This window comes from Dermacentor andersoni, chromosome 10 (genome assembly GCF_023375885.2).
Source record: "Dermacentor andersoni chromosome 10, qqDerAnde1_hic_scaffold, whole genome shotgun sequence".
Classification (NCBI taxonomy): Eukaryota; Metazoa; Arthropoda; class Arachnida; order Ixodida; family Ixodidae; genus Dermacentor; species Dermacentor andersoni.
Window position 1 is genome coordinate 28,724,753 of NC_092823.1, and position 72,089 is coordinate 28,796,841.

At 46.8% G+C, this 72,089-nt stretch overlaps 1 long non-coding RNA gene across 1 annotated transcript; it reads left to right on the forward strand.

The window, feature by feature from the left end:
- Positions 1-3,772: 3,772 nt before the first annotated feature.
- On the forward strand, positions 3,773-49,740 carry LOC140213705 (uncharacterized). The gene is made up of 3 exons (XR_011890596.1): positions 3,773-4,067; positions 45,521-45,644; positions 48,491-49,740. It is a non-coding gene; the product is annotated as an uncharacterized lncRNA (long non-coding RNA).
- Positions 49,741-72,089: the final 22,349 nt, after the last annotated feature.

Genomic DNA, 72,089 nt, shown 5'->3' on the forward strand with positions numbered 1-72,089 from the left:
AAACGTGCCGTAGAAAGCTATACTGCTGTGCATATCGGTAAATATGAGCATGTAATTTACACAAGTCGCAGTTAAACGCGTAGCGAAGTACATTCCCGCTACATTTCTTCTGCGCTTTCCGCACACGCAGAGCCATCTTGCGGCAAACACAGAAGACCCCCTCCTCTCAATGTACGCCGCCAGGTGGCGCGCCACGCGCGCATTGGGTAAAACCCCGCATTGGGGCTGTGCGGGGACCGGTGCGAGGCGCGTCGCGGCCCGGACTCCCTCTCTCCTGACGACGCTTCGCCGTACTCCCTCCCGGGTTGCAGAATCAAGCATCCTTCCTTTCTTTAGATCACTATCTATCTCTCTCTCTGACCGTGCCGATCACGACGTTTGGCTGGCGTAGATTGTTTCCCCCTCGGAGACGCCGAGTTCTTTGGTTCGCTCCGCTTGCTCAGGCGCAAGTTTCGTTGCCTTGCCGAACGCTGCATTGCTCGACGCTCACCGCGTGATTGGTGGGTGAAAAGTCCGATGCGGGGCGCCTCGTAAGTGATCGCTGCGCCGTAGCGCATTGTCTTACACTCCTTGGCGGGTCGACGAGAACGCTGTCGCGTTCCACTCTTGAAGGCGAAGCTTAAGCGTCCTCCAATTTTTTCACGTCGCGACGGCGCATGCACCCTGCCCTAGCGGATTAGCCGCTAAATAGACAGTTTTAGTATAGCGTAAAGCAGCAAACGCAAAGAGTTAGCGTTAGCGTTGCGTGCACCACACTGCGCATGCGCTATACGTAAACGCTGCTGGAGCTCTTACGTACGTACGCTATTTTCAGGATTTAGCGTTGAACGCTAACGCACGCAAGGGGAGCCTTACGTACGGCAAGATGGCGGCGCCAGTCGAAGTGAGAGCAGCCCGCTTCGGATCTATCGAGTCGTCTGCCTGCACTGCTAGGCTCTATCCTTCCCCACTAATGCTCGTGTTCGCCTTAGATTTGTGTGATGATGCTTCGGCAGCGGCGCATAGGTGACAAATGGGCGTTGTTTGCGATATACGTCCTCGATTAGCCGGGCAGTAGGCTTAACTAGAGGGTTTGCTAATGTTTGCTTATGTTTGCTGTATCCGCCTCGAGATGGCGACCAAGTGTATTTCGCTCGTTCGCTTCGTGCAAAGCCGCATGTGAAGCCGATGCATGTCATGTTTTCCGCGGCAAAACACAGTAGTGTGGCCGGTGCCGTGGTCACAATGCGTGTGCGTTTTACCAACGACGACGATATGAACCTCGTGAAGGAGGTTTTCGCCTTGAACCCAATCCGGTGGACGTCAAGGTGGGCGTCCGTTGCAAAAAATTGGGAAGAAGTGGAAAATCCGCTTTCTGGAAGCGAAATTGCCGGCGAAACGTCCCCTCCGGTATAGCTTCGACGTTGAGTGGATCTTGAGGACACGTATAACCTGCGCGGTCGCTCTCATTCCCGAAGCATGAGGGCGTCCATGTCATCCCAACTTAAAGAGGACACGTAATATGGGTCCCACAGAACACTCGATCGCGGCATGCCAAGATTAATCGGTGTGTTTCGCGACTCTCGACAAAACAACGCTCAAACCAAACACCTACATGCGTAATTAACGCAGCGACTGTGGCTTTTGATAAGCTTGACTTAGGGACACACTTGCGGATTCGGCATTGGATAAGCTCGACATTTCGTGTGGCTTTCCAGTACTTTGTGTTTTTACATCTAGATGGCGCTGTATTTGTTTGCGTTAACGTTAACGCTTTTCTCCGTTCCGCTATTCTAAAACACTACCTTGTGCCGCGCAGTGCAGTCTTTCTTTGCGTTAGCGTTGCGTCGCACGCTAACGCTAAGGCAAGGATTTTACGCCATACTAAAACTCTCTAATGTTTCGAAAGGGACGCGCGCGCGGCCACTCGGCCAGATATCGAGGAAAGCTAACCCGGAAAAAAAAGCGCGAGACGCTCACTGCAGCGAACACTCGTGCCATGTACCACGTTGAAACTCTACTGGTAGCTCGACGTCGGTGCGGTGCCGAAAACGTGCGTAAGACCAACTCCCACATTAAACAGAAAAGGGCCAGGGCTTCGTAGTTGCCGCTTTGCATTGACGGCTGTCAAATTTATCGATAAACCCTTGCGTTACACTTGGGCGGCACTTCAAAAACACCTTGATGAGGCAGTCTGCTTGCAGCGTCGGCCTACTGTTGCTAGTGGTGGGAGCGCGTGCCTGACTTCACGTGCTATTTTAAGGCGTGGTAACACTGTGTCGATACGAGACTGACAAGACACTGACGCCGACGATTGGCCGAAAATTTGGCAATGTGTCACTGAGACTATTTGATCGTATTAGGCGGACAACGACGCAACCGACGGGTGCGAGCTGTCGTATAGCGCGACGGGCTTTCTTGTCGACGGCACCGACAAAATCAGCGTGCCGACCATGATAGCTAGCCCGAACACTACGCGATCAGCCATCGAACCTACAACGCAATAACTGCAGCTCATTCACTTGTAAATATAATTATTCGCCCTCAAAATGTGTCGACATGCCTTAGAAGTTGAAATGCTCGAGGTTCAGCCGTCTCAAGCCGTGCACGTGAAGTTGGAGTCAATGTTTATCCGGTTTAGCGAGAGTTGGGTTAGGCTTGATCCCGTCGAGTTCGTACACCCGCTACCGATGGAGCTGAACTTAAAAAATAAGCAGTCAGGGGGAGGTAGGAAACCGCTCTTATAGTTAATCTGTGGCCCTACAGCGATTTGATAACTACTCCTCACTTCGTACGGCATGTACACAATAAGCGGCAAGCGGCGGCACAGCGCTGTGCCAGCATATTGTACTTTGGTCATCGTTCCCGAACGCCGCCGGTCGCATTCCCGTAGATGGTGGGCTTGTGTGTGTTGTTGTGCTGACACATTTCTTAATTCAAGAGAAGCACTGTTTACCCCTGCGTCAAACGGGAAAGAAGAGACAGTGAATTCGATACAGCAGCATAAACTCGCTCAGTTGCCAACGGTGTCAGCGATGGCATCCGCGTTTTCGCGAGAGAACTACACGGCCTATAAGTGGGGGCTTATGCCGAGCACAGTTGTCTCTAATAATCCTTTATAGCCCGCCCAAACTGTGAGTATGATGAAGTTGAACAAGTGCGAGAATCAGTAAGGAGTAACAGCCCGCAATATATATGTGTCTGCATCACAGTTGCAGTTGCTTAAGTGACTCTGCCGCTTTTATTGTTTCGTCTCAGGGAGGAACAACGCGGCTCATATGCGGAAATATATCTATGTGTTGTTACGTTTTGAGATTATTTCACATCAGCGACGCCCCCTTTCTACAATATCCGAAGCTAACAGCGATCTGAAGCTGTAGACGTAAACAAATGCACCGCTTTGGCAAATCCCACGTGGAAAGCTATGCTCGAAGGCTTCTTGAATATGAGAAATGTTTAGTGAATGTGCAAAAGGCATACAAAAAGCGATGTGGCATTGCAGGCATCAGCGACAACGAAGTCTAAGGCAGCCGCGTCGGCAGACGGAACACGGCGCGCCCTTATCGGCCGCGCTGTTACCACAACAGCGCACTCGGGCCTGTTCACCCACTATAGTGGACGTGCTGCCCCGGAGAAATCATTAATAATTAATCGCGATCCACGAAACGCACAACCGACGCGCACTCAACATGGGCGCAGGTACACAAATCAACCGGCGAAACCCCCAGCACCCTTCCAAAACGTTTCTAGCGGCGTGCGTCAGAGGGCAGCACAGGAACATGAAGGAGGCGGATTAGCGCTTTTGCTGCAAGAGAGGCCGCGTCCTGCGTAGATATATCGCGGAGCATTCCCGGCACATCGACCATGTCTGCTAATCTGGCGAGCACGTATTTGGACCCCGCTTGCTCAAGGCTATGTTGCGACCAAGAATGGGGAGCTCAAAAATTGCGGACGCAGCATCGTTACCCCAGATGTAAGCGACTGGTGTTTTGTAACGCTAGCATCTGTCGGAAGCTGCAAACAAGTTTGGCATGTTCGGCAGCACTCGTCTCTACAACGGCGAATGACACGTGGCTGAACGGCGACCGGTAAGTTTTCCCCTCGCTTATTGTTACTGTTTTCGACAAATAATTCCGTGAGCGTGAACTTTTGCATGCTTTCTGAGCCTCTGAACTGTGTAAACATTGAAACGTGTCTCTCGAACAGCTTTGCTGTTTATTAATACTATCGTTCCGCGGACAGCCTCTTGTATGAAGCAATCAGGGAAAAGCAAGCTTTTTTTGAACTCTCGGACCGAGGCGCTTGAATGAGTACCGCCATAGGATTTCGATACCGCAAGGCGGTTGGTTTGTTCATTCAGGTGTACGGCGCTCGGGCATGCGACTCCCTTGTTCGATTGCGGTCGCACACGTAACCTTGTCGCGGCTGATTCCTCGTTGGCGCTCTGTAATTCTTGCACCTCCAGCCCCCTCCTCAGCCGTGGGTGCGCGGAGTCACGCGACAATGATTTGCCGCGTTGCAGTGGTGTCGACTTGCGATCTCGTTGGCATTCCAAAATTATTGCAGCGCAATCACAGCCAGGCTCAACGCGCTACTCCACGTGCCCGTTGAGCTCGCTAGCGTTGCAACATATAATGTGCCAATACGTGTTTACGAACCTATATGTTAGCGGCCCTGCTGCATGGATGTTGACAGCCTAGCGAGGTAGCCACGGCGGCCGCATTTCGATGAGGACGAAATGCGAAAACACCTGTGTGCTTAGATTTAGGTGCACGTTAAAGAACCCCAGGTAGTCGAAATTTCCGGAGTCCCCCACTACGGCGTGCCTCATAATCAGAATGTGGTTGTGGCACGAGGAAGCCCATAATTAATTTGTTTTTAATTTAAGCTAACGAGATTCAACAGGCGCTAAAGGTCACTCGGAGTGATGGGGGGTGGAGGAGGCTGCGCTTTTTTTTTTTCTCACTGCGGTGGGGCTAGGTGACGTTTCACAGTATTCCCGTCTTTTTCTCTCTTTAGCGACACGTGGTGCGGGCCAACTTGGTCGCAGCGTTTCTTAAAACACGTCTCGCTCGATGAGCGCTGAAACTCGCTGTGGAAATTCTGGGGCAGTATTCTGAAACGTTCGCCTTCCGGGATAGTTTCGCCGTCGCGGTAGGCACGTTCAGTAAATCAAGCGCCTTATCTGTGACGTCAGCGTTCACTACCAACAGGCGCTATCGTATGTTTCTGATTGGATTAATGGCCGCGCCGTGCGAGTGCAGCGCGGCTCGGGTGTGTTGTTTCCCAGTGTAGTGACCGCAGTACGGATTCTGCGCACTGACAACGGCAGGCTGCGGCCGCTTTAGGTGAAACAAATGGAAAACGGAGATGTAAAATGTTTTAATTTAATGAATAAATGGTGCCACAACTCACGTCGTTACGAAGCACAATTTAGGTGATATTATAAACCGATACTCTTGTTTCTACGTGTGTATGTCAGCAGCCATGGGGCACCGGCTGAGCGGCGTCGTGTAAACATGGCGCCCAATTTTGAAAATTGGTAGAGCTAGGCCACTTTAGTAGAGCTGAGCAAAGACGAAAGCAAGCGGCGTAGTGGGTGTGCGAGTTTTTCGTGGCCGTTTTCTTTTGAGAATCAGTATACAATATTTTAACGCGTCTGCAAAGTAATGGAAAGAATGGCAAAGCTGCAGCAGAGCCCTCGAAGAAGACGCGCCGGACGTCGCCGTAGATCGTCTGCTGTCCTGCTGCCGTGTGAAAATTTAAGTTTGCATTGCAAGCGCTGAGTTGTGAAGAGGTGGAAGTTTTCCCGATTGTTATTTTTTTCTACTGAGTTGCAGGTACGACAAGAAGTAGCGTACGACTGTTTATTTGTAGAAAATAAGGGCTATAGTTCCAGAAAATGTGTTTCATTCCTTGGCCGTCTTGCTCGCAGACGGCCAGTTTGCCTGCTGTTGTACATGAACGAAGTCCACCACGTCACCATGCCTCTGTACCAAATCACCAATCAGCAAGAAGAAATTAAATTTCATGGAAAGGAACCCCCAGCTTGCTAGTAGGTCGGGGGAATTTGATGGTAATTTCTCGGCCGCGAAATGGAAAGATTTGTGGACGGAACTGGCGGCCCTGCCGTATTAAGGGCTGCCAGTCCAGACAAAGCGCGAATGGAGGCTGCGGTGGGCGAAGTTCGTGTATAGAGTGGGTGCGGCGGACCGAGCCTCGCAATGTGGCCTTACAAGCCGTTCTTCTGCTTTGTGCAGGTTTTATTGACCCAACTTCCAACCTTCCAGCCCGAGCGGATTCAACGCAGCGCGTGGCCGATGGATTCAGCGACGCATCATGCACCGTATCACCTGTGCTCTTGGCTGCATGATGTCGACATCACAGCTACGCCTCCCTCCCATGTGACTTCTTTGGATGCCTTCATAAGGGACATGCTGCATCGCTATGACTTTAGTGGGTGCGGCGGACCGAGCCTCGCAATGTGGCCTTACAAGCCGTTCTTCTGCTTTGTGCAGGTTTTATTGACCCAACTTCCAACCTTCCAGCCCGAGCGGATTCAACGCAGCGCGTGGCCGATGGATTCAGCGACGCATCATGCACCGTATCAGCTGGGCTCTTGGCTGCATGATGTGCACATCACAGCTACGCCTCCCTCCCATGTGACTTCTTTGGATGCCTTCATAAGGGACATGCTGCATCGCTATGACTTTAGTGGGTGCGGCGGACCGAGCCTCACAATGTGGCCTTACAAGCCGTTCTTCTGCTTTGTGCAGGTTTTATTGACCCAACTTCCAACCTTCCAGCCCGAGCGGATTCAACGCAGCACGTGGCCGATGGATTCAGCGACGCATCATGCACCGTATCAGCTGGGCTCTTGGCTGCATGATGTCCACATCACAGCTACGCCTCCCTCCCATGTGACTTCTTTGGATGCCTTCATAAGGGACATGCTGCATCGCTATGACTTTAGTGGGTGCGGCGGACCGAGCCTCGCAATGTGGCCTTACAAGCCGTTCTTCTGCTTTGTGCAGGTTTTATTGACCCAACTTCCAACTTTCCAGCCCGAGCGGATTCAACGCAGCGCGTGGCCGATGGATTCAGCGACGCATCATGCACCGTATAAGCTGTGCTCTTGGCTGCATGATGTCCACATCACAGCTACGCCTCCCTCCCATGTGACTTCTTTGGATGCCTTCATAAGGGACATGCTGCATCGCTATGACTTTAGTGGGTGCGGCGGACCGAGCCTCGCAATGTGGCCTTACAAGCCGTTCTTCTGCTTTGTGCAGGTTTTGTTGACCCAACTTCCAACCTTCCAGTCCGAGCGGATTCAACGCAGCGCGTGGCCGATGGATTCAGCGACGCATCATGCACCGTATCAGCTGGGCTCTTGGCTGCATGATGTCCACATCACAGCTACGCCTCCCTCCCATGTGACTTCTTTGGATGCCTTCATAAGGGACATGCTGGATCGCTATGACTTTAGTGGGTGCGGCGGACCGAGCCTCGCAATGTGGCCTTACAAGCCGTTCTTCTGCTTTGTGCAGGTTTTATTGACCCAACTTCCAACCTTCCAGCCCGAGCGGATTCAACGCAGCGCGTGGCCGATGGATTCAGCGACGCATCATGCACCGTATCAGCTGGGCTCTTGGCTGCATGATGTCCACATCACAGCTACGCCTCCCTCCCATGTGACTTCTTTGGATGCCTTCATAAGGGACACGCTGCATCGCTATGACTTTAGTGGGTGCGGCGGACCGAGCCTCGCAATGTGGCCTTACAAGCCGTTCTTCTGCTTTGTGCAGGTTTTATTGACCCAACTTCCAACCTTCCAGCCCGAGCGGATTCAACGCAGCGCGTGGCCGATGGATTCAGCGACGCATCATGCACCGTATCAGCTGTGCTCTTGGCTGCATGATGTCCACATCACAGCTACGCCTCCCTCCCATGTGACTTCTTTGGATGCCTTCATAAGGGACATGCTGCATCGCTATGACTTTAGTGGGTGCGGCGGACCGAGCCTCGCAATGTGGCCTTACAAGCCGTTCTTCTGCTTTGTGCAGGTTTTATTGACCCAACTTCCAACCTTCCAGTCCGAGCGGATTCAACGCAGCGCGTGGCCGATGGATTCAGCGACGCATCATGCACCGTATCAGCTGTGCTCTTGGCTGCATGATGTCGACATCACAGCTACGCCTCCCTCCCATGTGACTTCTTTGGATGCCTTCGTAAGGGACATGCTGCATCGCTATGACTTTAGTGGGTGCGGCGGACCGAGCCTCGCAATGTGGCCTTACAAGCCGTTCTTCTGCTTTGTGCAGGTTTTATTGACCCAACTTCCAACCTTCCAGCCCGAGCGGATTCAACGCAGCGCGTGGCCGATGGATTCAGCGACGCATCATGCACCGTATCAGCTGGGCTCTTGGCTGCATGATGTGCACATCACAGCTACGCCTCCCTCCCATGTGACTTCTTTGGATGCCTTCATAAGGGACATGCTGCATCGCTATGACTTTAGTGGGTGCGGCGGACCGAGCCTCACAATGTGGCCTTACAAGCCGTTCTTCTGCTTTGTGCAGGTTTTATTGACCCAACTTCCAACCTTCCAGCCCGAGCGGATTCAACGCAGCACGTGGCCGATGGATTCAGCGACGCATCATGCACCGTATCAGCTGGGCTCTTGGCTGCATGATGTCCACATCACAGCTACGCCTCCCTCCCGTGTGACTTCTTTGGATGCCTTCATAAGGGACATGCTGGATCGCTATGACTTTAGTGGGTGCGGCGGACCGAGCCTCGCAATGTGGCCTTACAAGCCGTTCTTCTGCTTTGTGCAGGTTTTATTGACCCAACTTCCAACCTTCCAGCCCGAGCGGATTCAACGCAGCGCGTGGCCGATGGATTCAGCGACGCATCATGCACCGTATCAGCTGGGCTCTTGGCTGCATGATGTCCACATCACAGCTACGCCTCCCTCCCATGTGACTTCTTCGGATGCCTTCATAAGGGACACGCTGCATCGCTATGACTTTAGTGGGTGCGGCGGACCGAGCCTCGCAATGTGGCCTTACAAGCCGTTCTTCTGCTTTGTGCAGGTTTTATTGACCCAACTTCCAACCTTCCAGCCCGAGCGGATTCAACGCAGCGCGTGGCCGATGGATTCAGCGACGCATCATGCACCGTATCAGCTGTGCTCTTGGCTGCATGATGTCCACATCACAGCTACGCCTCCCTCCCATGTGACTTCTTTGGATGCCTTCATAAGGGACATGCTGCATCGCTATGACTTTAGTGGGTGCGGCGGACCGAGCCTCGCAATGTGGCCTTACAAGCCGTTCTTCTGCTTTGTGCAGGTTTTATTGACCCAACTTCCAACCTTCCAGCCCGAGCGGATTCAACGCAGCACGTGGCCGATGGATTCAGCGACGCATCATGCACCGTATCAGCTGGGCTCTTGGCTGCATGATGTCCACATCACAGCTACGCCTCCCTCCCATGTGACTTCTTTGGATGGCTTCATAAGGGACATGCTGCATCGCTATGACTTTAGCGGGTGCGGCGGACCGAGCCTCGCAATGTGGCCTTACAAGCCGTTCTTCTGCTTTGTGCAGGTTCTATTGACCCAACTTCCAACTTTCCAGCCCGAGCGGATTCAACGCAGCGCGTGGCCGATGGATTCAGTGACGCATCATGCACCGTATCAGCTGGGCTCTTGGCTGCATGATGTCCACATCACAGCTACGCCTCCCTCCCATGTGACTTCTTTGGATGCCTTCATAAGGGACATGCTGGATCGCTATGACTTTAGTGGGTGCGGCGGACCGAGCCTCACAATGTGGCCTTACAAGCCGTTCTTCTGCTTTGTGCAGGTTTTATTGACCCAACTTCCAACCTTCCAGCCCGAGCGGATTCAACGCAGCGCGTGGCCGATGGATTCAGCGACGCATCATGCACCGTATCAGCTGGGCTCTTGGCTGCATGATGTCCACATCACAGCTACGCCTCCCTCCCATGTGACTTCTTTGGATGCCTTCATAAGGGACACGCTGCATCGCTATGACTTTAGTGGGTGCGGCGGACCGAGCCTCGCAATGTGGCCTTACAAGCCGTTCTTCTGCTTTGTGCAGGTTTTATTGACCCAACTTCCAACCTTCCAGCCCGAGCGGATTCAACGCAGCACGTGGCCGATGGATTCAGCGACGCATCATGCACCGTATCAGCTGGGCTCTTGGCTGCATGATGTCCACATCACAGCTACGCCTCCCTCCCGTGTGACTTCTTTGGATGCCTTCATAAGGGACATGCTGGATCGCTATGACTTTAGTGGGTGCGGCGGACCGAGCCTCGCAATGTGGCCTTACAAGCCGTTCTTCTGCTTTGTGCAGGTTTTATTGACCCAACTTCCAACCTTCCAGCCCGAGCGGATTCAACGCAGCGCGTGGCCGATGGATTCAGCGACGCATCATGCACCGTATCAGCTGGGCTCTTGGCTGCATGATGTCCACATCACAGCTACGCCTCCCTCCCATGTGACTTCTTCGGATGCCTTCATAAGGGACACGCTGCATCGCTATGACTTTAGTGGGTGCGGCGGACCGAGCCTCGCAATGTGGCCTTACAAGCCGTTCTTCTGCTTTGTGCAGGTTTTATTGACCCAACTTCCAACCTTCCAGCCCGAGCGGATTCAACGCAGCGCGTGGCCGATGGATTCAGCGACGCATCATGCACCGTATCAGCTGTGCTCTTGGCTGCATGATGTCCACATCACAGCTACGCCTCCCTCCCATGTGACTTCTTTGGATGCCTTCATAAGGGACATGCTGCATCGCTATGACTTTAGTGGGTGCGGCGGACCGAGCCTCGCAATGTGGCCTTACAAGCCGTTCTTCTGCTTTGTGCAGGTTTTATTGACCCAACTTCCAACCTTCCAGCCCGAGCGGATTCAACGCAGCACGTGGCCGATGGATTCAGCGACGCATCATGCACCGTATCAGCTGGGCTCTTGGCTGCATGATGTCCACATCACAGCTACGCCTCCCTCCCATGTGACTTCTTTGGATGGCTTCATAAGGGACATGCTGCATCGCTATGACTTTAGCGGGTGCGGCGGACCGAGCCTCGCAATGTGGCCTTACAAGCCGTTCTTCTGCTTTGTGCAGGTTCTATTGACCCAACTTCCAACTTTCCAGCCCGAGCGGATTCAACGCAGCGCGTGGCCGATGGATTCAGTGACGCATCATGCACCGTATCAGCTGGGCTCTTGGCTGCATGATGTCCACATCACAGCTACGCCTCCCTCCCGTGTGACTTCTTTGGATGCCTTCATAAGGGACATGCTGGATCGCTATGACTTTAGTGGGTGCGGCGGACCGAGCCTCACAATGTGGCCTTACAAGCCGTTCTTCTGCTTTGTGCAGGTTTTATTGACCCAACTTCCAACCTTCCAGCCCGAGCGGATTCAACGCAGCACGTGGCCGATGGATTCAGCGACGCATCATGCACCGTATCAGCTGGGCTCTTGGCTGCATGATGTCCACATCACAGCTACGCCTCCCTCCCATGTGACTTCTTTGGATGCCTTCATAAGGGACATGCTGCATCGCTATGACTTTAGTGGGTGCGGCGGACCGAGCCTCACAATGTGGCCTTACAAGCCGTTCTTCTGCTTTGTGCAGGTTTTATTGACCCAACTTCCAACCTTCCAGCCCGAGCGGATTCAACGCAGCGCGTGGCCGATGGATTCAGCGACGCATCATGCACCGTATCAGCTGGGCTCTTGGCTGCATGATGTCCACATCACAGCTACGCCTCCCTCCCATGTGACTTCTTTGGATGCCTTCATAAGGGACACGCTGCATCGCTATGACTTTAGTGGGTGCGGCGGACCGAGCCTCGCAATGTGGCCTTACAAGCCGTTCTTCTGCTTTGTGCAGGTTTTATTGACCCAACTTCCAACCTTCCAGCCCGAGCGGATTCAACGCAGCACGTGGCCGATGGATTCAGCGACGCATCATGCACCGTATCAGCTGGGCTCTTGGCTGCATGATGTCCACATCACAGCTACGCCTCCCTCCCGTGTGACTTCTTTGGATGCCTTCATAAGGGACATGCTGGATCGCTATGACTTTAGTGGGTGCGGCGGACCGAGCCTCGCAATGTGGCCTTACAAGCCGTTCTTCTGCTTTGTGCAGGTTTTATTGACCCAACTTCCAACCTTCCAGCCCGAGCGGATTCAACGCAGCGCGTGGCCGATGGATTCAGCGACGCATCATGCACCGTATCAGCTGGGCTCTTGGCTGCATGATGTCCACATCACAGCTACGCCTCCCTCCCATGTGACTTCTTCGGATGCCTTCATAAGGGACACGCTGCATCGCTATGACTTTAGTGGGTGCGGCGGACCGAGCCTCGCAATGTGGCCTTACAAGCCGTTCTTCTGCTTTGTGCAGGTTTTATTGACCCAACTTCCAACCTTCCAGCCCGAGCGGATTCAACGCAGCGCGTGGCCGATGGATTCAGCGACGCATCATGCACCGTATCAGCTGTGCTCTTGGCTGCATGATGTCCACATCACAGCTACGCCTCCCTCCCATGTGACTTCTTTGGATGCCTTCATAAGGGACATGCTGCATCGCTATGACTTTAGTGGGTGCGGCGGACCGAGCCTCGCAATGTGGCCTTACAAGCCGTTCTTCTGCTTTGTGCAGGTTTTATTGACCCAACTTCCAACCTTCCAGCCCGAGCGGATTCAACGCAGCACGTGGCCGATGGATTCAGCGACGCATCATGCACCGTATCAGCTGGGCTCTTGGCTGCATGATGTCCACATCACAGCTACGCCTCCCTCCCATGTGACTTCTTTGGATGGCTTCATAAGGGACATGCTGCATCGCTATGACTTTAGCGGGTGCGGCGGACCGAGCCTCGCAATGTGGCCTTACAAGCCGTTCTTCTGCTTTGTGCAGGTTCTATTGACCCAACTTCCAACTTTCCAGCCCGAGCGGATTCAACGCAGCGCGTGGCCGATGGATTCAGTGACGCATCATGCACCGTATCAGCTGGGCTCTTGGCTGCATGATGTCCACATCACAGCTACGCCTCCCTCCCGTGTGACTTCTTTGGATGCCTTCATAAGGGACATGCTGGATCGCTATGACTTTAGTGGGTGCGGCGGACCGAGCCTCACAATGTGGCCTTACAAGCCGTTCTTCTGCTTTGTGCAGGTTTTATTGACCCAACTTCCAACCTTCCAGCCCGAGCGGATTCAACGCAGCACGTGGCCGATGGATTCAGCGACGCATCATGCACCGTATCAGCTGGGCTCTTGGCTGCATGATGTCCACATCACAGCTACGCCTCCCTCCCATGTGACTTCTTTGGATGCCTTCATAAGGGACATGCTGCATCGCTATGACTTTAGTGGGTGCGGCGGACCGAGCCTCGCAATGTGGCCTTACAAGCCGTTCTTCTGCTTTGTGCAGGTTTTATTGACCCAACTTCCAACTTTCCAGCCCGAGCGGATTCAACGCAGCGCGTGGCCGATGGATTCAGCGACGCATCATGCACCGTATAAGCTGTGCTCTTGGCTGCATGATGTCCACATCACAGCTACGCCTCCCTCCCATGTGACTTCTTTGGATGCCTTCATAAGGGACATGCTGCATCGCTATGACTTTAGTGGGTGCGGCGGACCGAGCCTCGCAATGTGGCCTTACAAGCCGTTCTTCTGCTTTGTGCAGGTTTTGTTGACCCAACTTCCAACCTTCCAGTCCGAGCGGATTCAACGCAGCGCGTGGCCGATGGATTCAGCGACGCATCATGCACCGTATCAGCTGGGCTCTTGGCTGCATGATGTCCACATCACAGCTACGCCTCCCTCCCATGTGACTTCTTTGGATGCCTTCATAAGGGACATGCTGGATCGCTATGACTTTAGTGGGTGCGGCGGACCGAGCCTCGCAATGTGGCCTTACAAGCCGTTCTTCTGCTTTGTGCAGGTTTTATTGACCCAACTTCCAACCTTCCAGCCCGAGCGGATTCAACGCAGCGCGTGGCCGATGGATTCAGCGACGCATCATGCACCGTATCAGCTGGGCTCTTGGCTGCATGATGTCCACATCACAGCTACGCCTCCCTCCCATGTGACTTCTTTGGATGCCTTCATAAGGGACACGCTGCATCGCTATGACTTTAGTGGGTGCGGCGGACCGAGCCTCGCAATGTGGCCTTACAAGCCGTTCTTCTGCTTTGTGCAGGTTTTATTGACCCAACTTCCAACCTTCCAGCCCGAGCGGATTCAACGCAGCGCGTGGCCGATGGATTCAGCGACGCATCATGCACCGTATCAGCTGTGCTCTTGGCTGCATGATGTCCACATCACAGCTACGCCTCCCTCCCATGTGACTTCTTTGGATGCCTTCATAAGGGACATGCTGCATCGCTATGACTTTAGTGGGTGCGGCGGACCGAGCCTCGCAATGTGGCCTTACAAGCCGTTCTTCTGCTTTGTGCAGGTTTTATTGACCCAACTTCCAACCTTCCAGTCCGAGCGGATTCAACGCAGCGCGTGGCCGATGGATTCAGCGACGCATCATGCACCGTATCAGCTGTGCTCTTGGCTGCATGATGTCGACATCACAGCTACGCCTCCCTCCCATGTGACTTCTTTGGATGCCTTCGTAAGGGACATGCTGCATCGCTATGACTTTAGTGGGTGCGGCGGACCGAGCCTCGCAATGTGGCCTTACAAGCCGTTCTTCTGCTTTGTGCAGGTTTTATTGACCCAACTTCCAACCTTCCAGCCCGAGCGGATTCAACGCAGCGCGTGGCCGATGGATTCAGCGACGCATCATGCACCGTATCAGCTGGGCTCTTGGCTGCATGATGTGCACATCACAGCTACGCCTCCCTCCCATGTGACTTCTTTGGATGCCTTCATAAGGGACATGCTGCATCGCTATGACTTTAGTGGGTGCGGCGGACCGAGCCTCACAATGTGGCCTTACAAGCCGTTCTTCTGCTTTGTGCAGGTTTTATTGACCCAACTTCCAACCTTCCAGCCCGAGCGGATTCAACGCAGCACGTGGCCGATGGATTCAGCGACGCATCATGCACCGTATCAGCTGGGCTCTTGGCTGCATGATGTCCACATCACAGCTACGCCTCCCTCCCGTGTGACTTCTTTGGATGCCTTCATAAGGGACATGCTGGATCGCTATGACTTTAGTGGGTGCGGCGGACCGAGCCTCGCAATGTGGCCTTACAAGCCGTTCTTCTGCTTTGTGCAGGTTTTATTGACCCAACTTCCAACCTTCCAGCCCGAGCGGATTCAAGGCAGCGCGTGGCCGATGGATTCAGCGACGCATCATGCACCGTATCAGCTGGGCTCTTGGCTGCATGATGTCCACATCACAGCTACGCCTCCCTCCCATGTGACTTCTTCGGATGCCTTCATAAGGGACACGCTGCATCGCTATGACTTTAGTGGGTGCGGCGGACCGAGCCTCGCAATGTGGCCTTACAAGCCGTTCTTCTGCTTTGTGCAGGTTTTATTGACCCAACTTCCAACCTTCCAGCCCGAGCGGATTCAACGCAGCGCGTGGCCGATGGATTCAGCGACGCATCATGCACCGTATCAGCTGTGCTCTTGGCTGCATGATGTCCACATCACAGCTACGCCTCCCTCCCATGTGACTTCTTTGGATGCCTTCATAAGGGACATGCTGCATCGCTATGACTTTAGTGGGTGCGGCGGACCGAGCCTCGCAATGTGGCCTTACAAGCCGTTCTTCTGCTTTGTGCAGGTTTTATTGACCCAACTTCCAACCTTCCAGCCCGAGCGGATTCAACGCAGCACGTGGCCGATGGATTCAGCGACGCATCATGCACCGTATCAGCTGGGCTCTTGGCTGCATGATGTCCACATCACAGCTACGCCTCCCTCCCATGTGACTTCTTTGGATGGCTTCATAAGGGACATGCTGCATCGCTATGACTTTAGCGGGTGCGGCGGACCGAGCCTCGCAATGTGGCCTTACAAGCCGTTCTTCTGCTTTGTGCAGGTTCTATTGACCCAACTTCCAACTTTCCAGCCCGAGCGGATTCAACGCAGCGCGTGGCCGATGGATTCAGTGACGCATCATGCACCGTATCAGCTGGGCTCTTGGCTGCATGATGTCCACATCACAGCTACGCCTCCCTCCCATGTGACTTCTTTGGATGCCTTCATAAGGGACATGCTGGATCGCTATGACTTTAGTGGGTGCGGCGGACCGAGCCTCACAATGTGGCCTTACAAGCCGTTCTTCTGCTTTGTGCAGGTTTTATTGACCCAACTTCCAACCTTCCAGCCCGAGCGGATTCAACGCAGCGCGTGGCCGATGGATTCAGCGACGCATCATGCACCGTATCAGCTGGGCTCTTGGCTGCATGATGTCCACATCACAGCTACGCCTCCCTCCCATGTGACTTCTTTGGATGCCTTCATAAGGGACACGCTGCATCGCTATGACTTTAGTGGGTGCGGCGGACCGAGCCTCGCAATGTGGCCTTACAAGCCGTTCTTCTGCTTTGTGCAGGTTTTATTGACCCAACTTCCAACCTTCCAGCCCGAGCGGATTCAACGCAGCGCGTGGCCGATGGATTCAGCGACGCATCATGCACCGTATCAGCTGGGCTCTTGGCTGCATGATGTGCACATCACAGCTACGCCTCCCTCCCATGTGACTTCTTTGGATGCCTTCATAAGGGACATGCTGCATCGCTATGACTTTAGTGGGTGCGGCGGACCGAGCCTCACAATGTGGCCTTACAAGCCGTTCTTCTGCTTTGTGCAGGTTTTATTGACCCAACTTCCAACCTTCCAGCCCGAGCGGATTCAACGCAGCACGTGGCCGATGGATTCAGCGACGCATCATGCACCGTATCAGCTGGGCTCTTGGCTGCATGATGTCCACATCACAGCTACGCCTCCCTCCCATGTGACTTCTTTGGATGGCTTCATAAGGGACATGCTGGATCGCTATGACTTTAGTGGGTGCGGCGGACCGAGCCTCGCAATGTGGCCTTACAAGCCGTTCTTCTGCTTTGTGCAGGTTCTATTGACCCAACTTCCAACTTTCCAGCCCGAGCGGATTCAACGCAGCGCGTGGCCGATGGATTCAGTGACGCATCATGCACCGTATAAGCTGTGCTCTTGGCTGCATGATGTCCACATCACAGCTACGCCTCCCTCCCATGTGACTTCTTTGGATGCCTTCATAAGGGACATGCTGCATCGCTATGACTTTAGTGGGTGCGGCGGACCGAGCCTCGCAATGTGGCCTTACAAGCCGTTCTTCTGCTTTGTGCAGGTTTTGTTGACCCAACTTCCAACCTTCCAGTCCGAGCGGATTCAACGCAGCGCGTGGCCGATGGATTCAGCGACGCATCATGCACCGTATCAGCTGGGCTCTTGGCTGCATGATGTCCACATCACAGCTACGCCTCCCTCCCATGTGACTTCTTTGGATGCCTTCATAAGGGACATGCTGGATCGCTATGACTTTAGTGGGTGCGGCGGACCGAGCCTCGCAATGTGGCCTTACAAGCCGTTCTTCTGCTTTGTGCAGGTTTTATTGACCCAACTTCCAACCTTCCAGCCCGAGCGGATTCAACGCAGCGCGTGGCCGATGGATTCAGCGACGCATCATGCACCGTATCAGCTGGGCTCTTGGCTGCATGATGTCCACATCACAGCTACGCCTCCCTCCCATGTGACTTCTTTGGATGCCTTCATAAGGGACACGCTGCATCGCTATGACTTTAGTGGGTGCGGCGGACCGAGCCTCGCAATGTGGCCTTACAAGCCGTTCTTCTGCTTTGTGCAGGTTTTATTGACCCAACTTCCAACCTTCCAGCCCGAGCGGATTCAACGCAGCGCGTGGCCGATGGATTCAGCGACGCATCATGCACCGTATCAGCTGTGCTCTTGGCTGCATGATGTCCACATCAGAGCTACGCCTCCCTCCCATGTGACTTCTTTGGATGCCTTCATAAGGGACATGCTGCATCGCTATGACTTTAGTGGGTGCGGCGGACCGAGCCTCGCAATGTGGCCTTACAAGCCGTTCTTCTGCTTTGTGCAGGTTTTATTGACCCAACTTCCAACCTTCCAGTCCGAGCGGATTCAACGCAGCGCGTGACCGATGGATTCAACGACGCATCATGCACCGTATCAGCTGGGCTCTTGGCTGCATTATGTCCACATCACAGCTACGCCTCCCTCCCATGTGACTTCTTCGGATGCCTTCATAAGGGACATGCTGCATCGCTATGACTTTAGTGGGTGCGGCGGACCGAGCCTCGCAATGTGGCCTTACAAGCCGTTCTTCTGCTTTGTGCAGGTTAGTGTTCCCTATAGCACAATCAAAAGTAACTACCGTGGCCTCCTGGTCCTGCCGTGCCCACGCCAGTGTGTTGACATTGCATGCGAAGTTCTTAGTGCATGTGAACTTTTATTGTGTGGAGACATTGAGGTGAACCCTGGTCCTAACACGGAAGCTTTATTGACCCAACTATTAGACGTGCAGAACAAGCTAGTCACAGAGATTGCCACCCTGAGGAATCAGCTGGGTGACATAGGAAAAATGATTTCTGAACTTAATGAGCGATTCAGCGATTTGGAAAGGCGCGTTTCGCGAGTCGACAGCCTAGAACAGACAGTAAAGTTGCTTCAAGCTAAAGTAGTAGGCCTTGAAGAAAGGAGCAGACGCTCGAATCTGGTTATCTTTGGCATACAAGAAGACAGGGGTGAAAATGAGACAGCTCTTCGCGGAAAAGTGATTGAAGATCTTTTTTGTAAGAGACTCAATGTAACATGTTGCTCTATCGCAAGAATACATCGCATTGGGAAGGCGGGAAAGAATAGACCAGTGATTGTATTCTTTTAAAATTACAACGAAAAACAGGAAGTCCTAAAAAACGCGCGAAAGCTCAAGGGAACAAAAATTTCCATTCACAATTATTATTCGGCGGTCACGCTAAGGAAACGCAAGCTGTTATGGCAAAGCGCCAAAATAGAAAAGCAACAGGGCAAGAAAGTGACTCTTCTGCCTGATAAACTGCGCATAGACAATGACCTATACGCATGGGACGATGACGCCAATTCTAGGGTAGAATTGGTTAGCCGTCAAAAACCTCCAGCAAAAATTGACAGGAAACTTCATGTACTGAAGAACTGCGTCTGTTAAATATAAACGCGCGCAGTGTAGTGAATAAAAGTGATCAGCTTGAAGCCATCATTCTGGGATACAGCCCTCATGTCGTCGTGATCACGGAAACTTGGCTCCGTGATGACATTCATGACAACAGCATCTTTCCAACTTCCTACCAAATTTTTAGGTGGGATAGGAATACAAGAGCCAATTACTTTTCATCAATAGACTTTCGGTCTGCTTATTGGCAAATTTCTGTGGATGAAAAGGCCCAAGAGAAGACCGCGTTCGTCACACCTGATTGTCTCTATCAATTCAAAGTTATGACATTCGGTCTATGCAACGCCCAAGCAACATGCAAATGTATTTTGACTCTTTGCTTCAAGTGTTCAAATGGTCAACATGCCTCTGCTACCTATACGACGTTCTCGTATTTTCATCTTCAGTTGAGACGCACCTTGAGCGCTTGTCAGCTGTTCTTGAAATCTTCCGCGAGCCTGGGCTGCCACTAAATTAATCGAAGCGTCACTTCTGTAGTCGGCAGATTACAGTGCTCGGGCCACCTAGTCGACGCTTCAGGAATTGAACCAGACCCGGAGAAAATTGGTGCTGTCACGTGTTTTCCTGTACCTCAGTCTGTTAAAGATGTCCGAAGTTTTGTAGGACTCTGGTCCTACATCCGACGCTTCATTAAAGAGTTCGCAGCGATTTCCGAACCGCTTACTAATCGTCTGAAGAAGGACGTGCCGTTTACGTGGGGCCCCGCTCAAACTGCCGCGTTTGCCCAGTGCATCAACATTCTCACCACGCCACCTATACTGGCCCACTATGACCCGTCCTCTCCTATAGAGGTGCGTACCGAAGCCAGTGGTCATGGTATCGGAGCCGTCTTAGCCCAGGGCCAACAGAGTCAAGATCGTGTTATCTCGTGTTATCGTCTACGCTAGCCGTCGCCTCACAGCAGCAGAGCTCAACTATTCGATTACAGATTGTGAATACCTGGCTCTCGTCTGACCGGTTTTCAAATTCCGCCCGTACTTGTATGGCACGCACTTCTCTGTAATGACGGACCACCACGCGCTCTGCTGGCTTTCCTCACTCAAGGATCCTCCTGTCTGGCTTGTTCGCTGGGTTCTGTGGCTGCAAGCATATTCATATGCAGTAGTGTACAGGTCGGGCCGATTACATCAAGACGCAGACTGGTTATCACGCTATCTAGTGGACGAACCACCCGCCGACCCTGACCCTGAGGCAGACGCTTGCGTTTTCTTCGTTTCTCAGCTGCTATACGTTGCTGACGAGGAACGCGACGATGCCACCTTGCGTGCCATGATTCATGGATTGGAATCTGCGCCTTCTGATTCGTCCCTTCACCTGTTTATTCTACGGGATGGTGTATGATACCGCCACAATATACACGCCGACGGTGCTGCCCTACTCCTTGTCATTCCTAAGAAGCTCCAGTCAGCTGTTTTCCAAGAACTTCAATATTTACCAACGGCAGATCCCCTTGGCGTCTCCCGCACCTATGACCGGATTTGCCGGCACTTCTTTTGGCCAGGCCTTGGTCGCTCCTTTCGGAAATACGTTGCGGCGTGTGAGAAATGCCAGCACCGAAAAAAAACATGCTCCCTGCCGGGTGCCTTCAACCACTAGACATTCTAGCGGAGATATTCTTTCGCGTTGGCTTCAACTTACTGGGCCCTTTCCTTCTATCCACGTCTGGAAACAAGTGTGTCGCTGTGGCGACAGATTAGGCCATGCGCTACGCCATCACCAGGGCGCTTCCAACGGAATGCGCCACAGATGTCGCCAATTTTCTTTGACACCGCGACGTCATTCTGCAGCATGGTGCCCCACACCAACGGCTCCCTGACCGTGGTCGGACGTTTCATTCCGAAGTCATTGCCGAAATTCTGCAGTCCTGTTCCACCAAGCACAAGCTGGCTACGTCTTACCATCCACAGACTAATGGTCTCACGGAGCGTCTGAATCGTACCATAAGAGACGTGCTTGCAAAGTATGTCTCGTCCAACCATACTGATTGGGACCTTGCCCTACCCTATGTCACTTTTGCACATAATTCTTCGCGCCAAGACACTATCGGTTATCCCCGTTCTTTCTATTGTTCGGCCGAGAACCCGCATTGCCACTGGACGCATCCCTTCCATATGCTGCAGTAGAGACCAGTGAGCATGCACTTGACGCCATCACCAGGGCAGCCAAAGCACGCAAATTTTCCCGCGCTCGCCTCCTCACCTCGCAAGAGATGCAACAGTGTTTGTGCAATCGCCAACACAGAGATGTCCACTTTTCTCCTAAATCTCTAGTACTCCTCTGGTCCCCGACTCGGCACGTTGACCTGTCAGAAAAACTTCTGTCTCGGTACACAGGCCCATATTGAGTGCTGCGTGCTATGACTCCAGGTACATACGAAATCACCCCAGTCAGTACCAGTGCCTCATCTGCTCTGAATTCCACTAACGTTGTGCATGGCGCACGTCTCAAACCATATTAATATGCTGTTATCACCGATATTTCGACGCACCGGGATGCTGCTTCTGCCGTCGAAGGTAATGATACATGCATACTGCGTGAGCAAAACGTGAACAAGGTGAATGCAGGAGCCAACGTTTCGACAAGTGGACTTGTCTTCTTCAAGGCGACATATGCTTTCCTCGCCACATTATATGGTCACGTTTTGCTCATCGTCTTGAATTTCAATCTCCCGCATTGCCCGTCTTTCCTATGCATACTGCGTGTTTCTTATGGTCGATGCACGCGAGAACCCCGACGAAGACGACGAACGCTCTCTGGCTCTCGAGCTATCGGCTGAATTGGCCAGTGCTGCAGTTATCCTTTGTGAATATACTTTGTAAGTAGTAAGCGGCCTTGCCCCATTTTCCAGTAGGCGAAGGATTGGTGATTTTTTATTTGTTTTATTTAACTGGGAAGAATTTTTCACCGCCATGTGACGTCTCAATAGAGACTTTGGGGACATAGTGTCTGTTTCAATAACTACAATTGTTATGAGCTTCATAAAAGGTCTCTATTTAGCCATTGGAAACATGATAATCTGTCCTGCATTGGTACATATATAACCCCATACCCATGTGCATATATATATATATATATATGGTAGCCGCGGTATCTCAATTGGTAGAGCACCGCACGCATAATGCGAAAGACCGGGTTCGTTCCTCAGCTGCGGCAAGTTGTTTTTCCATTCACTTTCAGTTCCTATACTTGCACTTGCTAATTGAAATACAGCAATTGTAAAGTATATTCCCCTGTGTTGTCTACGGTGCTTTTGTTTGTTGGCTTTTGATTACATGATTAATCAAAAATCGGGCCCCTCGGTTAACCCTCTTTCCTCTCGTTCATTGCATAACGAGAGTCTCGTATCCGGCAACACTGATGCCTTCAGGCAGCATGTGTGGGTTTGTTGACCAGTTGCTTTCCCCCTAGAGCGATCACGTACTCATGAAACCTGCGACAGAAAGGATATTCCAGATCCGCCGCCAAGGTTTGAGAGTGGTGGCGCTGTGTAACACTCCCAGGGTTAGTTGTAGTAGTGACTCATAAATAGCCCAGAAAGTGGATGGGAAAACGGCGCCATGGTAGCTCAGTTGGTACAGCATAGCATGCGTAATGTGATAGAGACGCGGTATCGTTCCCCACCTGTGGAAGGTTGTTTTCTCATCCACTATCAGTTCAATTATTTGTAATTTCTTTATAGATTAAGTAGTATAGTATAGTAATATTTCCTGTGTGGTTCTTGGTGCCTTTGTTTGTTGGCTTAAAATATATATATATATATATATATATATATATATATATATATATAGTTGGAGAAACGGAGCACACTTACGAAAATTGCATTTTCAATGGTTTCACGTTTCGGCCGTGGCACGGCCTTCGTCAGAATAAACACAGATACAAGTACGCATACGCACGTGGGCATAATCAGCAGTGCATGCACGCGTACACTTGCAAATAACAGAAAAAGTGCAGCAGAATGTATAACTCAAGCACGATAAATGATATATATGAAATATCATTATGATATCACGATGATTATACATGGAGTTACAGAATGACGTCAAGTGCGACATGGCAAAACTAGCAACAAATTGATTTGGCATGATTTGTCAATGCTGTACAAGAACAAACACATCAAGATATGGCAGAAAGGCACATTTTTCCTACGCTTTCGTTGATACCAGATGAAACAGTGTTAAATTTATGACTGAGAAAGGATTCCCTTACTTCTCGATCATGGTGCGATTTGAAACCTGAGTGTATTACTGTTACTTTGATGTTGTCAAACGTATGGCCTGGCAGTCGAACATGTCTAGATAATGGAAGGTGCGGCAAGCTGTTAACGTGTGCTTTGTGGTTGTTGAATCTGATACGAAAAGATGTTTCGGTCTGACCGATATACTGCAGCTGACATACTGAACATTCAAGAAAGTAGATGATGTTAGTACTGTCGCATGTGAAGTCGCTGTTGATTTTAATAGAAAAATTGGATGCTGTGCTTCTAGCAGTCTTTGACGTGGTCATATGTGTGCAAACTTTACAACGGGGCTTATTGCAGGGATGACAACCAGCAAGAGCAACCGCTTTAGTCTTGGAAGAGGTTACTAGGCCACGCAGGTTTCTAGAGCGGCGATAGACCACTCTTGGTGATTCCGTGAAAATATTTTTAAGACGGTAGCTCTGTGTCTGTAAGTTACAGTGCTTCCTAAGAATGTGCGACACGTTAGGAATAGATGCAGAGTGTGTTAGGATAAGATTAGTTCGTGAAATAGGCGCCGATCGCTTGTCCGTACAGATCAGTTCTTTCCGGTCGAGACAGTCGGCCCGTTTAAGGGCATCGTCAATTTTTAGGAAGGGTATTTCTGTGCGATTAGTGCGTTACGAAGCTGGTTACAGTTGCGAGTGAATTCACTGTCGTCCGAACAAATTATTTTGAACCGGACAGCTTGGCTGTAGGGAATGCTCGTTTTACAATGTTTGACATGGCTGCTTTTGAAATGCAGATATCGCTGTCGGTCAGTCAGCTTTCTGTAAAGATTTGTCATTAAGTTACCATTGCACAGAGATACCGAGACGTCAAGGAAGTTTATGCTGAGTGATGAATAGGAATGGGAAAAGGAAATTGACGGTGCGGCGTTGTTAAAGTAAGTAATGAATGAAAGCAATGCAGCTTCACCATGGTGCCAAATTAGGAAAATGTCATCGATGAAGCGTTTGTAATAGAATGGTTTGACGTCACGAGTAGTGAGGAAGTTCTTTTCTGGCATGCCCATAAAAATATTAGCATAATTGGGACCTATTTTTGTACCCATGGAGGTACCACTAGTTTGAACATGATGTTCGCCGTTGAATTCAAAGTTTCTAAGTTCAAGAATTAGTGTTATAATTTTGCCAAGGGTAGAATCGTCGATCGGTCTGTCATCTACAGAGTGGTTATATGCCTGGAGTACAGATTGAATCCCATCTGTATGGGGAATGTTCCTGTACAGCGATGCCACATCCAGTGTGACTAGAAGGGCATTGCTTGGGATACGCAAGTCAGTGATATCGGACAGGAAGTGGTTAGTATCTTTGATATAAGAAGGAAATTTAGGAGGAATTGAACTGATGAGGTTATCTACATAGCGGGACAAATTTTCTGTGACGGTGCCTATTCCTGAGACTATCGGTCAGCCTGGGTTGTTTTCCTTATGGATTTTAGGAAGGAGATAAAATCTACCAGCTACCGGGCTTAGGCGGCAAATGACTTAACCACAGATTTTTAAATCTTGTTTTCTTTCGCGAGATTGTCTAAAGTTTCTTTTACCGTGTTTTTGAACTGTTCTTTAGGGTCGTGACTCAGGTGCCTGTAGAATGATTGATCGTTAAGTTGCCTGTGAGCCTCACGTAGGTAACTGGCTTTGACCATAATGACGACTGCACCACCTTTATCAGCAGGTTTACTGATGATGTCGTCACGGTTAGCCAATGTTTCGATTGCATCCATTTCTTTAGGGTTAAGGTTCCGACGGACTGGTAATTGCATTTTGTATGCTTCAAGTACATCCCGCTGCACAGCTCTGATATATAGATCCAGACTTTTATCCCTTTGAGAGGGAGGTGTCCAGTGCTTAGTAGAAAAAAAAGGTGTCTTGTTAGAGGTGCCCCGATCGTGGAAGTACTCGCGTAACATGTTTCTTTCAAAATTGTGCAAATCATTAATCAGCTGGAATTCATTGTATCCGCCAGTCGCGGGACAAAATTTCAAACCTCGTGATAGAACACTATATTCTTCCCTCGATAACGTACTAGAAGAAATATTCACTATATTTCCTGTTTCTGCAGAGCTCGAATGTGCCGAAGTGGTTGCATCTGTACTGGTGCTCATACTAGCACAGACCTTGTCACGTATCAACTTCTTATGTTTCTTCTGGTTAAGTTCGCGCGTTTTATCTTGCCTGTAATGATCCAGAAATTCCCTCTCTTCGGTAGTGAAGTTATGAGTCGCAAATAGTTGCTTCTCTTTGTTTGTGAACTGTTTCGCGGATGACTCATAATGGCTAATAATATACGCGTTAGACCCAGTGAAGCTTGTTTGAGGGTATTGTCCCACCTCGACAAGTTGCTATGGGACATTTCAGACGTGGCAGGTCTTAAAATTAGGCGTAAACCTTTAGGCACAGTAGATGCAGCAATGTACGTTTTTAAAGTCGAGGCATGAAGGTTACACTGAATGCCTTTTTGAATTACCTTTCTAATCTTCAAGAAATGCACAGAGGCGTCCCCAAAGGGTGCCTTACTCCGGCAAGATGTTAGTCAATTGGTCCCATTGGCTGGATCAGACCGCGTGTTTCTCAGCCCATATCTTGATTGAGGCGACGTGGCAAAGCGCGTCGGTGAAGTTGCCGATGGGCCGGCTGTTGCCTTGCGAGTCACGGGATTGTCCACAGCAACACTACAAGTAGTTCTGTTGTCTGTTGTCGTTTTGCTTCTTTTCGTTCGATCTTTAGATGCGTTTTGTGTAGGTTCACTGTTTCTCGGTACCTTGCTACTTGATATCGTTGTCGCTGCTTTGCCTCTTGATGTCTTCTTTGCGGATGCCTCGCACGCCGATGTCTTGCTTCCCATGGTATCGCTTGTAGCCGCCTGTGTTTGTTCTTGTACAGCATTGAAAAATCATGCCAAATCACTTTGTTGCTAGTTGTGCCATGTCGCACTTGATGTCATTCTGTAACTCCATGTATAGCATCGGGATATCATAATGATATTTCATACATATCATTTATCGTGCTTGAGTTATACATTCTGCTGCACTTTTTCTGTTATTTGCAAGTGCCCACGTGCGTATGCCCATCAAAGCGGGTGCGTACTTGTATCTGTGTTTATTCTGACGAAGGCCGTGCCACGGCCGAAACGTTAATCCGTTAATATATATATATATATATATATATATATATATATAGCCACATACGACCCCATTCATTTCTATGGAGCGCACCGCGTAACTCATTACAGACAGACGGATGGAGAGAACTATTGCCTGGGCAAGTAGCCTTAGAATGCTTATGCGTTAAAACTGTCAGGCCTTCGGGAAATACGCAGGACAGTCACAGCGTAACTTGCGGGTGCTGCGTTTACGTAGCTCGACGTTAACAGTTCCGCGAGCATGAACCGCATTGTCCGCCCGGCGTCGACGGCGAGCTGCGGCTTCTGCTGCTCTGTGCACGGTGGTCCGCTGAGCCCGATGTTACCTGGCTGCAAGTGCTCACGAAGCTCTACGCTTCGTTTCTTGATCAGCAGTCTGCATTTTGCGAGGAGGCGCCATTACGTGCATCAAACAGTCACGGTCGTCTCTGCAGTGCCATAAGGAGACTATAAACGATGCAAGCGCCCCCACTAGCCAGGGCGCGCACTCACTGCGCGCAGTTGACATGGCGTACCACATGGTGCTATAGTATACGTATGCAGCTTGCCCATGCAGTTACATTGCGGCACAAGTGAGATCTTACGCCGGAGAACGCCTTTAAATGGCCTCCTCTCGAAGCTACTTGCAAGCGCTCACGTGGCTGCTTGGCAAGATACTCCAATCGAACGCGTGGTGCCAGAGTTTGATTCCGGATGGAGTTAGGGATTTTTTATATAAATAAAGCTGGCACCGGCAGATGTCTACCCCAAGAACAGCTATTAGAGTGTGCCTACAAGAACTTGTGCTGTAAAATACTACATAACTGTTTCTGCGGGTGCTCTCAAAGTCTGTGTAGGTGCCACATAGCCAAACGCGGTGTCAGTGTCTCGCCAATACTTTCATCAGCTGACAATACACAGTGGCAACCTGTCACAGAGTCATCTATCTCTTAATTAACGCGGCAGAGCGTGTATAGCGACTCGCGCAGGTATTCCTGTTGGCCAGTTTTTAAGAACTGTACTTTCCCTGGGTTGGCGCTTGAGCAGCTAATCTAGCACGGCTGTGAGTGCTGCTCTTTGCGAGTTGCAGCGAAAGCATTTGCAAGGAATGTGCGCGATCATTTTTGCACCTTAAGAAATCGAGTGCGCTATTTGACATTCTGGTGCAATAGCAGTGCGTATTAGCAAATGCTAGTCGAAATTATAGAGGAGATAGAAGAATGCAGCCACGAAGGGGAAATTCGGACAGAATACGGAACAGCATATTAGGTAGCCGGTTATGAAGGCGTGTGCTTACAAATTCGGATGAATTCCATGGATCGAATGTTTGGCTACTCGCAAGCGCGCGAAGATTTTTTTGGCGGCGTCAGGTCTTAAAACAAATATGGCAACGTAGTTGACACCGTCGTTGGCATATCGGGCAGCTGCTTCACTTGGTAATTTCAGTGTATGCCAAAGTGTGTAGGCAACAACTGAAATGTTATATTGTGTCTATCGTCGAATACTTGACGCTGGACTTCTCTTATCTCTTATAGGAGCTGCTCATATTAACGACGATGTAGTGTTGAGGGTAAAGTCTGCAGCACTGCCCTGCCATCACAGATGATTGACATTGAATTTATTTATTTATTTATTTATTTCAAGTACCTGCAGCGCCCGAAGGCATTATTGCAGGGGGGGAATATACAGTGTGCATAATCTCGACAAAATACAGAACTGGTCAACCAAAAAATAACACAATAGAAAAATTCACGCCACTATATGCTCAGCAGAAATGCTCTGAATGATGCTTCAGTGTGACAACCAGCAATTTCCTGCGGTAGCTGATTCCACTGTGATATTGTGTGTGGAAAAAATGAATGCTTGAAGACATTTGTTCTACAGATGAGTTCTCTTATTTTTAAATAGTGGTCACTTCTGTGAGATAAGAAATGAGGAGGTAAAAGGTAAGTTTCTCTATCTATTTTAACCAGGCCGAAATAAATTTTAAAATGCATTTCCAACCGCATGTTTTTTCTGCGTGAGCTTAAGAATTCCCTCCCCAAGTTGTCCTTAAGTGCTGTAATACTAGAAGTAAAGTCATAGTTATTACAGACAAAACGGGCTGCGCGGTTTTGTACATGCTCGAGGATATTACAGAGTTTTGGTTTGCGGGTCCCAGGCCATACAGGCATACTCTAATATGGGTGTTACGTTCGAAAAATAAAGTAGTTCTTTAATTTTGGGAGGAGCTAGCCGGAAGTTGCGTTTAACAAAATTTAGCATTTTACAGGCTTTCGCTGTAATATATTCAGCGTGCTTAGTCCAAGTTAAATTCGATGAGAAAAAAACACCAAGATACTTATACTGAGTTACTCGCAATAGCTGGACATTGTGTAATGTATGATGAAATAGATGTGGATTTTGTTTACGGGTAAAGGAGACGTACTGACACTTACTGGGGTTTAAAGACATTTGCCACCTAACACACCAGCGTGGTATACAGTCCAAATTGCGTTGCAAACACTCGTGGTCAGTGGCAGACCTAATGCAGTGATAAATCACACAATCATCCGCATACAGACGCACTTTGCATGACACAACCTGAGCAATGCCATTGATGTAGGCCAAAAACAGCAATGGCCCTAGAACAGATCCCTGGGGAACTCCCGATGTAACATCAATATAATCAAATTGTGAGCCATTAACTACAACACGTTGCATGCGTTCTTGTAGATAACATTTATTCCAATCAAGCAATGAAGGAGAGATACCGAGGGATGATAGCTTATACAACAGTAAAACATGGGGAACAGAATCAAATGCCTTTCTAAAATCTAGAAATATACAGTCAGTCTGTATACCGAGATCGAATGAATGAAAAAGATCGTGGCTGAATTCTAGGAGCTGGGTCGAACAAGAACCAGACCTAAAACCATGCTGATATTTGCTAAAAAAATTTTTCTTTTCTAGATGTTTTATTAGGGAACTGTATACAATGTGCTCCAGTGTTTTACTACACACACTAGTTAGAGAAATTGGCCTGTAGTTGGAGACAATATTTTTTGGGCCACTTTTATGGATTGGTACCACGTTTGCAACTTTCCACTCCTTAGGTAAACAAGAAGTACTTAACGATTTCTCAAAAATAATAACCAGATAGTGGGCGATTGTCTCAGAACAAGCCTTTAACACATAAGAAGGTATACCATCAGGACCACTTGCAGAAGAAACATTTATATTGCCAAGTAACTTAAGTATACCACCATGTGTCACGACCAGTTCCGGCATAGGTTCAAACACATTGTCGGGAATAGGCGGTAATTCATTCTGGCAGGGAGTTGTGAAAGATGATTGGAAATAAAGATTGAAGCAAGAAGCTTTATCGACATCATTAGTAAGAAGTACACTACCGTTTATTAAGTTCGGGATGCCAACTGATTCTTTGCTAATCGTTTTTAAACACTTCCACATTTCTTTCGGGTTATTTTGTAACTTTGGGCCCAATGCTAAGAAGTATTCTTCCTTAGCAACCTTGTTTTTTTACTTTTATATCTTTTCCAAGGGTTTTAACAATACAAATACAGAGGGGTTACGCTGCATTCTATAAGCATTCAGAAGGCGATGTCTCTTTTTAATCAATTGCTTGACTTCCCGAGTTACCCAAGGCTTATCACTACGATTTTTTGCGGACAAATGTTTCCATGGAACATGTTTGTCAACCAGGTGCTTTAGTGTGGAGGAAAATGTATCCCATAGGGTATTGTAATCTGCGGACTGAGCTAAATGACTGAATTCCTGCAGGAATATAGCAAGATCATTAGACAATGAAACATAATTGCCTTTCTCAAAAAAGTATACCTTCCTTGGGTGGTCATGTGCACATGAGAAGGGGACAATCTGCACATGCGCCACAATGCAGTCATGGTCACTAATACCGGGAATTACGGCGTTATCAGACACAAGCAATGGCTGGTTTGAAAAAAGCAGATCTAAGACAGAAGAGCTATTCGGACCATACCTAGTAGGTTCAGTAACAAACTGATAAATGTCATTGGTAACTATTGCCTCGCGAAATGCTATAGACAGAACAGAAGAATTAGCAAGGACAGGCTTATAGTGAACCCACCTCACGTCAGGCATGTTGAAATCACCGCCAACAATATAGTCATTATTTATTGTAGAAAGAAACTCGGATAGGGTTGTGAAGGTCTCAGGCGATGTGGAAGCGGGGGAACGGTAAAAGGAGCCAACTGTCAGTTTTTGCCCAGTTTCAAATCGGATATTGCACCAAACTGACTCAAGACAATCAGTTCGGATTAACACGGGAGATGATTGCAAGCACGAGTCAACAAGTAGAAAGACACCACCGCCATGCGCATTGCGATCGGAACGGTAGACGTGAAAACCAGGCGGAAATACTTCGGAACTACCAACAGCTTCGTCGAGCCAAGACCCCGTACCTATAATCACGTGGGGTTTTACTGAAGAGGTCAGAGTAGCAAATTCATCAGTTTTGTTTTTACACTTCTGCAGTTCACGACTAAAATGGTAAGCTCTGAAATTGGATGAGCGGAACGTCCCGTGCGCACACATTGCTTTGAGGACTTATTGTTCGGGTACCGCCCCTTCTGCTACTTTTTCAATTCAACAACAATATCCTGAGTTCCATCATAAACGTAGCACTTCTCATCAATGAGTAGCTTATCGTATCGAAGCTTGAAAGAGCAATTCAATGTTTTTGCATAACTTACAAGTTTAGATCGCGCAAGCCTGACGTCAGGGCTGAGATACCACGAGATAGGATACGTTCCTTATCCTTGAAGTTAACAAACCTTATAATGATAGGTCTGTTTTTGCTTCCGTGGGATTTACCAAGCCGGTGAGCACGCTCTACACTTTCTGGGGTAATCTGTTCATCCAGTTGCGTTTCGAAGAAAGACAGTACTTTTTCCTCCGATACAGACCATGTCTCATCGGTTGAATCATCCAGGCCAAAAATAATGAGGTTGTTTCTTCTGCATCTGTTGCTCTCGCTATCAAGTGACGCCCTAAGCTTCATCATATCATGACGAAGGGCGTCGAGAGCGCACGGAGCTGAGGCTGCATTGAGCGTATCAATCTGTTTGAGAGAACGCATATCAGTTTCCAGAAGATTCACCCTGCTAAGAAGGGCCTGGACTGACGTATTCAGCACATTTTGTTGTTCTTTAACAACTTGTATTTCTTGAAGAAACCTCGCCTGATTCGTTTCCAAGCCTTTAACCACTTCAAAAATTTCCGCGATTTTGGCACTGTCAGAACCTGTAGGTGCAGCATTGGTTCTAGGGCCAGGGTTACTCTCGATATCTCCCGAGAGCATTAACAGAACACTCGATACAGCATCAATAGCAGAAACCAACCCTACAAGGCACTTTCGCAAAACATATAGAAAGTTGGTGGGGCACGACACCGCTACTGTACAACGATTAGAACTACGATAACATTTAGCAGGTTGTAAGTAACGGACCTGTGCGTAGAACGGGTGTGAGAACATAGCCAGAGCAATGTCGTGCCCCGGACGTTCAGCTGACAAGTGCTGCTTATATATCCGCCCCTCGGATCGCGTGACGCTGGAAGGATTTGGTTGCCAGGTGAGAGCAGATGTCGCAGTCAGTCTTGGATGCTGGCACGGAATTGGCTGGGAGCGGTGAAACTCAGCCAGAACATCGTCATCGATGAAGCTCGTCGAAGGCCGCACCAGTGGCAAGGGAATGCCCGGCGTAGCGAAGCCCCCGAAGGAAGCTTTCAGGAGGGACAGCGCCAAGACCTGTGCGTAGAACGGGTGTGAGAACATAGCCAGAGCAATGTCGTGCCCCCTGTGGTGGCTTCTGCAGAATGAAATGAAGAGCAGCACGGAGAGCTTCCAGTTCAGCAACTGTCGGTAATCTTACTCGTGGCGTTTTGCTAAGCACGACGTTGCGGGATCGAATCGCGGCCACACCTGCTCATAACAAAATTCTATTTTTGGTTTTATTTCACACCTCTTGCTCTGTTATCCCCACGGCTGGCTACGCACATTTATATCCTATACCTTGCCCTTTCTTCTTTTTTGGCTTTTAGTTTTTACCGCCTTCGTTCCGCCCTGCCGGTGGGGTGCTTGCGGGCTCGTTGCTTCCTCGGCGATGATTGCCCGGTCGGCCTTTTGTGCTGGACCGCGCAGCCCTCGTTTGGCCTCCGTCAAATGGTTCTTTTTTAGATTTTTAAGGTATTTGAAGCTCCTGCTTTAACCGCTGTCACTCCTCTTATGTTCATGGTACCTGGTGCTCCTTCCGGAGGCATTCATAGCTTGGGCGCCTGCAATCCCTGTCATTCACCATTCATGCTACCCTTACCTCATCACACTTTGTTTTAATAAACTCTCTGAGCGAGTGCTTTCCGTTCTCGCTGACCGCACGTTAGGACACTAGAAGTTACCGGGCCCGACTGTGATTTATCCAATTGCATTTTTCTTCTAAATTCTGCCTTTCTGACGTTTCGCACACCTTTCATTTATTTTTAATTGTCTTTTGCGGCCGGTGTTGCTTCAAGTAGGATCAGGCTTGTCCCCGATTGCTTTTACGTAATTTTTCTATATAGGGTGACGAAGAGTTCGGAGTGGGGGCGAAATGCAAGAACACCCGTGTACTTAGGTTTAGGTGCACCTTGAAGATCCCCGAGTGTTCCGAATCTCCAGTCCCCCACTACGGGGTGCCTCATAATCACTTTTTGGTTTTCGCTCGTAAAATCTCACAATTCATTTTTAATTTTTACATGTGACGTATTTAGCTTATTATCAATGATCTTACCGTAATCGGGACCTCGGCAGCTGAACCTTTATTAGTGAATGAGCTTCTCGGTTAAACATGTTGGTGGTCAATGGGCATCTTGTCCTAAAATTGTATTCTGGCCTATTCCTGGGAAAACGATGGCGTATCAGCTCTTTTCGTTATCCAGGGATGCTGAGTATTACGTCAGGTCTGTGCAAGCGCCATAAATTTTCGATAGGTAGGACTCCCTGCATGTAGTTCGACGGCAACGAGATGTGTTTGGAAATACGAATAAAAGTGGTGTGTGGCCTTTCTACAGTTAAAGAAACAAGATGGGGGGAAGGCAGCCGGAAAATGCATCGAATATGCACTCTTAGAACGTAGGTGACTATGTACGTTGATAATGGGAGGTCACACGCTCTCCGAATCCTTGCCGCTATAGAAGCACATTTTGGAAAACCTGGGCAAGTGATAGGGCTTGAGCTTATATTCGCTGGGGTGTGCGCAGGTTTGTTTTGCAGGCATTGCTTTTGGTAGATACAGTCTCTATTTTTAACATTCTGGTATGTTGAAGCTTCTGAAATTTTTTTATTGTACCTCCTTAAATTACTGACATCGCTAGTACATGGCGGCGCTGTGGGCAGTAGCATTGGCCGCTTGTGGTCACCTGCTTTTATCCGACTCATTAAAGTAAATGGGATAAAAAAAGGTCCAATTTATTTACGCACAGCTGTTACTCGGTGCGCCTTTCGTTAAAGTGGTCCTCGTTTCTATTGGAACAATATTAAAAACAAATCAAGAGTTATTTCAAAATGCGTATATTTTAACCAAATATGTTCGATGCTGCTCACCTCGCGCTTTTTTAGAATTAATATATCGTACAAGCAAAGCTTAGGAGTGAGGATGAGTGACCTACTATTAGCAGATGACCGAGTCCTGTTCGGCAACGTTATAGCTGTCTCGTACTTCTCGCAACGATGTCTAGAAACGCCAAATTACTGCGCCTAGTTTCTTTTAGCATCTACCGTTGCAGCCAGCCGCCGCTGAAAGCGACCGCACGTGACATCACCCTGCTAACCATTTAACGTTAAACCGCGAAAGGCCACCGTTGACATAGATAGATTCACCTGCAGAAATGTTGCTCACCCTTTCTAACGTGTTTATATTTGTTTATCAAACTTCTATAATTCACTGTGCTACTCCATCTGTAAGTCACTTTCTCGATTTGAGATAAAATTGAAGCGACTTTGGCAGGAAGGTTGATGTTTCTAAGAGACAAATTTTAATGCTCTGGAAACAAATAAGCAAAATTTATTTCAAATTTACACAAGTTCACTTTCATTGCTTTCGATGTTACAATTTTCGATATCTTCAACTTCTTCATGATTATTTCAATATGAGATACAAGCATACAATTAAGGATGTCAGTTTCGAGGACTGAAGATTACAGCACTCCCTGGTCCGTCTTCTTTCTGTGGTCATTCATTCAATGCATTTCTTTCTTACAGACTGACGATATTCTCGTTGCCTTTATTCTTACAGTGCGATTCATACGGTTGATATCTAGTGGCAGCACATCATCGTGGGAAGTAATTAAGACAACTTCCTGTGGGCCCACTCTCAACCTTACTGTCTCTTATGTGCATTTCGCAGTGTTCAAAATCTGGTAAAATATGATCAGAGATATCTTCAATTAGTACACAGCTTGTATTGTACGCATTTGTATTATATCTGCGAATGCTCTGACAATTGGCAAAGTAAATTGCACCATTATATATATTATGTAGAAGCAACAAATTACTTTCCCGACACGAAAAACTCAAATTCAAAGAGTGAAAATGATCAGTGGGAAGCACAGGAAAACACAAATGAATGCTTATCTAAATTTGCATAATCTGTACTCTGCTTAAGTTATTTCTCAGCTTTTTCAGCATTCATTAAAGAAAGAATGTTATGAACTACATGGTAAAGCCAAAAGAGCATAATGTGTGCGCAATCTGGCCATGTTCGAGCGTAAAAATTGAATTATTATAAGCACTAGTTGATGCTAAGTGGTATCCATATCTAGTGATTATGAGCTTGGTATCAGAAATTGTGACCTTGTTTTTTGTTTGCTACGAGAACACCGACCCGCAGCGCTCACTCTTGTGCAATGGCCTTCTGCTGCTGAGCCTAACGTTTAGAGCCGCGGTCAAGGCTATCGATTAAATGAAGTATAGCAGAATGCGTTGTTGGGCAAGTTGGTTCATTGTATTTGGAAAGATTGGTTGCGCTTTCTAGACGATCACAAGGAAGAAGACAGGACAGGCGCAAACTAACAACTGAGGTTTATTCGAGGAAAACACATAAATATAAGACCATGCCAGCGCAGGCGCATCAGGGTATCAGCAGCAGAAAAGAAGACACAACATCAGAAAAAACCAATGGCGTGGCTCAGCTAAACATATTATCTAGGAAACGTGCCTGCCTATTGTAAAGCAAGACCGATGTGCCACTGATGCATGCTTGTCCTTTCTTTTTTATATAATATGCCTCTAGAAGTTCTCGTGCTTTTTCGTTATTGCACTTGCACAGGATCGTAACCTGGTTGAGCAGAGGCCTGCATTTAGGATCTAAGCAATGCATGATTAAATGACGTTGCTCCCGGTTTATAATTGATCTTTTGTGTTCTCGGATTCGCACGTTCAAACAACGGCCCGTCTGGCCTATGTAGTTTTTGCCGCATGTCAGGGGAATCTGATAAATAACGCCAACTTGGCAATCTACATGGGGGTTCTTGTGTTTCACGCCGCAGCCACCTTGCTTCTTTCTGGCGTGAAGTCTCCCAATGCGGGCGCAAAGGTGACTCAGCTTGCAGGGAGCCGAGAAAACGAGTGGGACACCATGCTTGGTTGCTATCTTTTTCAGATTGTGTGCAGTTCTGTGAACATATGGAATTACGACTGGCTTTGAAGCTTTGTTCGCAAATCAAAGTTTACTTTTTGGGGCCCTTTTAGCCTCTTTTCGAGCGTTTCAACCACTGCCAGCACAACCACATCAGGGAAGCCAGCCTCCTTGAACCTAGAAATTTGCATGTAGAAGATGGCCTGCATGGCATGTGTACATGACTTCTTCAAAGATTGCTCAATAATCTGTTTAGCAATGGCCCTTTTGGTGATTTTAGAGTGAGCTGAATCATATGGTAATAGTTGTTTTTGTGTGCGAGGGCAGAAACAGCAACAAACGTGCTCTTTTCCAAAGGTAAGTTTGAGGTCAAGGAACTGCAGAATGTTATTGACAGGGAGCTCATGTGTAAAGGTTAGACCTAAGGCATTATTCTCAAAGAGATTTAAAATGTCTGCAATGGCATCGTCATACATAAAATAATTTCGTTCTTTCAGCAGCACAAGAAAATCGTCAACATACCTGAAAACGTGTGCTACTTTGTCTTTGTCAAGTACACCAAACAAGGTGCGGTCAATACTCGATAAAAAGGCATTGCACAAAACTAGCGCTACGCACGACCCAATGCACACTCCCTGTCGCTGCAAAAAGGATTGGTTGTCAAAGGTGATAAAAGTAACACTGAGATAAAATTCTAAAAGAGCCAGGAAACTGTCTACCGAAATGCCTGCTGAGTTTTGGAAACCAATGATATCGTTAGCTTCAATGCAGCTACACACTGAATCAAAAAGTGGCTGGTGAGGTATGGACTAGAATAAATCTTCTACATCAACGGAGAACCCGAATCCGATTTAGTCAACTGTCTGCAGAAGCGAAATAACATCTTCAGAATGCTTCGTGGCAAAAGGATCATCAATATGCAACATGTCCAAATGCTTCTTCAGAAAGATACTAATTTCGTGTTGCCATGTGCCTTTCTCGCTAACAATGGCTCTGAAGGGTACATCAGCCTTGTGCGTTTTAGCGAAAAAAAAAACACAGACAAGCTATCGTTCTTACTGCTGTTAACAACATGAGACAGTTTGGCTAGCTCTAGGTTATCGCATAAAGAGATTGCTAATTTCTTTACGCGAGTACGTTTCACGGGTACTTTTTTAAAGTTCTTGAGCACAGCTGCAGTTGCTTTTTCGTTGAAAAGTCCGGAGGGCAGAACGACGAAGCCACCTTCTTTGTCAGATTCGACGAGCTGGAGGCCATTCCTTACGAAGAAGTCGTAAACAAAGCTTGTTGGGTCTTTCTTGTTACCAGTCTGACCCGCTCTTGTCCCCTCGTCTTGGGAACCACGCTCACCGACGTCAGACGACAGCGCTCATTCTCTTTGAAGTCTCTCCCTTTACAACCAGCCGCCGCCGACAGAAACTGCACTTGACGTCACTGTACTAAGCCTTTAAAACTAACACGACAAGCATGACGAGGCCGCCTTTCACGAAGATAGGTCCTCCTATCGAAACGTTGGCCAGCCTTTCTGAGGCACTTTATCCCGATTTATAACCTTTATACCACAGTGTGCTATTCCATCTGTCAGCCCCATCTTTATTTTAGATATATAGGTAGGGTACTTCTAAAGGGGAGTGGGGGTAAGGCGGGTGGGTGGAGCAACGAGCGAAGGTGTCTTAGCGGCGAGGGTGTAGAATTGAGAATAAAGTAGTGATGTGCACAAGGCCAGTGACACGCCGTGTCAACGGCGTGCACAGCATCCCTTTATTACCTGCTTCGCTGGTGATCATGCGATTTTGCGTCTCTGATAGAAGTAACAGGAGCGGCAGACACCGGTTCTCGTGAAAGAAAAAATTGCATATCTAAAACAACTACTGAAATGGAATAAATGAATCAATATGTGAAAACGAAAAAAAAAAACACACACTAAGCAAGGAAAGTAAGTGTTGTAGCCTATAGCTTGGTATTAGCATAGCGAATAGATTCTAAAGCACCCTTTGAAACGTTTATGCCGATTGGTTGCAATGTCTTGTACTTATGGATAAGGTATGCCCAACGACTGCTAAAGATGTAGCGCCTTTCAAGCATTGCTGTGGATCACAAGAAGCGTAGTGACCACTCCTGTCGAAGGGCGGCGCTATCCAATTTCATAAGTCGAGGTGGAGTGTTGAGTGGAGGAAAGATGTCGAATGTGAGAGCTAGTCCACTCATGCGCTCCCCAAAACCTCAGCGTAATGTCCAACATGTAATGCTAGGCAGGCTCACAGAGTCAAGAAATGTATATATTTTTGGAAAGTCCGAACAATTTTGCAAGCAGCCACTGCGGTCAGAAGTGAAGATAGTGAATACGATCAGAACTTTGACACCAACCCATGGAGATGTGAATGAGACCAAACCGAAAAAAGAAAGCTTTTCGCAATAAATGCAGTCCACCTTTCTGTCGGAAGAAAAAACACTCTTTCACCGCGTGGCACGGCCGCTGGAAAACCAAACTTTTTGTTTTAATGCGTTATCATTCTTAGGGTACTTCACGCACTTTCAGGGGGCCAACTATCTTATGTTTGTATCCAACCGCTTTCCCCTCTATCTGGGTCACTCGATAGTGCATAGTAGAATCGCATCGATCTGGCTGTGCTGGGGTAACAGGGTTCGAAACCTACCATCGGACAAACATTGATCATTTATTATGGCAATCTGTACACACGTGCCATTCTTCAGTGAACCTCGTCCACGCCGACATGTGAGACATGATGTGGGACTGGGCTGACTGGGACCGGGTTCACGCTGACTTGGAGCACTACGGGTGGGTAACTCGGTCTGCGCTGGCCGTCAATGAATGCCTTTGACGCAAACATTGATGCAAATACGTTAATAAAATTCTTTGACGCAAACAGTTGGCTGGCCGCTTCATGGTACGCGGGAAACGCCAAACTTTATCGATTCCTTTAATATCAGCTACTTTAGACCGAGTAGACCAAGCAGGCCACTACCGCCATCTGCATTAGACGTAACTGAGGCGCAGCGCGAAGTGCCCGTAAAATCATGATCGGGCTGCAGCGGCGGTAAAGTTTCACCAATTTTGCTGCGGCGACATCGCATTCCGGCATAGTTTGCCACCGCATCTACACCATTGCCGCCACGTCGCTTTCTCCTTCATGAGAAATGCAGCCTTAGGTTCCTGCTGACAGCGTTTCTAGAGCTTTTTCCGAAAGGCTTTCTGTTTCTCTATATCGACGCGTCCGATGAAGGGACGCGCAAAACATCTCGAAAATGAAGCACCGGCGGAACTTATTGCTCGACAATATAGGCCCGGAATACACCTCACGTTTGCTTGTGGGTGTGCCATCGCGACCTGTAGTACCTGTAGTGATGTCGAAAAAGTGTTTGGCGAGCAGCAAGACTAAGTGAACGTGCTTACGAAATCCAGCTCGTGCCGCTTATTCATGTGATGTTTACATGCTTTGCACGCGTTGGCTGGTCCTCATCGCGCTTGCCTGCTGCGGCCCCATGCACGCTTGCGCCCTGTAAACTCGGACAGAAAGCATTTATTCTACTTTCCTCTCGGTAGCGTTGCGTGCTGCACAGCCATCGCTTATGTTCGAGCATGTGGTCGAGCATCCGACGGTCACGCTATGCTTCGAAATTCGCAAAAAAAAAAAAAAAAACCCTCCACTCACATGCGCAACGAGAAAGCACTCCGAGAAAGACACCCATGACCTCGCAAATGCTCAGCGAGGGATATGCTTGGGCGCCCAGGCGCAACTGAGAGATCGCTGCTCATGTAAGTGCCTGGTACTTTCGCAACATCCGCATCACTATCAATCACCGCCATCTGCACTCGTCGTCTGATTAGGCACTTTTACAAGGCTGATAATAAGAAATTTAAATGATTACCGGCCCTGCGTCTTTACCAAGATTACCATGGTAGTAAACGATACGTATTTATAGCCAATTAACTCACGTGCTATTTTGCTGCATTGCTTTTATCAACCGCGCCATGAGGAATACAAAGAAAAATTGCAGGCATAACGTTAGGACACAGGAATAGAACGCTGTGGACTGGAGAGCGAACGCGTATAGCCTATATTTTACTCGACAATTACGGGAAAAAAATGGAAGTGGCAAGGCCATCTAACGGCACTGGGCAGATTGGCCGTGGACCTTTAGAGCTATAGAATGGGTGCCAAGGGAATGAAAGCGCAGTTGAGGGGGGCAATAAACTAGGTGGGGTGATTGAACCAGAAAATTTTCAGGCCCAATTTGCAACCAGCTACTACAAGAAAGCGCTAATTGTAGGTCACTGGGACGGGAATTCGTCCTGCAGTGGCCTTATTATAGGCTAATGATGATGACGGTAATTAGGAGGCAGTTTTTCAAACTTGTCCCGTGAGCTCCGTGCGCTACAAGTTGGATCCATACAGAGCAGCCACGTGTGATTCAATCCTCGACTCAGGTCCATCAATGAACGGGCCCACGACTTGCCCATGCCATAAAGATTGATTTACCCGCCTGGTCAACTGGATTAGGCCAATACAGTTATCTAGTTGTAACGCGACTGTCTTCATACAGTCGTCCCGCCATCGCCTGCCTACAGGCGTCTTATTATCCCCATGGCATCGTCGTTACGCTGTCGTCATTAAACAGCTTGTTCCAGCTAAATTTAGCCAGAGTTTAAAAATATGCGAATGCCACGTAGCTGGACAGAACAAAGGTAATGTTTGCCGTTGATTGGAAATACTCAAGTTATTTCGTTTCAATGTAGTTATCTAAATTAGTAGTTTTAATTACTTATTCAGGTTCTCAAGTACTCTAATCAAATTAAAAGTGTGAATGAGAAGATTGTAGAGCGACATGAAAAGAAACACCCAATACAGCTTTTCGTTGCTCAACACGTGCTCCCTAACATTGTTTTTCCTAGTATGAAAGAAGCCCCCAAATTCACGCAATATTGCCGCGCGACGAAGCAATTTTGAGGCTTCGTTTACGTTCGAAGACAATCTTTTATGTAGCACGTATTGAGCAAGAGAAAGCTGTATCAGGAGTATTTCATGTCGCTGTAGAGTCAAGTTCGCAAAGCCAGTAGCTGACCACGTCAGAAGCACACACTTCCAATGAAAGTGAATCGCAAGATGGATGGAATACACAACACAGGCGAATCAGCACTCCAATTGAGTACGGCGAATGGCAGCGGTAAAGATCGGCAGTGGGTGAACAGCCACGACGGCATAAAGACCGCTGCGCCGTGACGTACTGAATCACAGAAGATACCTACAAGAGCATGAGACCAAGCAGCAATAACGGTGTCATCGTAGACGGAGATTTTTCAGCCAGGGGCGATGTCATCGAAAATGTCCAGTGAAAGTGGAAACGGCTCAACTCTGGCACAGACACAGTTTGTGATCGCATAATGTATCCTACGCATTGTGTGAATCGACGTAAGCCAAACTTTGCATGATATTTGCTTTCATTAACGGTAATTAGCACTGATGTTCGCGGCTAATGTGTAATTTCTTCATCGTTTAGTCCAATACGAGAGTGGCGAGTTGATGTTAGACGTTAGCTTGCGTGCACCACTGCTGTTTGTCAGCGTAGTCCACAGAACACACAGGGAGACATGTTTGCTTGAGGCGTTGTTGTGCGTCACATTTTATAACCTCTGAGAGGGTTGCGTGTTATCATTTCCTCACATGGCACATCGCCTCCTAGAAGAAGTGTTATACTTTAATTTAATGATGGGGCTGTACATAATTGAAAAAATTATTATATATACGTATACATTCATGGTCTACAACACGTTTCGATGCGTAGCGAAGACGCTCCAATTCCGTGTGCCGCTTCTTTCGGGCCTGAATGTCATCGACACTGAGTGCACACTTTGGAACCACTTTGCGGGCGCTTGTTTACCTGCTTCTTCGGCATACGTGACCAGCACGCTATTTAGACGCCAGGTACGAGCGCTCACTTCAGGCTATGGACTATTGTAATATTCGCGCTGTCACAGTCCAGCACTCCACGTCCACAGCTGAGCATCTGCATGTTTGTCGCGTACGAAAGCAAGTACAGCACCTGCCATGCGCAGAAACTGAGACGCTGCCGCGGCGGTACCGGCAGGGATGCATTGAGGCGAGCGCCATCTCTTAGTGCGGAAATAATCCCAGCGGCGCACGAGAGCAATACCACAGCAGCAGCGCCCCTAAAGACAAGAGGCAAAGAAATCTTCGTTTTGTCGTCCTGGCCAGTCAGAAAAGCACCCATTTTCGAGCGCTTCCGAGCTTCCTAGCGTGCTACTTTCTTTCTTACAAGTTTCCTAATTTCCGTACGACCTAATCCCAAGTCGCTCTGTGCATTCCGCGCTCAATGAATGTTCGCCTTGTACTGTTCGCCTTGATTTCGCCCTATTGCAGTGACCTCTATTGCACACTGACCTGATACAGACTCGCCTTACTTCCATCGACAACTACTGCTTGCCACCTCAGACGTTGACTTACTTCGACATTTTCTAGTAATCTAACGCTTTATGTTGCCCACGAAGGTATTGAACGAAATGACTGTTGACGGCGATATACAGCAATAAAAAAGAGGCCCGTGATACTCAAGTTTCCGTCATTTATAAACAAGCAACGTGTGCAAAAAACCTCCGGAGTGTTAGAGGGCACCAAGTTTGGAATAAGCGAACACTATTCAGCAGAAATCAGGCCAGAGATGCAAGAACTGGCAAATACGCCAAAGGGCGGTGACTTAAGGCTTTGTCTCAAGAAATTATTGATGAATGGACAATCGTTCTTGTACAACAGCACCGCAGATAGCGTTGTGCCTTACTCTAGATAGCCACAATCGCGGAATGTCGTACTGTCTAAAAGAGAACCTATAAAATATGAACTACCATGCATTGTAGTTAATGGTCGCAATGTGAAAAAGAAGAAAACAGAGTTCATTTCGTTATTAAAAATGACTGAACCACATATAGTCTTCTGCACTTAATCTTGGCTCGGTAATAGTGTTCAGTCAGTAGTGACTCGATCAGTAGTGTTCAATCTCATTGTAAAAACATGTATAGTGATCAATTTGTTCACAGCATACCATCAGTTAGCTCTTGTCCAACGGAAGAAAGAGCAAACACACTGCAGAGGTGCGTATATGGATCCGTGTATGTGAGCGTCATCATTTCTTGGGGGTTTGTTTCTGCCAAAAAGTAGTAAAAGAGAAACAAACACAACCTCAAGCAGCAGGAACAAAAAACATGTGTGCGCAAACGCGAACACACGTATATAATAAACTGCTGCTCATATTGTTTATGGGTATGATACTCTTTCTTCGTGTAAAATGGCTGATATCTGTAACGAGTAACTGCGATAGTGAATATTATGATTATGTTCAGGGCCCAGGGTAGATTTTTCTGTTTACAAGTAGTTATTAAGCCTCATCCACTCTTACGTATTCGAAACATTATATAGTACTATTACTGAAGAAGGATTTTGGTGCATACACGTATTTGTGCCCTAGGATGCCAGATTCGCTTCAGTACGATTCCAACTTTTTGTTGCCACTTCAAGTGTTTTTCGCATCTTAAAGGCCAACGGCAATAAAATTATGAACCACGAAAAGCCCCATTTCAGATAACGTAGACATACAGTAGCCTATGTGGAACATTTTACGCTTGAAATGCAAGTGGGCTCTTCACATAACGCTCTCAAAAATCGAGGTTTTTCATACGATAACTGAAAAAAAAAAAAACGCTGCCATTACCAGTCGTCGAAAGTGATGTGCATTGGGGACGGTAGAGAACCAGCGCCTGTGCCGTCCGCTCTTCTTTCTTGTATAGCGTCTCCACGTATCAGGGAAGATGTGCCGCATGTCGGCTATAGCCACAGAGTTAATGTTATTTGCTAGCTGCTTCGTGTGATGTGCCAACGTCATTACGCGATCACGCATGGCGCAGCTACGATAAACCGGCGAAAATTGAATGCTTTATATTCTAGTGTGGCTGGCGGGGGAATCGAACATGTCCTATCATGCGCCGGAGCCACTGCAACAGGGTGCATCGCGCCCTAGCTTGGCTGACCTGCAGCGTGCAGGCCTATAGACAGTTCGGGTTCACTGAAGCGACCGTGTTGTGTCTAAGCCGTCGACACATCAAGAAGCACTTGCTCGCCGTGCAATTGTGCGCTTTCGCCGCGGCAACAGCTGGTCGCCACACTGCTGCAGGTAACGTTTAAAGCGCAGGGCAAAATTTTTGCCATCTCAGCGTCTCTGGCAAGACGCATCCGTCTTCATCGGGCCGCTGCCTGGCACGCAGAAAACGATGGACTAGTCGACCGGTCACACAACTACCTCCATTTGTAGTAAAGTATGACAAGCAGCTGAGGCTCGGCACGGCCGGTCCAGACTGGCTCGGTGCTAATTAGGCGTGCGTAACTCACAGCCGGGCAGGCCGGGCCGCATTGCATGGTCGCCACGTCGGGTTCACCTTCGTTACAAATGCAGCATGCGGTTCCTGCGCGTTTCTAGTGCTGTGTGAGAAAGGGTTTCGTTCGTCTACTTCGGCCGATGCAGAGACGCGCGAAATGTCTTGAATATGACGCACTACCGGAAATGATCGCACGACACTTCAACCCTGAATATATCTTTGGTTTTCGTGCGCCATCGCGGCTTATAGTACTTAAAAGTCATCCCGAAAAAGCGTTTGCCAAGCAGATCTTGATGATTAAATGTCTGATATGTTAAACTGTAGCGTGTATAGCTTCGTCAACTGCAGTTGCATGCTTTGTGCGCGTTGGCTGGTCGGCGTCGGAATTGCCTACTGCGCCGCGGTGCATATTTGCGTTTTGAAATCTGGGACAGGAAAGATGTGTTCGGCTTTCCTCTACTCAGTGTTGTGTACTGCACGGCCATCACTCGTGTTCGAATAGGTATTCACGCACCCGACGACCGCGGAACGCCTCGACATTCTTACAACAGATCAAATCATGAGCGCAACCGGGAGAACGCGCGCAGAAAAAACACCCGTAAACTCGCATATCATGAGCGAGGACTGCGCCTGGCTGCCTAGGCGCAACTGAAAGATGAACAATGGCGTACGGCTCTTCAATAATTGCCATAACCGCATCACTACCACTTTGCCGCCAGCAGCAAGTGTCGTCTGCATAGGCCCTGTTTAATAGCTGCTGATAACAAAATTAGGCGATTGCCTGCCATGCGACTTTTCCAACATTAATTTGAGAATATACACTAGGAATTTATCCTCAATTTAGCCCAACTGAAATTTCGTTACAGTTGCCCTAAAAGGAGATTACTAGGATCGTGGTAAAAAAAAAACATTCATGTTGGTGTGACGGGCGCTATATTCCCCGCACAGTCATCAACAGTACTAGCTGCTGCATCAACATGTGGAGCACAGGTAAGTGCTAACATAAGATTACGTAGACATATAGAAACTAGCGACAATATGTGGTATTGTGCATGTAAGTCCTTTGAGCTATGCAGTTGAGAATCTTGGTGGGGCGTAATACCCGACCGCTAGTCTAGGGTGCGATCATTATGCAAGTAAATAGGGTAACACTCTGAATTTTTAGCCAGTAAAGGGGTTGTATACAAATGGGGGCAGTCAACTCTAGTGTGACAATAAACAAATATTTGTTCTCACAATAATGAAACCAGTCATAAAATATATCCTCACAAATTTGGAAATGAATGCCCAACGAACCTTGCTGATTGTCACATTAGTGTCCTAAACAAGATCTTCTGATGTTTATAATTCCTAGTTTAATTCACTTTCTCTAGTAAATGGGCTCTAACCTAGACTACTCAGTGTAGGAGACTAACCCAGACCTGGCAGCCAATATTTAAATCTGAAATAAAGACATTCATCCCACGACCACGTCACTGCTATGTCATCAGAAGCGTGCATCTATGGATATATATCATGTAAAATAATTTTTACTTGATCTGTACTGTTACTCTCGCACTAATAAATTAGGAAAGGCATTTGCTATTTAAAGCACTGCTGTAAACCTTTGTGTTTGAGAAATACAATACTCAAAACCTTAACACAACCAATGTGTGCATGAAACCTACGATGCCTTTGACATTCGTCAGTGTGGCAAATAGGCACTGAGAAATGCCGAGGGCATCATAGCTTTCGTGTCTCAAACCTTGCATGCGAGTATTACTGGTATCTTTGCAGTGAAAGAAAGTCACATTATTATCAGACTTATGAGGGGAACTCATGTTTCTCTAGTTTAATGTTTTCTTTTTTGTGCTCCTATATTCTTGACTTTTCCAAAAAAATGGGTGTTTGAAATAAGTACCCTATATTGCTCTTAAATTTTTCCTGCACCAGAGCCCACGTTAGATTACATTTCTTTAACACTTTGCAGTGCTGAAGATTATCAAAATGAAGAAAAAAAATGCCATAAGTTTGCATTTTAGCCTTCTCTTTAATAGGAATTATGAACGTATCAATTATATACACAAGTACAAAAGAAGTATGAAAAACTAGGCATAAAGATAGACATACATTATAATAGCAGGAATCAATGGTGAGAATTCTAATAGAAAGGAACCATTAAAAACTAGGTACTAAAGACACATATGAATTATAATAACACATGTATTTGCCAAGAAGTTGAAGAGACAAATAGAATCTCTTCAAATCACTCCACCCCAACATTCATCCATGGTTCAATGAGTGACCACTGCTGCTGATTCTGTTTGGATAGGTGGCAGCTGAGGTACAGCTGTGAAATAGGTGGAACATGTAGAGGAGTCACCAAAGGTTGCGCGCTAGGTTGCCTTGATCTCCGGACACACTCGACGCTCATGCGTTGAGCCTGGTTATACGTCGTTTGCAAGAGGCCTGGCCCGAGTGTGTGGCATGACTCGTGTAAAATTTCGAGACAACCTGAAAAACACAGATCCATATCTATAAGCACCAAAATATTCTTCACCATAGGGCAAACCTGAAGTTTACCATCGGCACATAGCAGATAATGAAAACAGACACAAATCACCAGACTTGAGGTATACAAATGTGCAAAAGTGTAAGTGAATGTGACGAGCTGCTTATAGGACGGAATGTTTCATTTTGTCTTTTGTAGATCAATAATAGTATCTTAACATAAAGTCAAGTGTACTTGGCCCTCCCTAAAAAAATTAAATTATGGGGTTTTACGTGCCAAAACCACTTTCTGATAATCAGGCATGCCGTAGTGGAGGACTCCGGAAAGATCGACCAAATGGGGTTCTTTAATGTGCATCTAAATCTAAGTACACGGGTGCTTTCGCATTTCGCCCCCATCGAAATGCGGCCGCTGTGGCCGGGGTTCGATCCCGCGACCTCGTGCTCAGCAGGCCAACACCATAGCCACTGAGCAACCACGGCGGGTATAGCCCTCCCTATTTCTGTAAATAGGCTATTCCATGCGAGCTGTCCCGACCTGGCACACGACCACTTGAAATCTCTTTTTGAAAAACAGGAGGCTCTTCAATACAGGACAAATGTTGATTTCAAGAAATACTTAACTGAAAACGTTTTTTTACTGGCGCAAGCACTAAGTGAGATTTTTGTCTAATGCACCAAACTATGCATCATAAAAGGCATAGCCAAAAAATTGGTTCTTTCATTAAGGGGGCCAAATTTTTCACGACAATAAAGAGAGGCCTTACACCAAAAATTGAAATGCCTATTAGCCACTGCTCAGTTTATTATGGGTCATTAAAAATGGACAAAATGGCCTATTAACATTATGTTCATAGGACTGGCTTACAGCAAAAGCTTCAAATTTATGTAATCCACATATTTAGGACTTGTGCTGCATGCAAAAATTGGTTTCAGGAAGATAAATCTGAACTAGCAAAAAAAGTCAGTTTTGGTGTAAGTTTATCGGCATACTAACTATTGAGGCAGTCCAAGTAAATTTATGCCCAATACCATATATGAGAGTACACTGTATTGTTTTTAAATTGCTAAAGCTTTATCAAAGCAGTTTTGCGTTAAGCAAGAAAAAAAAATTGTACAAGTGGTCTCCTACTAGTTTCAAAATTTGCATCGTGTTTCGTCTAATCCACATAGCCTCTTGGCGGCTAAGGCAAAATGCATGGACTTGAGCATTCCTGCACCGATAGCAGGGAGTCTAAACTGCTTTGAAGTTAATTCTTTCATTGCTGAGTGGCTACAAGCCACTTCACTCAAAAAGTTGCCACTTAATTTCATGTATTTACCTTAATCTTTCTGTCGGCTTCCAGCCTGCTTGGCATCATCACAAGGCTGCCAACTCCCTAGTGGACGTAGTCAAGACACGGTGGTGGCAGGACGCAGTGGCAGGAGCCGCCAAAGGCTTCGGACCTAGTGGACGTAGTCAGGACACGGTGGTGGTAGGCTGCAGGGGCGGGAGCCACCAGAGTGTACCTGCAGCAAATTTGCACAAATGCTCTTAGTCGTACCATGTCACATTTTACAAGAAAAATTCAGTTGTCTGTGTAACATGGATACCAATACAAATAAATGTAAACAGTTAGGTCTTACAACACAACCAGAATGTCGACAAAGAAGAAATGGTACTTATGTTTATGAAAATCCAAGCAATGAAAAAAAGAAATGTGCATCCGAGCATGGAAGCTCAGTGGAAACCTGAGCTCATACCATCAAGTGATCTGCTAGTCAACCGCAAGCCTCTTAACATCTCATTGCATATTTTTTACACGCACTATGTTAAGCTGCATTAAAATAAGTTCAACATTCCAGTGGTCGTTAATGCAACAAAATGCAAGCTCTGAATGAAGCTGGCCTAACTGGGTAGTGACAAATACCGATGTGGTTCTCTACATCTTGTTTTTCTGGCTTTCGCTGTAGCATTAAAATACACAAGAAATTTCACATTCCTGACATTTCACCCTGCTAATTTTTATTCCATAATGCATACTACTTCAGGAAGAGCAATAATGCTGTCTTTTAATTGTAAATAGTGATAGAACAAGAAATGTTACTGGAGCCAATGTTTTGACAAGAAAACTTATCTCCTCTTTGTCGAAACATTGGCTCCAGCGATGCTCCTTGTTCTACGGCTCTTCATCATTTCAAATCTCTGTCTTCCTGTGTACCTCTGTGCTTTCAAGGTTGTATCAATGAAATTGTAATAACGGAGAATTAGTAAATGTAGCTGATGAAGAACTTGGGCATGTTGGTAGATAACGACAGAGTAACTGCGCAACATAGAGATACGGACAAAGGAGGCTTATGTGTGTCGTCTCCTCCAGCCATGCCTCTCCTTTGGACAATTACTCTATTTCGATGTAAAAGTATTACCCTTTGCACAATAATGCTGAAACGAATAAAGTCCAGGAAAGTGGACACAAAAATTGCAACAAATAGCATCATATGCTAATGAGATATGCAAAAGTGCCTGCTACGATCTGTCTCACCCATAACGTGCTGGATAAGATGGCGTCTTCTTCTGGATGTTGCCATTTCTTGAATACCTAAAATAACGTACATTTCAAAATTACAAAAATACACAGAACAACAGCAGTAGCAGAGGAGATGACGCATTGTTTAGTAAAAGAAAATAAACTAATCTCTGATACACCGCAGACGAAATTTTCTTTATTAAATTAGTAGAAACATACACCACACTTCATTTCATTCAATGCTGTGAGCGTTTCTTGGTACAAGATAAAAAAGGTATTTCTGCATGAAAACAGTAAAATAATCATAGCCTTGTACTTTTACAAAACACGCTACAGCGACTAAGCCAACTACAGCTGTATATACTCAACATTGTTATATGCACATTACAATAGCCAAGGCAGGATAAACTTGGGTACATATGCAGCTTGCAATCAACTAATTTCTGCTTTCCAAATATCTGCACTAACATAAGACTAGAAATAAAAAGACCCTTTTTTTCATAAAACACCGGACTCAATATAGAAAATTCAGTAGGAATACCACAAATTCTCTACATAACACAGCCAGGTTTTGTAAGCCTAGTAGGATTTACTATATAAAGGTTGCAGCAAATTCATGCTTTTAAATATTTACAACCGTGTAAATAAAGATTACATAAACAATAATAACATTATACATCGGCTTATATTGTGAGCTAATGTGTTTCCGACTTGCAGCCAAATGCACATTAAATTTGTTCTGTTTCAGGGCTTTTAAAGCGGTGTGTCTGTTCGCTCGTACATGCAGCCGCCTTACCGCTACAAAAATATCTGTGCTGCCACATCGCCTGACACTAGAGAACTTTAGGGGACGCAAGGCGTTGGGGCCCCTTAGCGCTTGAGTGCGTTTGCGTTTGCGTACGCAAGCAGAAACATGTTATAGGTTAGCGGCCCCAAACGCAAGCCGCAATGAGGTCGCATGCGCTCGCAGCGCCATCACAGTCTGATCTTTGCTGCGTTATCATTTTTCAAAACATGAAATTAAGCATATGAAGTAAAGCACATAATACTATTCTCATTAAAAGCAGTTAATAGAGAGGTTTAGAGTACCCAGTGGTCGGGTAAACGTAGGCTGGGGCGTTGGGGCGGAGCCACGGACGGGAGCGGCGTGCATGGTGCAGCCACTTGGTGGCGCAAAGCTCAAATAGACAAAAACAGCTAATATTGCATTAACCAAGTGTATTTTACTTTGCTGTGGTTATAAATTTTTGGCAGCAACACAATTACGCCAGTGCCGAAAATATACGCCAGCAGCGAAGTAGAATAGACTTGGTTACAGCAATATTAGCTGCTTTTGTCCGTTTGAGCTTTGCGCCGCCAGGTGGATGCACTATGCAGACCGCTCCCGTTTATGGCTCCAACCCAATGCCCCACAACTGCGTTTATCCGAATACCGGACACGCTAAACCTCTATAAAAACGACGTCTGTCGACACTTGCTCTTATTAGATTGTTATTGCTTATATTAGATTTATTAGATTATCTACCCGCTAGCTACTGGTAAGTTCTCCGACACCGAGAGTCACGTAGGTAACGTGACACTTAGGAGCAGGGATGTTTTCGGTCGGCTAAACAACCCAAGGACGCAAGTAAACGTAGCGGTCTGGGCATGCGCAGTACCGTCGCCCCTAGTTCTTGCGTACGCAAGCCGCTTGCGTCCCCTAAACTAAAGCTCTCTACTGCCATACAGCGTTGTAGCGTTTTTATTATTTGCGGTAATATACCTAACGCGCTAGTAAATCTTCAGAATAAACAAGCTGTTTTTTCGACAACCTGTCTTCGCCAGCGAAAGTCACACTGGTGCTAGTATTGTATCTACACTTCGAGTTAGGCAGTACTTGGTATTCTACGGATTTTTCGATGCGACAGGCCACTCGTCATTGTAGTCGCTAAGAACGGTGTTAATCTATGGCAGTACAGCTTTGCTATAATTTCAAATGCTCTCCTGAGGCTTCCGTCTGCCAGTAGTATTTTCGCATACATACGCGCACGCATGCCTACGAAACGTTTGTGAACTGCCAAGAGAAACGTGGCGCAAAATGCAGCCGTACCGGAAGGACCGAGTACGTGCCGTTTGTAAACTCGGAACAAAAGCTGATATGCTTACCTGAGAGGTTAAGAGAAATATGGCACAGGTCACTCTCCGCTGGTAGTCTTTCGTATGCATCTAGTCGTCTCTGCGTTGCGATCTCCCATATCACAAGGAAAACGCAGTGCAAAACGCAACACTTCCGGCGCTAGTGACGGTCCGGTGAGCTGCACTTGCTCGATGTCGGCAAAGACGAAATCGACGAGGAGGCAAAGTCCTCCTCGTGGCGATCACACAGCACGGACAGAAGTTCCCACCGTAACTTGCCGCAACGCCTGGTTGCAGTCGCCCCTAACGCAGCACTTTCAGAACCACTCCATAGAATAAAGAACCACCACTCGACGACAACGTACTCGCGCGAGATGCAACGCAACTGCAAAATGGCGTCATGCTGTTGACGGCTTCGGCTTTGGATCATTTGTATCCGCACAACTGAGCAAAACAGTTGCGCTAGCTTCAGTTTTCTTTCCTCGCGTTGAAATAAAAACTGTTTTGCTCGCTGATAATTTGACGTCACATAAGTAATGTTCACGAATGAAACAGTCATGAATTTAACACGTGTCTTGAAATACCCGCTACGTTCACTTCGCAGAAGCAAAATTTGCTCGTCCGAGTGTGGTTATGTTTAAAATATCTATCGTTGGGCTGTTGGAGCGTGCTCGAAGTGGGAAGACGCGGCGTAATTGTGCTTAATTTGCTTAGCTATAACGGTGCGAGTGCCCTTGATCTATGTCTAGTGCAGTTTGCTCTGATGTAAGGTAGAACTACAAAGCCGCCGACGTTACCGAATAATCTGGTGCACCTGAAGCTGCCAGAACTCCAGTATTTCCTCCACAATTTCTTGCGACTGCGTTCCGCTGTCACCAAATGCGAGCGTAGACATTTGGTGGAGATTCAGCAACACATTTTCCAGAAATATCGTTCACCGCTGTATCACGAGGTGGAGAAGCGACGATGTTGCTCCTTAGTAAAATTTTCTGTTTATTGCCAATTTTGCGATAGCAGTTATATGGACACAACCGTCGAAATATATCTGTCGATGTTACCGAGAGCTTACGTATAAAGTCAAGTGCGATAAGATCCAATCCCGCGCCGTTGGCTGTGCGAGTTAAAGGAAGTGTTCGAGGCTGAGCCGGGCTGGATGGGCGCCCCAAATCAAGTATCTATAAGAAGTCACGTGATAAAACGCGCGCAAGCCGCGAGAGAGAGGGGCTAGTTTAGCGCGCGTCTCCTCGTCTAGCCGTTGCTCTAGCCCGGTCTTGCGCCACCCTCGCTCTGTTTTGGACCATGGTTTTGGACATAATTTCCGATGGATGCAAAGCTGGGGGGGGGGGGGGCGCTCAGATAGCGCAATTTTTCGGAGACGCTTTGAAGGAACAGGCAGCAGAAGCGTTTCGTCCGCTCAGTTCGCGCCCTTCATCACGCCAACGGTGTGACAGCGAGTGTTCGCGGTCATTGAGTGAGATCTGTTGATGTTTGCACGTGCGCGCGTGACCCAGTGCTTGCTAATTTAAGGAGTAAGCGAATGTTTACTGCAGTTTATTCAGCCGATGCAACTACGAACCTTGGTTCGTGCAATAGTTCGTGCAGTGGTTCATGCAACATTGCGGTGAAACTGCTATATTTTTGCTTTTATATTTCTAGGGGGTTCCAAAGCAGAGTTGCGTACGCTAATATTTGTTTCTGGTCGTGGAACGCAACGCACTGCGGTAACCCAGTGGCTTTGGTGTTGCGCTGCTGAGCTCGAGGTGACGGGTCCAATCACAACCGCGGCAGTCGCATTCCAACGGGGTCAGAATGCGAAATCGCGGGTAACCGTGCATTCCGTACACGTTAAATAACCCGAACTGCTGAAAATAAATCTGCAGCTTTCCATTACCGTGCGCCTCATAACAAGATCTTGATTTTGGAACTTAAATCCTCAAAACTTAATTTTCAGTCGCGGAATTACATTTACAATCGACACTGTTGAGTGCGCCTACTGAACTTGTTATCTTGTTGCTGTGCTCTCTTTAATAGCCAATACTTTTTTTTACATTTACTTATGGTCAGAATCCAGTGTGACAAATCCAGGTCTTCCTTAGCATAGGAAACCAGCCATCGCTTAAGCGTGTGAGCTATCAACAAACATGGTGAAGGAAAATCAATATATAGAGTTCGAAGTAATTGCAGAACATGACAAGGGTGAAAGAATGATACACCGCATTACAACCAGGACAGGAACCCGAGGGCCTCCCTAAAACAGAAGAGGTTATCTGGAATTTCTTCTCCTGCATTAAAATCTTTCTCTCGCCAGACTCATCTCGAATATAAGAGGAATCGCGATCTTCCACGACGACTCTTCCCGTGCTATTGAGAGTCAAACGACCCATGCGCAAATGTTGACTCTTGTTTTCTGACTCTACTCGCGCAAAAGTGGGTCTTCGGAAAAAAAAAGAGAGTCAAGTTGCCGTGACTCACTTTTTACTCTCTTTTTTCTTAGAGTGTAGGAAGTCCCATGCATAAGGAACAAGAAAACGTCAGGCCAGGCGATTTTCGGCCTGTGAGGAAACTGTTGGAAGCTCGTGGTGTAGGTAATAGAACCTTTAAATTCGATCTAACTAGGCGTGAAGTAGCACTGCAGGTCCAGGCACCTTTTTTAGAGAGCAAGTTTCGCGCGTGGCATTTTTTCGCGTGGGGTGGAAGCCTGCTCGCGTACAATTCCGGAGGAGGCGTACTGTCGCCTCATCTAAAGAACACACAATCAGATGCAATGTCAATATCATGAAACAGGCAATTCAAAACGCAGGGCTGTTGGTCAACCACCCTGCTCTTTTTTAGAGGGGTACATTGGCTACACTTATGTAGCCCCTCTTTCTGAGAACAAGGTGGTTAAATTTGCGGGTTTGTAAAAGAAAATATTTCTTACCTCCTGCTTTGTAAACCAACATAGCTTTCGGTGGTCGATTGTTGGTATTTTCCCTCGTGGTATTGTATATAAATTCTGCAGTGTAGTTTACTCGTATACTGTGGGTAGCAAAATTAGTATAACAATCTTGCGCAGGTAAATGAAAATTTGAAAACTAAGTGCAATAAGTATTCATCAAACTTTTGGTGCCTTTATCATGAAAAACATGGCAGTGGACGTTTCAGAGAATCAGCCGCTTTTTCGTTATTATTACAAGTATTGTGACAACCTAGAGTGCTAAGCTCGAAAAATATTCCGGCAGAACAGCTGACATCGACGTTTATGCGATTAGTATTGAATCAATGTAGCGTCATACAGTATTGTGCCCACCAAAACGGGTCATATTTCAGTTTCGTTCATATTTGTTCAAGCTCCGGCTGCTGCTTGTAGTAGTGGACCTTTTGCCCAATGTATACTTGAACAGGTGATCACAATATGACAGTTTATTTCTGGGACTCAGGAGCTAAATCCGATGGTGTGTAACGCTAATGGCATTACCGCAGGAAGTCACCTTCTTCTCATTGAGCTCCTAAAGGTCCTTGTAGACGGAAGTAGCCATGACCCCGTGACTGTACATCCATGTTCTGTACACCCATGTTCTGTACATTAAACCATGCACTAACGAGTGACTCAAGCTGGCGGAAAAACGGTTAGCCGTGGACTTACATACTGACCGCCAAGTGGGTGATTCTCCCCCTGCCAACCTTAATCACATTAAGACATTCTACTCAACCTACTAAATCCCGGCCGCAGGTTTTATCGGAGTTGTCCCGTAACTCTCCCCTAGTGTTTCATTGAGTTCATGGAAGCAACCTGAGTAAGCTTCATCCTGGATGCCCTTAACTACGTTAATCACATCCGTTTAGGTCGCTGCCAACTTTTAATGGCGTTTTAAATAGAACAGTAGTTTCCCCTAATCAAACATAAAAAAACAATGTAGCGATAATAATAATAATAATAACTTTATTTGCATCCAAAATACACGATGCCGGAGGCCTGCAGAAAAAGCTGTCGCATTGCAGCTTGACAAGGCCGCAGGCCCCCGCACTGGCAACTTCCCGTAGCAGTCAGCAAAATTATAAAATATATGTGAGTTATGATCAGCACTCACTGAAATCCATACATACAAAAAGATAAAACTCATTCCATATTCAGACACCGTTATACAAATTATGTTATACAATTTGAAGTTATACAATTAATACAATTACAATTGCAATACAATTAATACAATACAATTTGAAGTTATACAATTATGAAGTGCAAACATTCAGCTTTCAAGACACTGTTTATCCATACAAGAACGCCACCAGAGACCAGCGCACACAAAATGAACCGCAGAAAGCGCAGATAACTCCGCAGTAAAAGTGCAGCAAAATTATACACTAACTATACTATTCTTTTTTCCCTTTTTGGTTTCTTCTTCTACGCACTAAAGTATTTTCGAAAGTCCGCAAAAGTAATTTTGTCAGGCTCTATATTTTGTTTCTGTAGCGTATTCAATAACCTTGGCAGCCGGTTTTTCGACGTTTGTAAGCCATATGTTGTCCCACAAGTATCTATTGCCCATGTTTCAGAATATCGCGTATTATATGTAGTAGAGTGATATTTCGACTTCGCTAACTGACGCAAGAAACAAGTATTATTTTTTATCTCTTGTTTATATCGCTTGTACAGGCAATAATCATAAATATTTGTTACTGGCATTATGTTGTAGCTGCGAAATAAGGGCTCAGATGGATGGTACCTGGGTACATCTGCAATAACTCGGAGAAACTTTTTTTGCAAAACATGGATTTTTTGCAGATTGGTTTGCGTCGTAGAGGCCCAAACTAGGTGACAATAATTAAGTCTGGAACAAGATAAAGTATTGTAAATTAGCATCATTACACTGCGTGGTAGTATGCTTGCGTTCCGATATATGAGGCCGATTACTTGGGAGAGTTTTGTTGTTAACTGATCTATGTGCTCGTCCCAAGACAAGGTATTGTGGAAGACAACACCCAGTGTTTTAATAGAAGGCACTATTTCAATTGGAGTTAAGTTAAGCAGAACCCTTTGATTTAATGTTATCTTCTTGTTTCTAGCCTGAAACAAAACTGCCTTTGTTTTCTGTACATTTATTTTTAAGGCATTTTCTTCTGTCCACTTTTCAAGTTTACCCAGGATTTCGTTGGCGTTGCGAACTATTTGGTTGGTTTCTTTTGCTGACAAAAATATACTAGTATCATCTGCATAAATGACGAATTTTACTTCTGGACATATACTTACAATGCATTTAGATAGAGATTGAAAAGAAATGGTCCCAAGATGCTGCCTTGAGGCACACCGCAAGAAACTGCTAATGGATCCGAGTGAAAGCCTTCTATGTCTACAATTTGTTGCCTATTTCTTAAATATGAATAGATTAGAGAAGCAGCAACACCTCGCATACCGTATCGTTCTAGCTTCCTAATAAGCAGTTCATGATTAATAAGGTCTTGCCGAATACCGAATAGCTTTGCCGAATGCATGGGTTGTGGCGGTGCAGGCAGATGGTGTTGGTCACGTATGTTATTGGGCAACTGCGGCGAACATACACGGTTGCAGTCTTGGCACACCCGCATTTAATAATTTTCTACAGACTTCCCGTCCTCTTGAAAAAAGTGAGCTTTAAAGAGCGAAAAATCCCTTTCCGTCGGAGTTTCTGCGTGACGCTGCGACTCAGGAAAAACACTTCATTTTATCAGGACGTTGTGGTTCCTACTTACCCGCAAATTTCTTGCTACCTCAAGTCCGCACAACATATGATTCAAGGATTTAAAAGGACATTCATTCCTTTCCCCCTTCTTCCTCCAAAATAAGTTATATAACATCATTGGCGAAACTACACAGACATAATACTGAGAAAACTGCTTTCTACAGCTCTGTGTGACACATTCGCTAAATTTGATATTCTAGCTTATATCAAAGTTATACAATAGAGTTATACACTACGAGTCGCTTGTGCAAAGTGTGATGCACCTGCCGTCTCTAATGCTACGATTGTTTATACATAAAGCTTCTATTCTTACCACATCAGTGCCTGCTCTAGTCTGTAGGAAAATATTATTTTCATGTCAGAGGAGATAAAGTTTGCAAAAAGTGTAAAATTAAAGCCGGCTGGGTCTAAAAGACGCGCGCCCGTCAGCTTTGAAAATGAAAAATAAGGATCAAAACACGAGCCATTCCACACCTTTTGCTGTACTCACTGGGAACGTACAACTTTGAAGGGAGACAGGGAAAGAGCACGACGCAGACTATGTCTGGATCAGATGCACTTTTTGCTTACCTAAACTTCAATGGGGAAACTGCTTGGAAGGCAGGAAATTGCGAAGTAGGACTCGGCGATACGGACGCTGACGTACGAGAAAGCGCATAATCTACATAAACAAGTCGTAAGGGCCACTAGCGATGTCCTTGCGCGCCCGAACTGTTCTAGCCTGTTGTTGCTCTAGAAATCAAGATAACAAACTGAACAAGTCTTTCACAGTTTAACTGTAGTGATGCATAAGTGGGTTGGAACAGATGAGAGAGTTTTTATGGTGGGTGAGGCTAAGATAAGTGAAGCGGTCTGCAGTTCTCGTCATGGATCACCTCCAGTAGGTGGCTGACATGTCGAGATGTGGCCGCACCAGTCTTCACGCCCTGGTAAAAACATTCGGATCAAAGACACTTGAGGTGTCCAGCCTACCGTGGACCTACGCTTTGTCCTTACAGCGGCGTACCCGTCAAACGGGAACAGTGGGTAGTTCAGGAGCGATGCACAGGTTTCAGGCTCCGCTTCGGCGAGATGACGGCAATGGGCAGTCCACCCTGACATTGCCTATTTACAAGCTTGCCCTCCTTGTACATTCTATCGCCGTCGTTGTTCATTCGCTATGAAGTCGCCGCAAGATCACGAAATTTGCACTGGACGGTTCACGTCCAATACACCAATTATACGAGTGAATAATGCATCCCCTATTTTGGTGCTGAACGTTATGAATCGCAAATAATATAGCCAAGTTGACGATATAGAAGTAGTCATAGGATGCGATACTTCATGCATGGAAACCTGTCAGAACCATTTGTAACATCATATTCAAAAAAATACATTGCTTGTTCCTGGTTTCGCAAACATCAAGTTCACTCGTTATCTATAACGACACTGTCACCAACTGCCAGAACTCGAAGCCCAGATTGTTCTGACAGTTCAGGAGAAGCAAGGAGCAGTACAACCAGGCACGTGTCCTATATCCATGGATTCATTTAACACATATTGTTACGTGTTATTGTAACGTGTTATGTGTTATTATTGATGTGTGAAATTTACTTCTAGGTTTCACGGCATTTCTTACCGAAGCCTTTTGCCAGCGAGTATTATGCAGTAGCTGAAAGGCACCGCAGTGAAAGTAGAGGACAACATACTTCGACAATACTTGTGGTGAATGACTGGCCACAGTTTCTCAGAATTTTATCATAGCCACTCAAAATCGCTTGCCGGTTCCCCATGCGGGAAGTGATCTCTAGTAGAGGCTCTGTGATTCGATCTTTCTCAAAGATTTGTAGTGCAACACATCTGGGTAGTGCGTATCAATGCCCACAATATTTAGCAGGTAGCAATGCCCATATGAGAAAGTTCATTTTTGAGGCTTGAATGTAAAAAAACCGAGCTAAAATGGTGCGCTAAATATGGAGATGCTTCCTAAACAAAAGCAGCCTGCTTCATTGTTGAGTATGCCATACGTCACGGGACTTGATGAAGGAGAAATTGCGGCCACTGACCAAGTCAAGGTGAAAAAACACAAAGAGACGTTTCGGGACCCGTACGGGTTCCTTGATCACACTCACTCGTTATCAGGACAGGACTTATTAGATCGATTATATTGTACTGTACACCCCGCCACTGAAATGTTTCGAGGGCGACATCACTCGCCCACTTAATCTGTGGCTATCCGGAATGCTGTTATGTGCAATCTTCGTAACCCTGGGCGAAAGTATGTCACGAACATGGAGTTGTTCGGTGTCCCTCCTGGTTGATAAATGGTTCTGCCGCAAGAAAACAATAAGAAGCGTGAGCTCCCTGAAGGCCGATTGTTTAGAAAATCGTATTTTAAGCATGAAATGATTTTAGCTCCCGTTGTTGGCGACCTTCAAGTGAACTTTGTCCAAAAGCCAGAGTCATTATCCGGGCACTCAAACGAGAACATGCGGGCAAGTTGCGAGACCACAACGAGATCCTCCGGGCAGCTAGTCAATACTGAAGAAAATGCGGTCTCTGGGCCCCAACCGTGTCTCCAGGAGCGCATTACATACGCCAGTTACTGCCTGAACAAGTTAGAAAAAATATTGCTTCCGAGTTATTCCAAATTTTTGTTTACAATATCATACAAACAGTAACTTCTAGTGCGCGGAAGTTTTATTTGTGATTCCCAATAGCGATGTTCAAAAGGCAGATACAGAGTACCATACAGTTCATTGTCATCTCCTGCCCTGATGCAGGGTTAACTGTGCTCTTCTGAACGCCAGCGGTCCGTGAGTTCCGCGGCGCGGCTTTTGCGTCGCCACGAGAGATGACGCCACGCAGCTCCTTCAGGCGCTTCTTCTAGCTGAGCCGTGCGCTCCGTCTCCTTGGCGTCTTTCGCTGGCTATCGTGCTGCCTTCAGCTAGTTTTCTTCTTCTATCTGGGTAGCGTCCATATGGACCAGTACACAATCTAGCGTAGTGCGGTGTTGTGTGGTGGGGTGTGCCGATGTGAACGTGCACTACACTCATTTTAAGATTGTGGCTAGTATCATCTGCCACTAATCTGCTTTGCTGGTTGCCATTGCATGCTTAGATCTACTCTCGATTACGGGAGAGCCAGCAATTTTTGACCTGCTATTTTCAAGAAACTTTTTAACTTTTGATCAAGTTGCTCAAAATTATTTAAGTGCCTTAGAGAAAGATCCAGTGTACTGAGCTGAGCTACCTGCAGTTTCGAACTCACGTCAGTTTTTATTGCCACTACAGTGTTGTCCCTACCGACTGCCCTACTTGAGGTCACAGTGTCACCCCTACCTTGGCATGCGAATTGTGTGTTGCGTGATATCCCGTCACCCTGCGCGTGCACGTGTTCTGGAAGAGGAAACAGTGCGGCTTGCTCCACGCTTTCAACGTTACTGACAATGACGTCGTACCCGCCAAGCCTACTGCGCGTGTTTTTCTTTGAATAGCGGGTAAGCCTAGCAGACCTCCACTTCCATTATGTTTGTTTAAGCTGGTATAACTTGTGAATAATGTGGTCGCTGTAATTATTACGGAGTGGTACTAACGCCCATTTCTCAACTATAGAAAAACAAGTGATTAATTAAGGGCAAAACAGACATCCACCCGTTCGTAGCAATAGCTACAAAGGAAGCCCATACGGGTTCCTCGATAGAAAAGCCTCACAGTTGAAAAAATTAGTTCTGGCGCGGGTCTCGAAACCGGGACTACCGCCCTTCCGGGGCAGCTGCTCTAGGATTTGAGCTAAGCAGGCGGCTAACAGATGGCAGGGCGAAGTCGAATTTGTCAAGAACTCTAAGCACAGGCAAGAGTTTGACGTAATAGTTCTGCGGAAACCCACAAGGTGGAGAGAAGTAATTATTAACGGGAAAATCAGACATTCACCCGTCCGTTGCAATTGCTATAAAGCAAACCCGCACAAGTTCCTCAAAAGAAAAGCCTCGCAGTTAAAGAAAAACTCGTCCGTGTCCGTGACTCGAACCCGGCAACACCGCCTTTCTAGGGAAGCCGCTGTTCCATTTGAGCTAAGCAGGCGGCTAGCAGATGGCAGGGCGAAGTCAAATTTGTCAACAACTCGAAGCAAAGGCAAGAGTTTAACGTATTAGTTCTGCGGAAACCCACAAGGTGGACAAAAGCGTCTACGTCATTGGAAGGTGTAAAATGAACACATTCCGGCCTATTACTCTGCAAAAATGTGTAAAACAGTGTGGATAGGGCAGTGTCGACACGGACGGTTAATGAATGAAGTGAGAGAACCTGTTTATGCTATAGTATGCTTGATTGAAAGCTGTGATTACTCGAAATAAATCGAGTAGAGCTTTTTTGAATAGCCTCGAGCATGTTGAATAAATCCTAATATTGAGGACACAAGATGGCACAAGCTAGTGCAGGTTGAGGACGAACTAAACCTAAGTACGCTTGTTTAGGTATACTGGAAAGATTTACGTAAGTTATGGCCTGAGTAGCCTAACGTCCTGGAAGCATTTGCACAGATAGAGATGACATGTTAGAGTCCAGAAAGGTTCGAGCTTAGGTTAACGCATAGGCTGTTATATTCTGTGATTTGAACGGCAGATATTGCAACGCAGAGTTGAGTGGCGGTACTCTAATCAGTTACATTGGGCGAATTTATGCCCGACAAACACCTGAGCGAGAGTCTCACTACAATGTCCAGTCTTTTTGCAATAGTTCCGCATCCCGTCTTCCCTTGTGACCCGCGCTAATGACACGTTGCTCCGATCGTACCTGCCTTGTGAGCACGTGTTGCCCGCTTCACTGTCGCTATCTTTCGCAGGTGCAACTACGACCCAACGCTTTCCTGATGACGATGTGGAAAAGGGGCCAAGTAAGTCCATTTCAACTTGTGCGAATGGAGTTTCCGGTCACTGTACGGGTTGTAGGAGACCTGCTAGCTTCGGTGGCGGTGTTTTACGTATTTGGCAGTGGCGACAGGTTTTTACGTAGTGTTGCACAGAATTCAAATTCAAACCCCACTACACAAATGTCGCTTCGTGGTTTTCAAACCACGTTCGTGCACTGTCCTCTAACGCGAAGTAAACGTTTAGTAGCTTCCGCTCTCCATTCTATCCATTGAAATCCGCGACTCGCTCAAAGTGTTCCAGCCAGACCTCTGCGTCTTCAAACATATCGCCGTCGAAAGGCTGTGGCGTCATTGGTGAGTTCACTACGATATGAGTTGGTTTGATTTGAGTGGTCATCTCGGTAGCGTTTCCGTTAGCAGCTGCTGAGGCTCCGATAGAATCCTCCGCAGGCAAAACTAGGAGTGCACGGGCTCACCACGTAGGCGACGACTGCTGCGTTGGTCAACAGGAGTCAGTTTCATGGGTCCGAGTCGTAGTGAGTACGGGATTCTTTATCTGACTCCAGAAGGGCTTTAAATCATACCCCGCACCTCCACCAGGATTGTAACGCACAGTTGACAGGCGGTAGTTTGATCAGTTTACGTTGGGCGAACTTGTGCCCGACAAACAGCTAAGCGAGAGTGTCACTAGAACGTCCACAGTCTTTTCGCAAGAGTTCCGCACATTTTTTTCACTTGTGTCCCACGCTGGGGACACGTTGCTCCGATCGCACGTGCCTTGCGAGCCCGTGTTTCCCGCCTCACTGCCGATATCTTTCGCAGGTAGCAATAAGCAACTGGACGGGTGCCCGAGGCGGCTGGCGCGCGTAATTTGAAATCATATTGTGTCAATGTGTATATTTTAGGAGAAGGACAAAAGACAAAATGCCTGGCGAGGCTCGTTCTCCTCTAAAAAGTCGTAGCATTTCACTGAAAGCAGCCAATGCACTTCTCATGTGGGTAACGTTAAGGGCGATCGTAACACATTATGATAACACACATTCATTGACATCATGAAACAGCTAACGACACTTACATTCAATGCATATGCTACTTTATGTTGCGCAGCAACTACTCCACAATATTCTCTTTGCAAGCCATAATTTATGTACTGTCATAGATAAGGTTTTGAATGTGTTGGTATTGCTAGGAAAATGTATACGTTGAAATTCCAACATTGACGCTCCATAATTTGTTTTTATCTGTAGTGTTCTTTACGAAATATGCCTCATCTCCAAATTGGTCTGTAGCTGCAATAGTGGTTTGGAGATAACTTTATTATTTGCTGCGTGATATGTCTTTACTGCATACCAGTATACTATTAGTTTATATTCATTAAACATAGGGGACGGAAATGGATGGCCGCGCTCCCTGAATATGGCATGTGGCCGACAGGTCTTATTGCCTTGTTTTGAAGGATAACGAGTGAACTGATCTCTGTATTGCTTCTATGAACCCAGGCTAAGAAACAGTGATGCGAATGAGAATAAACGATCCTGAGTTACATTGTTATTGAGCTATATTGCAAGGAGGCACCTAAATGTTTAAATTATTCCGACTAATATAGATATTTGAGCGGATATTTTTACCATAGTCTCCCCGTGAAAGTGGTTTATGCTATTGGATCTTGCCGTTGAGTGCGGGAGTTGGCGGAATTGGCGGACGTTGAGGAGGATTCTGAGATGAAAACTGGAGGTTTATTTTGATTATTTACAGAAACAACACAAATTATTTACAGTCATAAAGTAATTGATGGCCGGCAGCAAATCGGACGCTGCGGCGCGTGGCAAGAATCTCGAAAGAGATAAATGAATGAAGGAATGCTTCTCTCTGCTCCCTGTCTCTCGTTTTTAACCCTTTCGGTGTCTTGGGGTCACGTCATTTTCGGCCAATCGTCGAGCTCGCTCAAGTGTCGTCATTTCCTCCAGCGGTAGGCGCCTCTGCAAGTGCCGTCACATTCGACTCAGGGGTCGCTCCAAGGGCTCCACTGTCCGAGGGATGACTTGCCACCGGTGTTGCCTCCTAGCCTGCAAGTGCTGTCACAATCGGCTCAGGGGGGTCGCTCCGATGGCTCCATTGTACGAGGGGTGACTTGCCATGGTGTTGCCTCTGGGTTTGCAAGCGCTCATCGGGGGGAGACGGGTTGTTTTCAAGCGACCTTGCAGTGCTGCAAAAGAACTTCGCTCAGAACCCAGATTACCTGGAACCGCGCCAGGCTTCCGTTGCACTTTCCGTAAGAGTCAAGCAGTGGGACAATAGCTCCACGTGGGGCGCACGAGATGAGGGTCGCCAACATGTCTGTACTTGCGGCACCTCGGGTGGGATTCGCCCACTTATCTGACAGGTGCGGGAACATGTTAGACGCGCTTCTGCGCACTTTAATTGCGTGCGTCGGCGATTCGATGTGGTTTGGTGAACTCTAATGATTCCAGAGTCCGTATCTAACAATGCAAAGTGGCGCTACAAAATTTCCCCGATACTACGCGTTCAGTTACGTTACCCGAAAATGCGGCCTTTAGATTATTGCTAACGTTTTCAGTTTTACGCATCAAGAACATATATTTTGTCTTTTTAACACTTAGTTGTCACCTATTCGCATTGAGCCACATTAACGATTCATTTAACCATCCGTTATCACGTTTCTTAGTAAGATTCATACAGTGCCCGCTAAAAAAAGCGCGGCCGTCATCAGCCTACAATACAATTTTGCGCGTATTCGGGCGATAATTATAGCATTCATGTGCAAGAGAGAGGTATATGTAGGGAGAAAAGGAAGGGAGGTTAACTTGAGGCTAGTTTCCGGTTAGCTACCTTGCACTTGGATGGGAGATATAGGGGTTGTAAAGACGACAATGAACGGGAAGAAAAAAAAAAACAAGGAAAAAAAAAAGAAGGTAACAGAAACGGTGTTCCAATCACTGGTGTTCACACAGACCGGTTCATCTCAAGAAGCGCAGTTGTGCTTTCAAGGCCTTCTGATGTGATCTTAAGTCGCGGCGAAGTTCCAAATGTTTTCTTGCGACTGGTCATCTAACTGGTTCACCACGACGGAAAGCGATGGTCTCAGCACACTGTACTGCGGACTCTGATAAAGAATATAACTAATCGTTTCCTCGTCGCCGCAATTGCTATATGCTGCGGTGTCAGCGGTCCCAATGCACAACACGTAGGCATTGGTAAACGCGACGCCCAACCAAAGCCTACAGAAAAGGGTCGTGACTCTTTGTGGAAGTTTTGGTGGAACTCGGACGCTTAAGTTTTTTTATCGCATGTACTGAATCTTTTTCGGTCAAGTCATTGACGGTTTCTCTGATCCGCAAAATGATTGTAATTTCGTTAGATTTTGGGAGAAATTGAGGCGCACTCGCCGCGCCGGCCGCGACTCAGCGAGAACCAGCTCGGCCGTGGTGACAAAGTTAGTTTGGCGTGTACTGAATCTTAGTGCGACAAGTTCGCGACGCTTTTTATGGCCACGCAACAACATATACCTTCTTTCGGTACCACCCGCCGTGGTTGCTCAGTGGCTATGGTGTTGGGCTGCTGAGCACGAGGTTGCGGGATCGAATACCGGCCACGGCGGCCGCATTTCAATGGGGGGAAATGCTAAAACACCCGTGTGCATAGATTTAGTTGCACGTTAAAGAACCCCAGGTGGTCGAAATTTCCGGAGTCCTCCACTACAGCGTGCCTCATAATCAGAAAGTTGTTTTGGCACGTAAAACCTCATAATTAAAAAAAAAAGGAGCATCTTATGGTTTCTTGAGCCGAATGCCTTCTTTAAATCCACAAGTAGGTCAAGAGTAAGTAGTTTTTTCGATGTTCTTCATAATTCTATCCTTTACGCCGTATTAGTGCCATTTCAGTTTCTTTTCTTGAAGCCATACTGTTCCTATGCAAGAATATTATTCTTACGCAGAAGATGATCGGTGCCTCGCAGAAAGTTGACCGGCTCCCCTTGAAGATGCCCTTCAATCTCAGGCATTCCTTCACATCTATTATCGTAGGTTACACTGTCTTTGTGACGTGCTTGAATTTATCGGTTATGCTGCAACTTCGCCACAGGCCTGCCTCATCCCCCAACATGGGACGTACGGGTTTGTTCATTGTGGATAATTCTTTCTTGTGTTAGAAGCCCTAATTTTCAGCTACATGGCACGTCTTCATGAACTTAGAAAACTACGGTTTCGTGTCTCGTGACCTTTCTGTATTCAAAAATAGCAGCATGGTGCACATGCTTGTCACAGAGAAAGGAAAGCGGCTTTCCTCTTTTCGCTCTATCGGCTGCACTACTGTCCTATGACGATCGTCCTTCCTTGTCTTTCACAATATTCCCGAAGACTTAAACTTGCAAATAAGGATCTGTTGCCCGTATCGGACCGTATAGCTTGCGGAAGCTTCTCTTCTTCGAGAAAACAGTCAGCCTCTCAACCCTGCCTGGAAGGACCTTCTTGGATAAAATCTATTCTGGCCGTGAATTTCAAGCATTTGTTTGTTTTTGCCAATTCTTGATAGTGTTAGTCGGCTGATCCCAGTAGGCGTTCAACCAACTGTCGTCCGGTGCTAAGTTCCCGGTCTTGACATTCCTCAACTTCCTGCGATATAATTCCTTCGTATGACGGAACTTCTGTAGCAACGAAAGTTTGATCTTGGCATGTTCGGTGGAACCTTCTGTCATCACACGTCCCACTATGCTAAGAACTTTATCCGTAAGATAGAGATCAATAATCACGGCTCACTTCTCTACCGGCAAAGGTTTGGTTATGATGATTCTCTCAAATATCTGTTGGCAAGCGTCATCTTGCGATGAGCGCGAAAGACGCAATAGGTGCTGCGTCATTTCCAACATCGATCACTTGAACCAGAGCGACCTCCTTGGCTCAAAGTTGTACTTCTCAAAGAGCTCGTTAAGCTCCTAAATGCACCATCGGCTGCTCATGAGCTTCCTTCGCAGCTAACCTAAATAGAATAATAATAATAATAATTTAAATAGAAGGTCTTTCTTAATGAGCTAGGCTTAGTTTTTTGTGCTGTGTGCGTTTGCAGCCTTTGTAGTGAGCAGATTCCAACGATAAAGAAGTTTAAAAGTGTGGACAGATGTGTGTGTCTGAGTATGTGTGTTTTTTCGCTTGGGGAAGCTGGGCGTGTACCCATTGATCCAGTGATTTTCTTGCTCTTCCGGCAAAATGTGGAAATATATAAATAAATAGAATTATGATGTGGCTGGATTGCCAGATTACAACAGAGGACCTCTTGTCAAGAACGCCGATACTGTAATAATTACGCCACTGACGCTTTCCCGCAATATTGCCGGCTTCATGATCGTGTCGTAGTTTTCGCATGTAAAAGCACAGAAATTATGTTCAAAATTATCATTTCACCATACGTGAAATTGTAGGCCACTCCCGTACTTGATGCAGTCTTAAAATCTCTGCTGATTCAAGAGATTCACACGCTGTGCTCAATGACTGAGCCCAATACTGATACCTAACTCACTCAGTAAGTTATTGTCTTTCATCGACTTCAGCTTGGGTTTGAATATTCTTGCAACGTATTTCTCTCCGTGCACTCACTTGATTTAAAGCTTCCATAACGCTGGTTAAGCTCAAAAACTTGTTTTGCCAGGTATTCAATTTTTTGTTCCCAATACCAGTAGCTTGTCCCAGCTTATTTCAACAGGCCCCACCTAAACAATTTGAGTGCCTTAATGTTTTAATAAAAAGATTGGTCGTGTCATGGATATTAAAATATTGTGATGGTTATGGAATTTGTGAGGTTTTGTTCGGGTGTACACAGATGGCAAGAGGTGAGAGAACACGTTCATGGCCTCACCACTTGAGTATCATGTACCCGATGCAGCAAATACCAAAACACAAAACTGACACTAACATAAAGAATAACAAGCAATCAAAATAAACATGTCCTATGACTTACTAACGTACTCCTCACGTGGTTCATACTCTGTGAATTAGGAAAACAAAATGATCGAGGGCGTAACAGCTCGACTGCAGAAATCAGGACGCGAGCAAGAACGGAATGGCTTGTCATTTTCGACATCGGGTTGAGGGTGATGCCGAGCTGTCCATAGCAAGCGTCACTTTCGCCTCCAGTAGGCATCTAAACGCTGTAGGCATCTCATTGACCTGAGCTCATCTTCGTGCATTCTGTCCTCATTGTCTTCGTTCAGGGGGAGCAAATTCTCCAGAATATTCAACAAACTTCGCACTTCTACGTTCCCGTCACAATACAAAAGACTTCGCACACTAATTCCGATTGGACCAGGTAGCGCCGATCATATAACGAAACCATTCTCTATTATTTTAAACACTTTTATAGGGCAGGAACAGTTCGACACTAATAGAAGGCTCGCAGCTTGTTTAGGACCTAAAGTTAATGAAGCTGTACAGCTTGTCGCTGAAAATGAAAATTAAATATATTGCTAGTTCATTGGGCGAAGACATGTCCGATGTTAATGAATTTGTAAGTGTGGCTGCGTTTCCCGATACTACTAAAGTTGAAACTGATGGCAGCTGTTCTGTCCTTAAATATTTGACTGTGCAGTGCTTGAAACATTCATTCAGACAAAAAGGCAAGTTACCAGTGGCTTGAGAAAACACACCACCTTCGTAGCAACAAGAGCAACGCCTATCTGAACGAGAAATTGACTAGATCAGGCAGTAGGGAGGTGGTTCCAGTGGCATCCAAAACATGCTCGCGTGACAGAGGCTGAATCCTATTGTCTGTCACCTACACGTGGCAATTTCTCGGCTGTTCTGCTATCTCCAGCTGACGCTATGAACGCTTTCCACCACTGGGTGCCACCAACACCACGGATCATCGCTATCAAGTCATCAACCGTGAGGACAGTGGCTTTTTGGCAGCAGCAGTGGCACAACCGGCAAATCTGTTTATTTTAGACCGTATGCGCCGATTTTTCGTCGACCACTGTCTTTCTGGCCATACCATGTGTGGAACGCATCTTCCGGCTATCGAGTTGCATCGCGTCCTCTGTCACCTTCACGTGGCGATTCCTCGGCTGTGCTGCTATCTCCAGCTGACGTTATCGACGTATTCCACCACTGGGTGCTACCAGCGTCACCAATATTTTTTTATAAAGCCATCGACCTTGAGGACAGCGACTCTTTGGCAGCAGCGGTGGCACAACCGACACATCTGTTCATTTTCGTCTATCTGCGCAGGTTAGCTCAACCACTGTAAAAAATTTCCTCTCTTATTCTTAGCCTTTTGTCTTTGTTGCCGCGCTGCCACGTGAATTGAATTTCTTCTGTGTGCTGTATTTCCTGCGGCAATGCTAACACAATATACATGCCGTAAAAGTAATGAGGCCATTAAATTGGTTGAAGTTCTCGTGGCATGCGCCAAGTGCAGCTGCCTTTCTCACATCGGAACATTTGCTGGCACTTCTAAGCAGTCATATACAAAGAAATATGAATCGGCTAAGCAAAAGTGGATTTGCTCAGCGTGCCCAGATACTGAGGAAAATGCCGAGAGCACAGAAGGGCGGCAGGCAGCTGAAGGACTAATTTACGTCTAATCTATTCTGCTCGGTATAAGTCAAAAGTTGGACGAGTTGCTGCCGCTATTGGGAACTGTGCCAAAACACCGAACAGTCGATGCAGCTAATGTCGGACAAGTACGATGAAAAGTTGACGCGGCTTCTCGCACACGAAAAATATATGAAAGAAATAGTGAAAACAGTGCAACGCCTTGAACAGAAAAGCCGCGCTGCTTACGATACAAGAAATAGACTTGTGGCAGATTTCAATGAACTAGAGGGAAGAAACCGCAAGCTAAACTTTGAAATTAATGATGTTGCTGCACCTGAAAATGAACATTTGCTTGCCGTCAGTAACTGGCAATCAGTAAATACTGATTTCCAGTTTGATTGAAGTTCCTGCACTTGCCGAGACAGACGTCGCTGCCGTTCCCCACCTCCCGTGTAAAGTTCGGGAAACACCAGGTGTAATCGTTTGGTATATCAGACATTCTGTCAAAGACCAATGTTTCAATAACCGGTCCAAATTAAAATACATTCAACTTGTTCAAGCACGAGTGCATTAACAGTCAAACACGGCAACTGCTTTGGTAGCCTAAGGAATGGGCGAAAGGAAATGAGTAGAATGTGCATGGCACAAAACGGGAACTCTGTGGTACTAGTGCGTCAGAGGTCAAACGTTCCAGTCTATGCCTGCTCGCTGTCGACCGTATGTAAATTAGTTTCATCCTGCAAATTATCTAGTTACAGCCCCCTTCTACCGCACAAATTGAACACTTTCGTGGCAAGCCACCACGCAGGTCCATTGAAGTGCCTTCATGTTCGCTTGCTCTAGGGAAAGGATTTTTATCAATGATTTTCATTTTTTGTTTGATGCAGTAATGCTCAGTGAAACTGGGTGAAGGGATGACCGCAACCTGCTCCAATTTTCATCTTATCAATCGCATTGTGTGAATAGAACGAAATCATTGGGGCGGTGGTGGTATGCTGTTGCAAAAAGAGCACGTAGACTGTGAGTTGCTTCCCAACTCTAGTATCTGCTATGACGATTTTGAAATCACAGCTTCTGTAAATGGTTATATGTTTTCTGTTTGAAATTATGAAAGTTGAAATTTTCTAGTCTCTGTTCCTTTCATGAACAGCTGAAGTTGTTTTCTTCCGAAACTGGTAATTAGTGTCTGCTTGTGATTACAATATTGACTCATTATTCATTTCTGCAGCACAAAAGGCCATATTAACCAATTACGATTACGATTACGAAAATTTTATCCGTGTACAGACAAGGCTTACAACTGAAAGCGAAACACTGTTCGATTTATTTATTACGAATACCGATTCTACAAATGCTGCTGATATTGCATGACCTTAGTGACCACCTTCCTAAATTTTTTCTCCTAAGAAAACTTCACTTGATAGCGAACGAAAAGCATCAGTACATTACTTCTCGAAATATTAAACAAACAAGTTTGGATAGTTTTACAGCTGAATTGCTGCGTAGTGATAATAAGAAAATTTCAGAGAGAGATGGCGTTGTAATCGCATGCAGCAAGTTTATTGACGAGATCTCTTGAATATTTAAAAAAAAATGGGGTTTTACGCACCAAAACCAATTTCTGATTATGAGGCACGCTGTAGTGTAGGACTCCGGAAATTTCGACCACCTGGGCCTCTTTAACATGCACCTAAATCTAAGTACACGTGTGTTTTCGCATTTCGCCCCCATCGAAATGCGGCCATCATTGCCGGGATTTAATCCCGGGACCTCGTGCTCAGCAGCCCAACACCATAGCCACTGAGCAACCACGGCGAGTATCTCTTGAATATTTAGGCGCCACTTTTACGAAAGGAATTTTAGGTTGCGTAAAAAAATATGAAAGCCAGGGATAGCCCCTGAATTCTTCAAACAGATTACTACAAAAAGCGCTTTATACCAAGTTTATCAAAGCCGAGGATCCAAGCATATCGAAGGAATACAAATCGCTTAAAAAACTAAACAGAGAACATAATTCGTACAGGAAATGCTATTCTTATGCGGGGTTTGACAGCTGCTTGAATAAACTCAATATGGGGCCCTATAACGTAAAGCTATTCCAAACTGTTTTTATTCCAATGTCTTGACGTCAAATTTACGTAAGTACCGGAGCAAGCTTCAGGCGGTAACCTGCAGTGTCGTGTGAAAAGTGCAATCAAACGCGCTTCTCGTTTGTATATTGTCACTTTGCTT